The sequence below is a fragment of the Nicotiana tabacum genome, chromosome 22, assembly GCF_000715075.1.
Source record: "Nicotiana tabacum cultivar K326 chromosome 22, ASM71507v2, whole genome shotgun sequence".
Taxonomy (NCBI): Eukaryota; Viridiplantae; Streptophyta; class Magnoliopsida; order Solanales; family Solanaceae; genus Nicotiana; species Nicotiana tabacum.
The window spans coordinates 17641687-17713775 of record NC_134101.1 but is presented as its reverse complement, the minus strand read 5'-3'; the positions used below and the strand labels follow the sequence as shown (position 1 = coordinate 17713775).

At 38.5% G+C, this 72089-nt stretch overlaps 1 protein-coding gene across 1 annotated transcript; it reads left to right on the top strand.

The window, feature by feature from the left end:
* Positions 1-45331: 45331 nt before the first annotated feature.
* Positions 45332-47204, top strand: LOC107800994 (putative UPF0481 protein At3g02645). The gene has a single exon (XM_075244835.1). It carries the CDS (start codon positions 45388-45390, stop codon positions 47038-47040), a length of 1653 nt encoding a protein of 550 aa, XP_075100936.1. The 5' UTR covers positions 45332-45387; the 3' UTR covers positions 47041-47204.
* The last annotated feature ends 24885 nt before the right edge of the window (positions 47205-72089 follow it).

Here is a 72089-nt window from a genome sequence, read left to right as displayed (position 1 = left end):
GAATTTCTTATAGCTAACATAGATTGTTTCGCTTGATCCCAACTTGATATGATAAGGATCCCGCCGGAGGTGACCACTCATAAGCTGAGATTGGACCCAAAATTCCATCCGGTTAAGCAGAAAAGGAGACCACAGTCCGAGGTCAAGCATGATTTTTTATACTTCAATACCACACAAGAGGGATGATTTGTGTGGTGTCCAATTTTTCGTGTGCACAGATTATAGAAGGACCTGATTTTTCTATGTTTTCATTATACTACCGTTGCGGAATAATAAATGCAGAAAGTAAAGAATATAAGTATTTTTACGTGAAAAACACCCGGCTCAAAAGGTGATAAAATCACGACCTATTACACAGTAGGATTTTTTCCAACACTTCACTAAATAATTAAGCCAAAACAACCTTTACAAAACTCTTTGTAAACCTAAGGATTACCTCTAACCCTTTGTAGCAACTAGCCTCAGACTATTGCGACAATTTCAAGTTAACTCTAACTTTAACACTACAGTCATAGTACCTAGTGCAAATGCTTCTATAGAAAGCTGAAAGGTACAACTCAAAAGCCCTACTATAATTAAACTAGAATAAAACACAGACACTTGGAACTGGTTCTTCTATCTGGTTCATGTAGCTTCAGGTTCGCACACTTGAATCACATAGGAATTGCTTGCAAAATGCCTTGCTATTTTGCTCTCAACTCTCGTTTAACTTTAGCGTTTGTGCGTACCTGTAAAATGAGAACATCTTGCAATATATAGAGTTAGTAGAATAGGAAATAACTAGAAGTCTAATGCTTTACTCTTCCTTGGTGGAAGAGTTCTAGTTATCTTCAACTTCTAACTCCTCCCTTATCTAGGATAGAATTCTCTTCGAGTAAGGATTCCTTCTCTTTATCAATTATGCAACCTTTACATTCAAGAGATATAAGATATTACCACTTAAGCTTATCTCCTTCACGTACATACCTTCTGCTTGAATTTGGCCGTGTCTGTGTACTCTCGTTTAACTTTAGCATTTGCGAGTACCTATAAAATGATAACATCCTGCAATATATAGAGTTAGTAGAATAGGAAATAACTAGAAGTCTAATGCTTTACTCTTCTTTGGTGGAAGAGTTCTACTTATCTTCAACTTCTAACTCCTCCCTTATCTAGGATAGAGTTCTCTTCGAGTAAGGAGTCATTCTCCTTATCAATTATGCAACCTTTTCGTTCAGGAGATATCAGATATAACCACTTAAGCTTATCTCCTTCACGTGCATGCCTTCTGCTCGAATCTGCCCATGCCTGTGTACATTGTATATGAACCTGGTCCATGCTTGAGTTCCTTTGTCAATCATCAAAACAGCCTTCACTTAGCCAACAAATTCCTCCTTTTTGATGATGACAAACTCTATGCTTTTAATAAACATAAGGCATGTTTCAACTCATCTCAACATCAACACAATGTGAGAACACTTTCCATTTTAAGGTCACAAATCATCAAGGGCCAAGTTTATTAGGTTATAAACATCACAATCTAAATTAAAAAGCACAACCTATCTTCCCCTTTTTGGCATCATAGAAAAGTTGCATAATTATGTTAGATAACCATATTTTAATAAATATCACTCATGGCCATTGGGGCTACTACAAATGCAATCATGGAGTCAAATATCATTTATCAATCTAATGCTATTAGCTATCTAAGAAGCATCAACAAACAGTTAGAGAACAATAATAGTTGAATATCATTGATACTAGTCATCCACAAAGCATAAAGAAAAATAAAGGTACTAGATCATGAGAAAAAGAACAACAAAAAATCCCATCTAGGTCACTCGTTTGTCTAACTATGCTAGGAAGGTTTCGAAGCTAGGAAGGACCAGGTTCTTGGTTTTTGGCCTGAAGCAGGTTCAACATATCATGAAGAATGCCTTCATTCTTCTCCTTCTCCTTTGCAAGCTTAGCCCTGAGAGCATCACTCTCAATTTCTACTTCAGCCAGCCTCTTGTTTAGCATCTCAATGCCAACATCCTTATCCCCACTCTCTTGCACCAAGGCTCTCACTTTGTTGTTCACAACCCCTTCTTGGATGAACCAGATTCTTTAAGAGCAGTGTGGACTTGAAATGAGTGAGTATAGCGGTGAGAATGAAACCATAGGGTATGACATGAGTTTTGGTGCCCGTTAGAACCCAATCAAGAAGTTGGATAATAAACTCAGGCCAATTGATCTGCCTCCCACTATCCATGCATTCCATAAGGACCAGGTCCATGAAGGTAGCAATGTGCCTTCTTTCCTTCCTGGGCAATACGACCTTGTTAACAAATTCAAACAACACTTTATGGGCAGGCCTCATATCACTTTTGTTAACAGCCTTGGGCTGAAGCTCTTCCTCATTGTTAGCAAACTTCCTTATAATGGCAAGTGAGGTGGGGAGGTTTTCAAGGCTTGGTCATTTTAACTTTTTGTAATCATTGTAACTTTCAGCAGGTACTCCGAGAATCTCTCCCAATTCCTTGTCATCAAAGCTGACAGTCACCCCATTCACCACATTAGTGACTCTGCCATTTTTTATCTCACAATTTGTCATGAACTCCACAATCTCAGTTCTGGCAAGCTTTCTATCCATCTGAAGGACCATGTCCTTCAAACCCTGCAGTTGTAGTTTTTCCGGCAGCATCACTATACGTTCCTCCTCCAAGTCCCTGAGGAGTCTACCCTTCAATTGGTTCTTTTCCCAAACTTGACCAACTTGTCCTGCTCTTCATTTGATTCCTCTTCTTCTTCACTTTCCTCTTCCTCCACTATTTACACTTTCCTAGACTTTCTTGCAGATCTGGTTCTTTTGCCAAGGTAGAAGGCTCTGCATCAGTCGTCTTTGAAGGTGACTTCTTCTTGGAAGTCTTTGTTTTTTTTCTTTAGAGCCACATCCTCCACCTCCCCTACCTTGTCTTCATTACGAAGGACTAGGTCCATCTCCTCAATGTCAATTGCGTCAACAGGCTTACTCACTTTCTTCTTTCCCTTTGCAACAACTTTTCATTTACTCTATTTTAGGGCTATTTCCAGTTCAGCCTCACTCTGCTTCTTTTGACTCTTTTTAGCTCTTTCTTTTGTAGGAGGAGTCTTTGCAGGGATAGAAGAGGCAGCCTTTCTCTTCTTATTTTTCCTAGCAGTTCTAGGGATTTTAATTCTTGAACTTTTGTTTTTTTTTCGGATTGTAGAAGTTACACACTCGTTTTAGTAGATCTTCGAGTGGTTCCTGCACAGATAGAACAGGTTCTTGGAACCTTTTCCTCAACCTAACCAGCCCCTCAGCAGTACTTGCATCTCCAAACCCACTACCCCCTTCTTCTCTTAAATTTTCTTCCTCCTCAACAACATCCTCACTCCATAACACCATAGCTCTAGTCTCTTCAGTCAATTTACCAGGAGTAGGTGACGATTCAGCCACTCCTTCTTTTCCCTTTCCCTTCATAGCACCTTGAGCACCCTTACTCTCTTTTTCTTTTTATCTTTACCACCAATATTCCCAGATTCATTGGTTTCAACCCCATACATAGTTCCAACCAAAACAAATCTATTTTCCATATTCTCAGCAACTCCAGAAAAATTATATCAAACACAATTTTAGAACCAGAAGTTATCTGCTCTATTTCGGATGAAATAATTTCTTTCCCCTTTATTGTAAACTTATATGATTCTTCGGATTTCTGGGGTTCTTCTGCCTGACTTTCCCTTAATTGCTCATTAATTTTCTTGATTTACTCTCCTCTAGTGACTACTTTGCAAGCAAGCATCTTAAACATTCATTTCTTAGAGATAAGTGTGGTTGTGGGTGTGGTTGAAGGTGTGGGTGTGGATTCTTTGGGTGCTGATGAGGGATTTTCAGAGAGGTTGGCCATTTATGGTTGTAGACAAAGTGTGAGTGTTGAGAAGATAAGAGAATATATAGAGAATGTTTTGACGGCAGGAGAGTTTAGAATGACAAAATGGGTAAGGCCAAATAAATTTAAGAAGGTAGAGTCAAATTGGGTAACGACAGCTTTTCAGAAGCTCAAGAGTCTAATCAAACTAGGAGTCAGTTTGAAAAGACGTTAGAGACTTCCCTATATTCTAGGCAATTATTGGGCCGTGGACTCTCCTTGGGTTAAACTGGTTCTTTTTGAAATGGATAAGCTTGAGGGAAGTTAGGATTAAATGGGACTCTTCTTTTGATCATGATCCAAATATGATTATTTCAAAATATGCTAAGTGGAGAGTACATATCATATAATCTTGATGAAACAGGTTCTTTACTGAGAATTCTCTTGTGTAAGTCTGAATGTTTCAAGAAAATAAAGATAATATCATTAGAGATTAATGAGACATTTTAGCACATGGCACAAGAGTATACTAGTAAAAGTATGAGACTGAGCAAAATCTAACCTAATTATGTATAAAATTCTCAAATTATCTAACCAATTTTTTGAGTTAGAACTGGTTCCTTTTAGGTAATCTTAATCATCCCTAATTCCAACCTTTTCCTTTCAAAGTGATCTTTACTTAGATCTTTTGTGAAGATATCATCTATTTGCTTGTCAGTAGCACAAAAATCTACAGTGATCAAACCTTTTTCATAGTTGTCCCTCAAAAAGTGATGCGTAACATCTATGTGCTTAGTTCTATTATGATGAACTGGGTTCTTGGTCATACTAATTGCACTGGTGTTATCACAAAAGATGGGGATACAACTCAGCTTCAATAGTAGACATGGCCACAGAAGTTTGCTTTTTTGGTGGCCCAAGACACAAGATATGAGCCAAGAAAGTGTGCCATACCTGAGGTGCTCTTTCTATCCATAAGAAAACTTGCATAATCAGCATCAGTATAACCCACTAAGTTAAAATTACTACCTTTTGGATACCATAGACAAAGGTTAGTGGTTCCTTTTAGGTATCTCAAGATCCTCTTGAAAGAAGTCAAGTGAGACGCCTTTGGACTTGCCTGAAATCTAGCACAAATGCCTACACTGAAAACAATGTCAGGTCTACTAGCAGTGAGATATAACAAAAAGCCAATCATTCCCCTATACAACGTCTGATCAACAGATGAACCAGGTTCATCGATATCTAATTTTGTGGATGTTTCTATAGGAGTGTCAATGTTTTTGGAGTCTTTTATTTTAAACCTGTTAAGCAACTCTTTCACATACTTCTGCTGATGGATCATAGTTCCATTTGAATTTTATTTAATTTGTAAGCCTAAAAAGAAATTAAGCTCACCCATCATACTCATTTCAAATTCACTCCCTAGTAGTTTAGCAAATTCTTTACTTAACTTATCACTAGTTGCTCCAAATATTATATCATCAACATATATCTGAACTGCCAAGAGATCTTTACCTTTTTCTTTCAAGAACAAAGTATTGTAAATTTTACCTCTCTATTAGCCATTCTCACGCAAGAACTTTGACAATCATTCATACCATGCTCTTGGAGCCTACTTGAGTACATAAAGTGCCTTGTCAAACTTGTACACATGATCAGGACATTCCTTGCTTTCAAAGCCCAGAGGTTGCTTAACAAACACTTCTTCCTTTAGATAGCCATTGAGGAAGGCACTCTTGACATCCATCTGATGGAGAGTAAATTTCATGTAAGCAGCAAAGTCTATAAGGAGTCTAATTGCTTCCAATCTTGCAACTAGAGCAAAGGTCTCATCATAGTCTATGTGCTCCTCTTGACTATATCCTTGAACCACCAATCTTGCCTTGTTCCTTGTAAGTGTTCCATCTTCGTCAAGTTTGTTTCCGAAGACCTATTTTGTGCCAATTATTGACATGTCCTTAGGTCTTGGTACCAGATGTCAAACTTGACTTCTCTCAAATTGGTTGAGTTTATCTTGCATTGTGTTCACCCAGTATGCCTCTTGTAAAGCCTCGGCAATATTTTTAGGTTTAATAAGAGAGAAAAAAACCAAAAGCACAGATTCTTCAAAGAAAATCTGGTTTTGATTCCAAAGGTTGGATCAGTTATTATGTTCTCAATGGGATGAGAACTTTGATACTTGTGAGGTTTTACAACCAACTGGTTTCCCCTAGATATTTCTTCAATGTTTTGTTGCTAAGGAACAAGTTCATGGACAGGTTCCCTCGAGGTTTGAGGATCAGTTCCTCTTTGTTCAGTTCCCCCTGTCAGGTTGACCTGGGTGGAAGTACTTGTTGCATCACATGTTCCTTCTTCTGGTGCAGCTTCAGTCTGGGCTGTGGTTTCATTTGAGTTTCTTACTAGCCCAATTACTTCGTCATCATATTCCCGCCTCTTAGGAAGAATGTTAGTTTCATAAAAAAACCACATATACACTTTCTTCTACACACATATCTCTTTTGTTATAAATCTTATAAGCTTTACTGTGTGAAGAATATCCCAAGAATACCCCGTCATCATTTCTGGGATCAAACTTACCTAGGGAGTCTTTACCATTATTGTTCACAAAGCACTTGCATCCAAATGCCCTAAGATGTGATATATTTGGTTTTCTCCCTTTAAGTAACTCATAGGGAGTCTTCTCAACAAGAGGTCTAGTCATGCACCTATTTATGATGTAGCATGCAGTGTTCACATCTTCTACCCAGAAACTATGGGGTAATTTACTAGTAAGTAGCATAGTCATAACCATTTCTCCCAATGTCCTATTCTTTCTTTCAACTACTCAATTCTGTTGTGGAGTCCTAGGAGCATAAAAGTTATGATCTATGCCATGCTCATCACAAAATCCAGCAAATATAGCATTCTCAAATTCAGTACCATGATCAGACCTAATTGATGCAGGTTGATTACATAGTTGTTTATGAGTTTTTCTAACAAATGACGTGAATATGTCAAATGCTTCATCTTTAGATGTTAAAAATAGTGTCCAAGTAAACCTAGAGTAATCATCAACAAGCACCATAACATATCTCTTACCACCTCTGCTCAATGTTCTTATTGGTACACAGAGATCCATATGGACCAGTTCCATCGTTCTGGTAGTGCTTACCATTTTCTTGCTTTTAAAAGAGGATCTTACCTTCTTCCCCCTTGCACAAGCCTCACAAACTTTATCTTCCTTGAGCTTAATATTAGGCAACCCTACCACTAAGTCCTTGGAGACTAGTTTGTTTAGTTGGCTTAAACTGGCATGTACAAGTCTCTTCATTCTCCAACACACTTAAGCAAGTGAGTTCATTATCTGAAAGTGTGGACAGATCCACAACATATATGTTGTTCACTCTTTTTCCCTGCAAAACTATATTGTCAGTGGTAAGATTTATCACAAAGTATTTTGTAGAGGTGAAGGCTACCATGTTACCTCTATAACACAATTGTGATACACTTATTAGACTGTACTTCAGTCCATCTATCAAGTATACATTCTCAATGGAGTGAGAATCCTACTTACCAACATTTCAAACCCCAATGATCTCACCTTTCTTCCCATTTCCAAAGGAGACATTACCTCCCTTAAGATCCTTAAGTGAAAGAAACTGGTTCTTGCTTCCTGTTATATACTTTGAACAACCATTATCCATGTACTATATTTGGCTGCTCCCCTTTACCTGGACCTGCAAAAGGAAATCAGTGGTTAGTCTTAGGAACACAAACTAGTTTGGGTCCCTTTCTATAGGCAAATGGATAAATCAGATTCTTTTTAGCCCAACTTGGCAGCCTATCTTTTCCTAGAACAAACTTTTTGTTCTTTTGATCTGCCTTCTCTTTTGTAGTGCATTTACTCTTATAGTGACCAGTGTTACCACAGTGTATGCAAATCTTGTTCTCAAGGAGTGTGAGGTACTTACTTTTGGGATCTCACTTAGGTGCGGGGTTCCCAAAACCATGTCCTCTTATGTTGCTACTATGATGTTCTTACAGCCATGAAAGTGCATCGGAGGACATGTTCTATTTACAAGTCCTGTCTAGCTCATGCTTGACCTTGTTCAGATCCTCCTTTAGGACTCTTACCTGTTTATCCTATCTTATACAACTCATCTTTCATTTTTCCTACATTTTCTTCTAAAGTGAGTTATGTGTGATCAACTATCTTTTTACCTGTTCCTAATTTCAATTTTAGATTTTCATATCTAAGTTCTAGGACAGTTGTGTCAAGTGCATGAACTTGGTTCTTCAGCACAGTATTTTCATATTCAGTTTCACAATCCCTAAGTTCCATGTTTTACAATTAGCTTTCAAAATCACACATTCTTTTGACAGTTGTTCCTTTTTGTTATTCACATCCTCAGATTCGTCAATTAGTTCTAGAAGTAACTCAGATAACCTTTCTTTAGACAAAAATTTAATCTTGTCTTTGAGATGAAAGACACTTACCTCAGTTTCTTCATCTGATTCTCCAATGGCCATAAGTGCTCGTTCATCATCATCATCATCATCATCTGAGCTTTCTCCCTAAGCTGCGTCCATATCCTTGGTTGATCCTTTGTTGTTGATTTACTTGGGTTGAACTTGTTCCATCTTATTTTTCCTTTGTTTAGCTCTTTCCTTCTTCCCCTCAATTTCCCACAAAATATAGTTTTTGATGTGGTGATCCATCTTTCCACACTTGTAGCATCTATCATTGGTTTTCTTTTTAGGAGTCTTTGCCTTGCTGTAGCTTCCACTTCTTGAAGAACCATTTCCTCTCCTCAGGTACTTCTTGAAGTCTTTGCTGATTATAGCCATTTCATTTTTATCTAGATCATAACCTTCAGTGATTCTGAGTGCCAAGCTCCTTTCCTTCTTAGATACATCAATTTTCATGGTTTGTCTCCTAAGTTCATAGGCAGTGAGATTTCCAATCAATTCATCTACTCCTTCAGCATTTTTCTTCAAGGTTGCAAGTGGACCATCAGTGACAATGTCTCATAGCTCATAGTCTTCTCCTTGAATGTGATCTCTCATTCTGTTCTTCCACCAAGAGTAATATTGGCCATTAAAGAGTGGTGGCCTAGCAGTGGATTGCCCTTCCCAATTTCCAGGTGGTGCACTCATCTTGATCTTTTCCTAAGGTTTTAGCCTCTTCAAGGATAACCTTCTATGATACCAATTGATTTTTTATACTTCAATACCACACAAGAGGGGGTGATTTGCGTGGTGTACAATGTTTTGCGTGCACAGATTATAGAAGGACATGATTCTTCTATGTGTTCCTTATACTACTATTGCAGAATATTAAATGCAGAAGGTAAAGAACACAACTACTTTTACGTGGAAAGATTCCGGCTCAAAAGGTGAAAAAACCACGACCTACTACCCAGTAGGATTTTTCCCAACACTTCACTAAATCACAGAGCCAAAACAGCATTTACAAAACTCTTTGTAAACCTAAGGATTACCTCTAACCCTTTGTCGCAACCAGCCTCAAACTGTTGCGACAATTTCAAGTTAACTCTAATTTGAACACTACACTCAGAGTACCTAGTACAAATGCTTCTAAAGAAAGCTGAAAGTTACAACTCAAAAGCCCTACTACAATTGAACTATAATAAAAGACACACACTTGGAACTGGTTCTTCTATCTAGATCATGTAGCTTCAGGTTCACACACTTGAATCACACAGGAATTGCTTGCAAAATTCCTTGCTATAACAACTCTCGTTTAACTTCAGCATTTGTGCGTACCTGTAAAATGAGAACATCCTGCAATATATAGAGTTAGTAAAATAGGCAATAACTAGAAGTCTAATGCTTTACTCTTCCTTGGTGGAAGAGTTCTAGTTATATGAAACTTCTAACTCCTCCCTTATCTAGGATAGAGTTCTCTTCGAGTAAGGAGTCCTTCACCTTATCAATTATGCAACATTTGCATTCAGGAGATATCAGATATAACCACTTAAGCTTATCTCCTTCACGTGCATGCCTTCTGCTCGAATCTACATGTGTCTGTGTACATTGTGTATGTATCTGGTTCATGCTTGAGTTACTTTGTCAATCATCACAACAACCTTCACTTAGGCCAACAAAGCACACCTTCATCAAGGACGAGGTATCTAAACTCCTTAGAATAGGATCCATTCGGGAAGTTAAGTTCCCAGACTTGCTAGCTAACGTAGTGGTAGTACCTAAAAGGGAAATAAGATAAGAATGCATGTAGATTACAAAGACTTGAACAAGGGATGCCCTAAGGATTATTTTCCTTTGCCTAACATCGATTGGATGATCGACGCAATGGTCGGGCACGAGCTACTCAGCTTTCTCGATACCTATTCCGGGTATAACCAAATTCGGATGGACTCGGACGACCAAGAAAATACTTTCTTTATCACTAAATTTGGCACCTACTGTTATAATTTAATGCCATTCGGATTAAAGAACGTTGATGCCACCTATCAACGCCTAGTAAATCGGATGTTCGAAGAACAGATAGGAAATTAAATTGAATTTCATATTAACGACATGTTAGTTAAGTCCCTGCGAGCAGAGGATCATTTGAAACATTTGCAGGAAACCTTCGACATATTTAAAAAATAAAATATGAAGTTGAATTCGGAGAAGTGCGCATTCAGGGTCGGATCGGGAAAGTTCCTTGGATTCATGGTATCCAATCGGGGGATCGAGATTAATCTTGACAAGATCAAGGCTATAAAAGACATCATCGTGGTGGACATCATCAAGTCCGTTAAGAGGTTGATCGGGCATATAGCCGCCCTGGGCCGGTTCATATCAAGGTCCTCAGACAAAAGCCATCGGTTCTTCTCACTGTTGAAAAAGAAGAAGAATTTTTCCTAGACCCTGGAATGCCAAAAAACTTTGGAAGAACTCAAATGATACATTACGAGTCCACCACTGAACCACACTCCTAAGGCGGATGAGCAATTGTACCTCTACTTGGCAGTGTCCGAGGTGGCTGTAAGTGAAGTTTTTGTCCGGGAAGAGGAAGATACACAATTTCCTATTTACTATGTCAGTAGAACTCTAGGCGAGACCAAAACAAGGTACCCTCACCTGGAAATATTAGCGCTCGCTTTGCTAAGCGCCTCCAGGAAACTAAAACTGTACTTTTCTTGCTACCCCATATGCATTGTAACCTATTACCCACTGTGGAACATTAATCACAAGCCCGAGCTCTCAAAATGGGCCGTCGAAACCAGTGGGTATGATATTGAATATCGACCCCGAACTGCCATAAAACCTCAAATTTTGGCTGACTTTACGCTGGCCTTAGTGCCCTAAGTCGAAAGAGAATTATTGTTAGCCTCGGGGACTACCTCAAGAATTTGGACCCTTTTTACAGACGGTGCCTCAAACACAAAGGGGTCCGGGCTCGACATCGTGTTGAGGCTTCCTACGGGGAATGTAGTTAGGCAGTTTATTAGAACTGTGAAATTGACTAACAATGTATGAGGCCATGATTGCTGATAAGTAGGGATTTTAGCCTATTAATTGCTCTCTTTTACTTGTGTTTTGGGCCAAAAATACGTGAAGGTATTCCTAGAAACTAACTTAATATGCTTGCTTGCAGGGATTGTTTAAAATGAGCCAAAGGAGTCATAATCAACTCATAAAAGAGTCAAAACTTGAACAAAAACCAAAACTGGGCCAAGAGGTGTGAAACGCGGACCGCGATAAAAAAGTGAGGTCGCGAAAGTATCAAAGCAGGCATGACCATTATTTCGAGGTCCGCGATATGAAGAATTAGAGAGATGGTTTTTTAGGCATTAACAAAAACACGAACCGCGACAAGAAGATGCGGCCGCGAAAGTACCAGCACGGCTGCGATGGGAATTCCGCGGACTGCGGTTGCTAAGGTTCAGAGAGTGCATAATTCAAGCAAAAATGAGAATGGCGGTCCGCGTCAAAGTTACGCAGCCACGGAAGTCTCTCACGCGGACGCGGTGGAAATTACGTGGTCCGCGAAACAAGGTTCAACCCAGGTCCAGATATGAAGAAACGCGGACCGCGATCAGAATTACGCGGCCGCGAAAGCAAGTGTGCGGCCGCGGTCAGAATTATGCGGTCGCGAAACTTCCGCAGGGGTATTTTTGTCCAGAAATTTTAGCTTAGTATAAATAGATCTTTTTGTCAATTTTAGGTTATGTTATGTTTTTGCTGAGTATGTGATACAGCTAGGTTTTCCTTTTTGGGCAATTTTGTACAAGATTTACCTTATAACATTAGATTTTCATTTTTTAATTTAGTATTATAGATTATATCTTCTCTTTATCTTTGAATTCTACTATTATTATGAGTAGATAGATCCATAGTTAGGGTTGTGACTCAACCCTAGTGTGGGTATTTAATGGGTCTTGAATTTTAGGGCTTGAATGTTTATGGGTTAGTGATATTTAGCCTAGTTCTTGCTAGAATTATAGAATTAGTGGTTGTAAATACTGATTCACGCCTTTATGATTTGGTCTCTTCTTGAGAAAGAGGGATTAAGTCTGGGAAAACTAGGCTAACAAGGAATTGGGATGAACTCAAGAAGTTGATAGCCCCAATTAAAGGGTTAAACCTAGAGATAGTAATACCCGGCTTGAGCTAATATCACATGACTTGCATGAATATCAGGTTGGACTTGAGAAAGCCAAATTGGGCAAAATCACATAAACTATCGCGAGATATAGAGTGAGTACTTGGGTGTGATAGCTGTATTACGATCCCAAATTAATCAAGCTTGCCCTAGATTCTTACTACCCGTTAGATGTCCACTTAGGCGGAAGTCGCTTCCCTAGTCCTTTTAAACACTTGAAAACCCACATCAAAATTATTGTACTTAGCTTTAATCTTAGCATACAATAGAAATAAAAATAGAAGTAGAATCAACACCTTCATGTTTGAAAGTGCAATTAGGAACAAAACACGCATCTAGACTTAGATATAAACCTAATTCCAAATCAATTAACTCCATGTGGATTCGATCCCGACCTTGTTAGGTAAAACTGCATCAACCATTCTCGCTACTCAATAGTAGTGCAGGCTTGGACCCGATCAATTTTTGGCGCCGTTGCCGGTGAGTTAGACAGTTTTAGCTATATATATAACTATTTGTGTGTTTTGTTTTTCTTTCCTTCTATTTTTCTAATTTTTGTGTGTCAATTGCTTTTAGGTATCAAATGGCTCTTAACGAGGCCCTCGGACATATTCCTTAGGGGGAGGAGGTAGATTAAAATGAAGTGGATGAGGTTCACCTTGAACCTCAAGTACAAAGAAGAGGCTGCCCGCCTCATCACAACGTTCGAAACCCTCCCCACCTCCTCCAAGAGCAGCACACCTAGTGTTGCCCAATGAAGGCTACGCAAGTGCAATTGTCCCGCCCCGGATTCGGGCGGGCAATTTTCGAATAACCAATGTCATGCTTACTCTATTAGAACAAAGGGGTTTCTTCACCGGAGATCCATATCAGAACGCATATAAGCAGCTCAAAGGTTTTGTAGACACATGTTGGGGGAGAAAGCAGGCGAATGTATCTGAAGACGCTTTGAGGTTGAGGCTTTTCCCTTTCTCACTTAGAGGGAAGGCTTTGGATTGGCTTGAGAGGCTACCCAACCATTCCATCACCACTTGAGATGAGTTGGCCGAGAAATTCATTACAAAGTTCTTTTCTCCGGGACATATGGCAGCATTGAGAGATGAAATCATTGCTTTTAAACAAGAGCCAAATGAACTGTTACATGAGATTTGGGAAAGGTACCGGATAATGGTCAAAGAGTGCCCCAACAACGATATGACTGAAGCAATGATTCAGCAAACCTTTTATAGGGGTATCAACACAACTAACCAGTGTGTGGTGAATCAGCTCGTAGGGGTAACTTCATAAACACGCCATATTCAGTAGCATGTGAAATATTATATGAGATGGCGGACACCTCTTCAGCTTGGCAAAGTCGGGACAACGTTCCTCAGGGTGACCCTAATGTTATCCACCTTCACAAGGAACTACATGATCACATACAAGCCATAGCAGAGTTGACAACTACCATGAATCAGTTAGCCAAGGCACAACTTCAGCAGGTTCAGGGGCCAAAGCAAGTAAATTCCATGGAAGGAGTGAATGTAATGGTTAACAAGAGGAGACAAAGTGGTCAACAAGTTCAACACAATCAGGATCAATTTGAGCAAAGTGGTAGTGGGTACAACCAAGATTACTCTTATGACGATCAAAGTGAAAAGGTTTAATATGTGAACAATTACCAAGGTCAACGGAGCAATGCTCCAAATCAACAACAGTGGAGATCGCAGGGAAACAATCAAAATTGGAGCAACCAAGGCCAAGGGAATTGGAATACTGGCAACAACAAAAATCCAAGCAATTGGGGGAACAATAATCAAAATTGGGGGAATCAATTTAATAACCAAGGCAATTGGGGTGGCAACAATAATAGTAATTGGAGAGGCAATGGAAATCAAGGGGGTTGGAACAACAATAATCAAGGGAACCGGGGGTCGGGCCCTCAAAGGCCCCCGATGTATCAACAAACCAACAACCCGCCTCCATATCCATCACAAGGGCAAAGTTCTTCCAACAATAAGATGGGACGAATAGAAAGTATGTTCAAGCAAATGATGGAAAGAAACGCCAACTCTGATGCCCAAATAGCCTCCCACAATACTTCTATCCGCAACTTGGAAGTACAAATAGGTCAAATTTCTCGAGCATTGAATACTCGCCCTAAGGGGGCACTACCAAGTGATACGGTAGTAAACTCGAAGGGTGGGAACAATACAAGCCATGCTATGGTGGTGACTACAAGAAGCGGTAGAGGTGGAGATGCAAGTACCTCCAATCCAAGAAAGATTGTGAATGGTGATTTGGTTGTGCAAGAAGACGATGAGATCCAAGCCAATGATGAGAATGTGAATAATGAAGTAAGGATAGATATTGATGACACAAAATTATGTGAACCCATCTAGGGAACACGTAATAGACATACCGGAAATGATAGTACCCAAAGCCAAGGCCCCTTTGCCAAGGCCTCCTCCACCGTATCCTCAAAGGTTCGCAAAGTAAAATAACGAGAACCAATTCAAGAAATTCATTGATATGATGAAAAGTTTGTCCATAAATGTACCTTTGGTTGAAGCTCTAGAACAAACGCCGGGATATGCCAAGTTCATGAAGGACTTGGTAACAAATAAGACGTCAATGAACTGTGAGACGATCAAAATGATACATCAAGTGAGTGCCATTGTGCATTACATGGATCCAAAGCTACAAGATCCCGGTGCCTTTACAATTCCATGCACTATCGGTAGTGCCAATTTTGCCAAAGCCTTGTGCGATTTGGGAGCGAGCATTAATTTGATGCCATATTCTGTGTTCAAGACATTGTGGATTGGGAAACCAAGACCTACTTCAATGTTGTTCCAAATGGCGGACCGAACAATGAAGAGGACATTAGGGATAATTGATGATGTGCTAGTTCGGGTCGACAAGTTCATACTTCCCGCAGATTTTGTGATACTCGACTATGAGGTTGACTATGAGGTGCCAATCATTTTGGGGAGACCTTTCCTAGCAACATGGAAGGCATTGGTTGATGTGGAAGCTAGGGAGCTCACCTTCCGGGTGGGCAATAAAAAGGTTGTGTCCCACGTGTGCAAGTCAATAAGGCAGCCTAATAGCAATGAAGTATGCTCTTTTGTGGATCTTGTGACGAAGGTGATTGTTCATGACACGAATGCTATGATCAATGTGGAAGACCCTCTGGAAGCTGTGTTGTTAAATCATGAGGATGATGAGAAGGTAGTCTTGATAGAATGTGCAAATGCTTTGCAAGGAATGGGATCCTACACATATGGACCCCTAAACTTTCCTTGGACCTTGAGAACCAGAAGACTCCGCCAACAAAGCCCTCAATCGAGGAGCCACTAACATTGGAGTTGAAGCCCTTGCATTCACACCTCAGGTATGAGTTCTTAGGCCCTTGTTCCACATTACCTGTTATTCTTTCTTCGTGCTTAACTAACATGCAGCTAGATTCCACTCTTGCGATGCTTCAAATAAGGAAGAAGGCAATAGGTTGGACATGGCGGATATTCGGGTATAAGCCCCGCCTTCTGCATGCACAAACTCATATTGGAGGAAGATGCCAAACCCTCCGTGGAACATCAAAGGAGGTTAAATGAGGCTATGAAAGAGGTAGTCAAGAAAGAGATCATCAAGTGGCTAGATGCAGGGGTTGTGTACCCTATTTCTGATAGTTCATGGACTTCGCTGGTACAATGTGTCCCAAAAAAGGGGGGCATGACTGTGATCATAAATGATAGAAATGAATCCCCACAAGAACTGTCACCGGTTGGAGGGTATGCATGGATTATAGAAAGCTGAACAAAGTGACCCACAAAGACCATTTTCCATTGCCATTTCTTGACCAAATGTTGGATAGACTTGTCGGGTGTGCTTATTATTGCCTTTTGGATGGGTACTCCGGGTACAACCAGATTTTCATTGCACCTGAAGACCAAGAGAAAACCACCTTCACCTGTCTGTATGGCACATTTGCATTCTTACGGATGTCGTTTGGTTTGTGTAATACACCGGCTACCTTTCAGAGGTGTATGATGGCAATATTTACGGATATGGTGGCGGACTCCCTCAAGGTGTTCATGGATGATTTTAGTGTTGTGGGGATTCCTTTGAAGAATGTTTGGATAATCTTGACAATATATTAGCCCGATGTGAAGAGACCAACTTAGTGCTTAATTGGGAAAAGTGCCACTTTATGGTCGAGGAGGGCATTGTCCTCGGCCATAAGATCTCAAAGAACGGTATTGAAGTGGACAAAGCAAAAATTGAAGTGATTTCAAAACTCCCTCCTCCTATTTCCATCAAGGGAGTGAGGATCTTTCTTGGTCACGCGGGGTTTTACCGAAGGTTCATCAAGGATTTCTCAAAAGTGGTGAACCCCTTGTGCAAGTTGTTGGAAAAAGATGCAAAGTTTGTGTTCAATGATGATTGCATGAAAGCCTTTGAGCTTCTCAAGTATAGATTAACTACCACTCCCATCATTACCGCACCCAATTGGAGCTTACCATTTGAGCTCATGTCCGATGCTAGCGACGTTATGGTAGGAGCGGTTTTGGGGTAAAGGATCAACAAGATATTTCATCCGGTTTATTATGCAAGCAAAATAATGAACGATGACCAGGTCAACTATACGGTGACCAAGAAAGAGTTATTAGCCATTGTCTTCGCCATGGAAAAGTTCCGCCCGTACCTCATGGGTACCAAAGTGATTGTGCACATCGATCATGCGGTACTTCGTTATTTGATGAGTAAAAAGGACTCTAAGTCTAGGTTGATGAGATGGGTTCTTCTTCTACAAGAGTTTGACCTTGAAATCATAGACCGAAAAGGGAGTAAAAATCAAGTGGCGGACCATTTTTCCCACTTGGAAGAGGAGGGGCGGCCCCATGATGGCCTCGAGATTAATGATTCGTTTCTGGATGAACAACTCCCCTCCGTGTCTGTGACTGGGATAGATTGGTTCGTCGATATGGCTAACTTTCTTGTGACCGGCATTGTCCCGAATGAGCTCTCTTTAAACTAAAGGAAGAAGCTCAAACGGGACTGCTTGGATTATTATTGGGACGAGCCATATCTTTTCAGAATTTGCAATGATGGCGTTATTCGGAGATGTGTTTCGAAAAAAGAGCAATTGAGTATTCTTGAAGCTTGCCATTCCTCGCCCTATGGTGGTCACCATGGTGGGGCGAGAACTGCTACAAAGGTCCTAAGCTGTGGATTCTGTTGGCCTACCTTGTACAAAGACGCTAGCGAGCTTGTTAGGCGTTATGACGAGTGCCAAAGAGCTGGTGGAATTTCCAAGAAGAATGAAATGCCCCTCACCACTATTCTTGAGATTGATATTTTCGATGTGTGGGGCATCGACTTTATGGGGCCATTTGTGAGTTCATGTGGGAACACTTATATTCTGGTTGTTGTTGATTATGTTTCCAAATGGGTTGAAGCTGTGGCTTTGCCCAACAATGAGGCACGGAGTGTGGTGGCTTTCTTAAAGAAAAATATCTTCACAAGGTTCGGCACCCCAAGGGCTATCATTAGTGATGGGGGTTCTCATTTTTGCAACAAAGCCTTCGACACTTTACTTTCTAAGTATGGTGTCAATCATAAGTTGTCAACCCCTTATCACCCAAAGGCTAGTGAACAAGTTGAGGTCTCCAACAGGGAGATCAAGAGCATATTATCCAAGAATGTCAATACAAACCGGACTGATTGGTCAAGGAAACTTGACGATGCTTTATGGGCCTATCGTACAGCTTACAAGACTCCAACTGGTATGTCTCCATACCGGTTGGTATTTGGGAAAGCATGCCATATTTCGGTTGAATTAGAGCACAAGGCCATATGGGCGCTGAAGAAGTTAAACCTTAAATGGGATGTAGCTTCCAATCTCCGAGTAGAGCAACTAAATGAACTTGATGAGTTCCGGTTCCATGCTTATTCCAGATCGTCCTTGTATAAGGACAAGATGAAGTACTTACATGACAAATATATCCAGAACAAAGAATTCAAGTAGGGTGACTTGGTTCTTCTATTCAACTCTTAGTTACGGATATTTTCAGGAAAGCTCAAGTCAAAGTGGAGTGGCCCTTTTGAAGTGGTGCATGTAACTCCCTTTGGTGCTCTCGATTTGAAAAACAAAAATGGTGAAATCTTTAGAGTCAATGGGCACCGAGTGAAGCATTACCTTGGCAATATTGATGATAGCCACGTGGTGGCCTTGATCCATTTCAAATGATGATGGTAAAATGCGACGTTAAATGAGGCGCTTCTTGGGAGGCAACCCATGTATTTTTCTTTCTTTCTTTTGATTTTCTTCCTAGATTAGACATTGTTTTGGACTAACTTGTTGTGAAGTGTATGTTGGAATTGGTTGTGCAGTGTAGAATTGGTCCGTATGAGCATTTCGCGGCAGCATATTTTTGTCTGTGGACGCATTCTTGAAAAGAGCAAAATGCCAACTCTCTGAAGTTGAACTGTAAAAAATCCTTCAGAGATCGCGGCCGCGTTCAAATTTTTGCATATCGCGTTGAATTTCGCGGGCGCGACCAATATTCCGCGGACCGCGCCCATGTGCTTGAAGCTGGTCTACATAAGGTAACATAGCGCGGACCGCGATAGAATTTCGCAGCCGCGCTCTGATAAGTCGGTGGGTTCCACAGTTGATTAATATAAATAAGGGTTCCTTAAACATTTTACACTTTTCGAACCCTAACATTTCACCGCACAAAAAGCACTATTCATCTCATCCTGCGCTCAATTTTCATTTCATTCACATTAAGATTTCATCTCCTACTACAATTTTACAACTGGTATGTTCAATTTTGTGATGTGATTTTATCTTTTTCTTTTCTTTTCTCTTTGTTTTAACTTTTCTTTGTTAGTTAGGGTTAGATGCATGCCATGATCTCAAATTAATGCTTAATTGATGCTTAAATACATGTGGGTAGTGTTTATATGCCTAATGGGGGCTAAGGTTAGTAACTTTGAATGATTATTTGAACTAATATTTGCACACTTAGTGAAAACCCTAGTTATCAGTGTACTTAGTACCGATCTTATTGGAATTTCACGGCTGCGGTCCATTTTACGCGGTCCGCAATAGTGTAGGCGGTCGCGTTCATTTTTTCGCGGTCCGTGCTACCCCAGCTTTTAGTTACTGAGTGATTGCTAAGAGTTCGCGGCCACAGTCACTTTTACGCGGTCCGCGGCTGGTCCTTTACGGCTGCGTTCAAATTTTTGTGGTCCGCGCTTGTGAACTTCAAAGAGTCTGTTAATTGCTTTCGCGATCGCGTTTATTTTTTCGCGGTTCGTGATTGGTCATTCGCGGCCGCATCTAATTTTTCACAGTCCGTGGAATTCCACGATCAGAGAGTCAGTAGTCTGAACCTAACCTCTTCGCGGCCGCGTTCACTTTTTCGCGGTCCGCGATGGGCATTCCACAACCGCGCCCACTTTTTTGCGGTTCGCGATGCCCTGTTTTGAGAAGCACTGTTGTTGATTTTATCTGTACTGCTTTAAGGCATGATTGAACCTAATTCTAATTATCTTTCACTAATTGTGTGTTGCAGAAAATGGTGCGATCTCGTAGAGGAGCAGACAAATCAAAAGTGAGGGCAGAATCCTCCCGAGGCCGAGCAAAGGAAAGCAGACTTTGCCCTTAGCAGCTCAAAGAATCATAAGCAGAAAGAAAACCCTCACTAGACCTCCTGCCGAATCATCAGACACAAGTGAATATCTCTCATCACGAGAGATTTCTGAGGGGGAATCTACACAACCTCGACAAGAGGCCCAATCACAACCCTTTCGCCTAATCAATGAAGCTACCTCCTCTTCTGGGTCGTCTGATGGCTCAGAGGGAGGTAGTGAGGCATCGGAGCCATCTTCCCCACCTGCTGCAACTCCAGCCTCAACATCTGCTCCTATCAATGTAGATGAGGATGATGAGGTCCCGAATAACGGGAGAGGGGGTGATACCAATGTGGGTGGTCTTGCTAGATCAAGGAAGCCCAAGGTGTGGGCAGATAGATTCGTGAGCGAGAAAGCATACCTCAAATTCTGGGAATGGTGACCCCAAAGGTCGTTCACCCTTTAGAGATAGTTCATACAGAGAGACCTCCTTCCCCACAATCCAAATGTCAAGAAATAGTTTGAGGAGAGAAAAGGGTGGAAGTACTTCACCAGCAAGGTTCCGGATGCTAATGAATATCTTTTCAAGGAGTTCTATGCAAATGTTGCCCATATCAAAAAGGGCACCACTGTGACAAAGGTACGTAACTTGAAGATACCGTTTGATGGCGACACCTTGAACAAATATGCCGGTTTTGAGGATGTGGAAGCTGTATAGTATTTGGAGTCAGTGGAGAAGCTGAAGAGGGAGGTAGAGAAGTTCACTTCTGCTGGAGATATCCCACTTGACTTGCTTATGGAGGAGACTGCCCCAGCAGCACAGGCAGCAGAGCATGAGGCAGACAGAGCTCCAGTTAGAGGATTTGTGGTCCCCCAGTCAGAGGATTTGGAGATCCAATTAGAGGACCCGGAGGGAGCTGATGATCTTATGCAGTCTGAGGACCCCACTCATGTGCCTGACCCCATGCAGAAAGAGACCACATAGGGAGTTTTCTTTACTCTCTAACCTTTCCCTGATCTTATTTTGATATTAGCATTGAGGACAATGCTATATTTTATTTGGGGGGTGGTCCATTTTAATTTGGTTATGATTTGATGACATTGGTATGTAATAACTATGATACTATTTTTCTTTACCTTTATTTATCGTTAATTTCACTTTCGTTATTTCACTTTTGGTATGTATATAACTTTACCATTCGATGTATATATACATTTACATTTTGTACATATTCGTTTCACTCCATTATTGTACATATTTATTTTACTTTCCGTAGTTTACTTCATAACTTCTTTCATATTTTTCCTTAATAGCTTAGCTTCTAATTTCCTGTAGTAGCTTATTTTTGAGTTTTTAGCTTCTTTTTACATTCTGCATGATCAATAAGCCTTTGGTTTTCTTAATGCCATGGTTCTTTCCAAAGGTGAATGTTGTGTGAACCGGGTAGCTCTTCCCAACGATGGATGGCGTGACAACCTTCTTAAGGGATCGAGTCCGTTTTTTTTTGTTTTGGTGTACATAGAAGTAGTAATGAATAAAAGTGTCTCAACAGGCTTCACTTGGTACTAACACATTTACCTTCGACCTCATGGTTAGAGACAAATTGATTGGCAAAGATTAGCTCTAGTTGTGACCTTTAGACTCTTGCGTTGGCTAAAACAATCATCGAGTGTTTTCTTTGAGCCATTTGTAATCTTCAATCTTAGCTAGGGTTGTTATTGGCCCTCGACTCTATTCTCTTTAACAATCCAGTAGCTTGAGAGATGAGGTATTGAATTGCAAGTCCAAGTCCCGTGCCAATAAGTCTAGAACTTGCCCTGAATGTATGTCTAGGCAAAATTCTAAGTGTAGCTCGACTTAAGAAATGATTGTAGGCTCTCCTTGGTCCAAGTTGAACTTTGAAAGCTTCCGTAGCCTACCAATATGATATCCCTAGTCAACTCCTTTGAGCCTAAGCCTTTTTCATTCAATAGCCACATTACAAGCCTTTATCTATTCTATAATGATCCCCTCTTGGCACCCAATCTTTCCTTAGCATTCATGATGAACAATTGGCAAAAGCATAAGTTTGGGGGAGAGACGAGTAATTTGAAAGTGATAAAAGGTTCAAAGAATAAAAAGAATTGTTGAAAAGGAAAGGCAAAGAAAAGGAAGAAAAGCCAAAAAAGAAATACGTCAAAAAGAAAGAAAATGTTGAAGGGATTCAAAGAACATAATGATGAAAGGCAAGGAATGATGAGAAAGGAGAAAAATGATTGTCATTAGTAAGAAAGAGTGACGGTTTGTCTCTCTAGTTCCCCTAAGGAAGAAGAAAAATGACTCAAAGAATCAAGAAAGCATGAGCTGAAATGAGAAAATGGAGTACTTAAGGAAAGATAAAACCATCGTAGTTCGTTATGTCCTACCTTGATCCAAAAGCCTTCATTACATCCCTGCTAAAGCCCTATATGATTTCAAGTTGAGTGAGCTTACATTAGTGGTGATTTACATAAGGGGCGAGCTTATGGTACTTAGAGTCGGACTTGTGGCATTCTTTTGTGAGTGATGAGCGCACTTCTTCACAATCCTTGTTTTGAGTGTTATATTCTAAAAGAGAGATTTGCTCATGGAGAGTAGAGGAGGAGGAGTTTGGGATCCACAATGACCTACGTGATAGAGCGAGCTTCCTTGATGAATTGAGTCAACTCTTGATGCTCTAATGTCACATTAGAACTATAGTACTCAAAAGGTCATAACATGATGTTGTTAATAATTCATTTGTGTTGAGGGTAATTGTTAGTCCCAATTGATGCTTGATGGGGTCACCTTACGCCAGCTGAAATATCCTTTTCTTTTTCTTGTGGAGGTGGGAATTACCTTATTTGCTTGAGGACAAGCAAAAGCTTAAGTTTGGAGGAGTTGATAAGTAGGGATTTTAGCCTATTAATTGCTCTCTTTTACTTGTGTTTTGGGCCAAAAATGCGTGAAGGTATTCCCAGAAACTAACTTAATATGCTTGCTTGCAGGGATTGTTCAAAATGAGCCAAAGGAGCCATAATCAACTCATAAAGGAGTAAAAACTTGAACAAAAACAAAAACTGGGCCAAGAGGTGAGGAACGCGGACCGCGACAAAAAAGTGCGGCTGCGAAAGTATCAACGCGGACGCGGCCATTATTTCGAGGTTCGCGATATGAAGAATCAGAGAGATGGTTTTTTGGGCACAAACATGAACGCGAACCCCGACAAGAAGATGCGGCCGCGAAAGTACTAGCACGGCCGTGATGGGAATTCCGCGGACCGCGGTTGCTAAGGTTCAGAGAGTGCATAATTCAAGGAAAAATGAGAATGGCAGTCCGCGTCAAAGTTACACGGCCACGGAAGTCCCTCACGCGTACGCGGTGGAAATTACGCGGTCTGCGAAACAAGGTTCAACCCAAGTCCAGATGTAAAGAAACGCGGACCGCAATCAGAATTACGCGTCCGCGAAAGCAAGTGTGCGGCCGTGGTCAGAATTACGCTGTCGCGAAACTTCCGCAGGGGTATTTTTGTCCGAAAATTTCAGATTAGTATAAATAGATCATTTTGTCAATTTTAGGTTATGTTATGTTTTTGCTGAGTACATGAGACGGATAGGTTTTCCTTTTTGGGCAATTTTATACAAGATTTACCTTATAACATTAGATTTTCATCCTTTAATTTAGTATTATGGATTGTATCTTCTCTTTATCTTTGAATTCTACTATTATTATGAGTAGCTAGACCTATAGCTAGGGTTGTGACTCAACCCTAGTGTGAGTATTTAATGGGTCTTGAATTTTAGGGCTTGAATGTTTATGGGTTAGTGATATTTAGCCTAGTTCTTGCTAGAATTATAGAATTAGTGGTTGCAAACACTGATTCATGCCTTTATGATTTGGTCTCTTCTTGCGAAAGAGAGATTAAGTCTGGGAAAACTAGGCTAACAAGGAATTGGGGTGAACTCAAGAAGTAGATAGTCCCAACTAAAGGGTTAAACCTAGAGATAGTAATACCCGACTTGAGCTAATATCGCATGACTTGCATGAATACCCAGTTGGACTTGAGAAAGCCAAATTGGGCAAAATCACTCAAACTATCGCGAGATATAGAGTGAGTACTTGGGTGTGATAGCTATATTACGATCCCAAATTAATCAAGCTTGCCCTAGATTCTTACTACCCGTTAGATGTCCACCTAGGCGGAAGTCGCTACCCTAGTCCTTTTAAATACTTGAAAACCCACAACAAAAATATTGCACTTAGCTTTAATCTTAGCATACAATAGAAATAAAAATAGAAGTAGAATCAACACCTTCATGTTTGGAAGTGCAATTAGGAACAAAACACACATCTAAACTTAGATATAAACCTAATTCCAAATCAATTAACTCCCCGTGGATTTGATCCCAACCTTGTTGGGTAAAACTGCATCGACCATCCTCGCTACTCAATAGTAGTGCAGGCTTGGACCTGATCAATTACATGTCTCAAATTTTCCAAAAACCTTAGGGTCGAGGTGGTCGAAGCTAAGTTCGATTCACTTCTTTTGGTAAATCAAGTCAATGGAACATTCGAAGTAAAATAGGAATAAATGTGAAGGTATTTAGACAAGTTACAGGTAACGCTGCATCAATTCAAGGAATGGGCCCTACAGCACATGCAACGAGATCAGAATAGTGAGGCCGGTGCTCTGGCTAACTTGGGTTCTTCGGTTGATGACGATGAGTTCAGCTTGTTGACAGTAGTATAACTCATGAAGTTGGTAATATAATAAGGTTACGCTGAAGTAAACTCCATGAGTTTAACTTAGGAAAAGAAGAACAAGTACATAGATTACTTGAAGACTAAAAAATTTCCCTTGTATCCTAAAGAATCGAGAGCTCTGCGTACGTAGGCTGCTAGGTTTAGCTTGTCTGAAGGGACTCTATTCAAAAGAACATTCGATGTCCCATTAGCCATATGCTTACGGCCGGAGATACCAAATATGTCTTGAGAGAAGTTCACAAAGGCAGTTGCAGGAATCATTCGGGAGCAAAATCTTTGGTTCGGAAGTTAATCAGGGCCGGCTACTATTGGATCGACATGGAGAAATACACGAAGTACTTTGTACGAAGATATGACGGCTACTAGAGACATGCACCGATAATCCATCAACGGGGAGAGCTACTCCATTCGGTCTTATCCCCATGGCCGTTCATGAAATGGGGAATGGACATTATCAGTCCCCTGCCGTGGGCAGTTGGTAACGCTCAATTCATATTATTCATGACCGATTATTTTTCTAAATGGGTCGAAGCTCAAGCATTCGAGAAAGTCCGTGAAAAAGAAGTCATTGACTTCATTTGGGACCACATAATATGCTGATTCGGGATACCAGCCGAGATCGTATGCGATAATGGGAAACAGTTCATCGGCAGCGAGGTAAATAAGTTCTTCGAATATCACAAGATCAAGAAAATATTATCAACACCTCACCACCTGAGTAGAAACGGACAAGCAGAATCTACGAACAAGACCATACTCCAAAACCTGAAAAGGAGGTTGACCGATGCCAAAGGGAAATGGAAGGAATTCCTGCTCGAAGTCCTGTGGGCGTACCGTACGACTTCAAAATCTAGTACAGGAGCCATCCCGTTCTCACTGGTCTACGGTGCCGAAGCTTTAATACCGGTCAAAGCAGGAGAACTGAGCCTCAGGTTCCAATATGCGACCGAAGAGTCAAATGGCGAGGCCATGATCACAAGCCTGGAACTATTGATGAAAGGCGTGAGGCCGCCCTATTCCGGATGGCTGCCCAGAAACAACAGATAGAAAGATACTACAACTGAAGAGCCAACCTCTAACACTTCAATATCAGGGACTTAGTGTTGAGGAAAGTAACATTACATACCCGAGACCTGAACGAGGGAAAGATAGGACCGAATTGGAAGGATCGTACCGAATCATCGAAATTACCAGTAAAGGCTCATACAAACTTGAAGTGAGAAATAGTGTGCAACTACCGAACAATTGGAATGTGACACACTTAAAACGGTACTACAGCTAAGGTACGATCTCAACTACTCTTTTATCATGTTATAAATCAAACGAACACTTGTAGGCAACACTTAAGAATTGATATAGCTATTAGGTCCGAAAGCACGCGTTGCACTCTTTTACCCTTAAACCGGTTTTGTCCCAAATGGGTTTTTCAGCAAAGTTTTTAACGAGGTAATAGTAAAACGTGCTAACTTAGATTCGAAGGCCAGTCTTAACCCGGAGTCAATAGGAGTTCATTGCGCATCAATAATATCTGAGCCCTCTCAAGCTCGACCTCAAACACTGGGGCCATTATCCTCGAGTTAAGGTTCTCAGCAAGGAAAGCAGGACACTTCGTACTTGAGTAGCTAAGGCTCGGTGGTAGGATACATTGTAAGGGCCAAACGGCCGTAAGAACCATGCCCACGTAGCCTACCTTTTGCATGATACAAATTGTTTTCATGTACTTTACACATTGAAATGAAAGAAAGTTCTGCTTTGCTATTATTCATTTTCTTGCCTCTTAAAACCTCGGATCCTAAGAACCCAAGAGCTACCCCTACTGGGGGACTATCGAGCCCAAGGGCTACCTTTACTCGGGGACTATTATCCGAAAAACACTCTGATGAACCGGGATACTAGATCCTGGGAGCACCAAACCTATTGGACGGTGCCAAAAAGAAGGATACGGCCGCTCAAAAAATGGCTCGGAGATGTGTGAAGCTCGTAATCAAAAGAAAGTCCTTTATAAAAATTCAAAACCTGCTAAAATGTTACCCTCGGCAAAAGCACCATCTAAAATCACTTAAGCATCTTGAAAAAACTTCTGATCGCACCGAGTTGTTAAAGCCTCAAGCAAACAAGGCATCGAATTCAGGCTCCGTTCGAACTTCTGAAAAAACGGACGCCCTATAACTACATTGGATTCTATGAAGGCATTAAGAACATTGCAAGAATATAAATTATTAAAAGATGCTAAAAGGTAATGACTCAGAATTGCCAGAAAGGGAAAAATTTTATATATTTCAGAATATACTTACAAAGGCCCAACAAAAATAGCCTCAAAATAAACAAAAATGTACATAAGACAAAATCCAAAAAAGTACTAAGGCATCTACGCTTGATCTTCACCAGGGACCGACTCTTCGCCAGAGCCTTCGAATCCCTCCGAACCCTCAAAACCCTCGGAGCCTTTAGCATTTTGGGCTCATAAAGCTTTTTCCCCTCGACTTCAGATTTTTTGGCTTCTTCGATCTCAGCCGACAGGTCAAAACCTCGAGGGTGAATCTCCTCGAGGATCTCTTTGTGGGATAGGTGCTTCATATATTCGGCCTTTGCCTTCAGGCGGACTTCGTTTGCCTCCACATCAGCCTTGTATTCGGCCACCATTTAGTCGGCATCTGCTGGAGGTCGTAGCCAACTTAGACTTCACTGCGTCGTATTATCTATCGAGGGCATCCCTCTCTGTGACGACGAAGCTTAGCTGTGCTCAAAGATCGTCGTTCAACTGAGACCACTTGTCAGCTTTCTCCTTCGCCACTCATAGTTGGACCTCTACCGATGCCAGCTTTGCCTTGGCGGTTTCCTTCTTCAAAGCCAAAAGGTCCATTTTGCTTTTCTACCCATTGGCCATGGCTTGGATCTCGTTCATCTTGGCTCGGATTTGGTCAATCAGGTCGATCTTCTGTTGGACCTGTGAGGTTATGTTGTTAGTCACCACGACTAGCTCCTCATTTTTAACTTCAAAGACTTTTACCTTTTCAACCAGGTCAGCATATTCCTGCCTCAGGATCAAAGCCTCCTTCTGAGCCCTATCCATCTCGACCTGAAGACCCTTGATGGATACATATTTATATTGCTGAATGTTATGTGCATTCTTTGTTCACTTTTTTATAAGTATGTCGGGTAAACAAAAGGTTGGCCTTCTCACATAGGCAACCGCCTCCTTATCTTAGTGATGAGAGGAGATGAGACATGATTCTAAGAAAAATTATCATAAGGATAATTTGAGAGTTATTCTCTTAAAATCAGAATGTCGCTTAAATAATGACATATGGTCAGTATGTGAAAAACGTTCACTTAGTCTACTTTATGAGCTAGATGTGAGTTAAATATGATTTTGTAGATCAAGGAACTCAAATTTAGATACTTATGGTGTCTAAATATCATATGTACAGCATTCTTTATGAGATAAAGACATACGCTCCCTAAGAAAAAGGAGAAAATGATATAGCACATGTTTCATACCATGTGTGCTAATATTGACCAATTGGGTTAACATAAGTCTATTCTTAACTTATTGTTGTGTGAGACCCATAGCTTTCATGATGGCTCAAGATTTTTTACCCTCGGAGACTTCGATCAAATACCTGAGACTTAGTATGATATTAGCTATTTTAGTATGTTTCTAAAAGACCATGAACACAGATTTGGTCTAGCGGAGCATATCTAGAGAAGCAGTCATACTAATGTTAATGGGATCGTGAGAAGAGGAAGATCATTGATGGAATCTCATTTATTTGTTTTCACTGGTGCACCAATTATAACTTATGAGTTATGATTGTGAATACAATAAATAATGATATATGATATTTTGAGACTATATCAAATGTGATTTATATGATCTAGGGTATTGCATACTTTATGATCTACTTGCAGGTTTAGTTCGACGAGAGGTTATTCCTAGCAGATGTATAGCACTTAGCTCTCACAGTATGCTGGTCGCACGGTCTATTTCCATGTATGAATGATTGAGGAGAAGGGAATATATTTCTCAAATAAGATGAGCACTCCCTTTATGTGTAAGTGGGAGATGTAGGAAAATTGGGTCCACCCATAAAGCGGTGCTTTAAGGCCCAATAGGGTTATTAGTTAACCCTAATATTCTCTATATAAGCATACTTACTGTGTGTCACGACCCAAAATCCAAAAAGGCCGTGATGGCGCCGGACACCACTGTCAAGCAAGCCAACCATAATCAATTAACTTAATTACCCATTTTAGTATTTTTAAAATAAAAATTTCTTCAATGAAATAGTAAAGATAAAACTCATAGAGTAAATGATAAATATTTTTAGCAACTAAAATTCTAAACAATTCACAACCATTCCCAAAACCCGGTGTCACAAAAGCATGAGCATTTACTAGGGAATTAAAATAAAATACAGCATCTGTCCAGAATACAAATTAGACAGGAAAATATAATAACTCTGAAGGAGACTCTGTTAGCTGCGGATCGTAATATAGAATGCTAGCTCACCTATGTCCCCACAATTATTAACCACACCTATGCGCCCACAAGATCGCTATATATATATATATATATATATATATATATATATATATATATATATATATATATATATATATATATATATATATCTACCTGCACAATAAAATGTGTAGCAAGTGCAGTATGAGTACGAAAATAACGTGTACACAGTAAGTATCAAGCCTAATCTCGAAGTGGTAGAGTCGAGATAGCCGACTTTGACACTCACTATGGGTCAATAATAATAATTGAAATAAAACTAGAATATCTAAATCAGCATAATTCACAGAATTTACAATAATTTATTTAACCAGCAGAAATAATCAAATTCCTTCAAATGCAACAACTCTCAATATATTAATTAAATTCCTTCAATTCAAATAATTTTTAGTTTTTCAATTAATCTCATTTACAGGAATAACAATTAATTCCTTAACAAGCAGGAATAATAATTCATTAAATTCCAAGGATTCTCCAATTTATCAATTAGCTTCTCAAGCATAAATAAACTATTAAGGTATCGTGTAATTATTATTATTAAGCACGATTTCTGCCGAGGTCGTTCGGCCCGATCCTGAGTGTCGTGTACACTGCCGAGGGACGTGCGGCACGATCCATAGATGCATCTATCCTGCCGAGGCGTTCGGCCCGCTCCACAAGAAAGGAAGACATTTTTCTTATGTACCTCCGGGAATGAGAGTATATTTATTATAAGATAAATTCGAGAGGATAAACAATTTCTTTTAATAATTTATTTAATCTAAATAAAAATTAAGCATATGAAAATTTCATCTTTTACTACCTTTCATAACAATTCACAATATACACATCAAATAATTTAATTAATAAAGAATACAATTTACACAAGTAATTCATGCTTTGAGTCCTAAACTACCCGGACTTTAGCATTAATAGTAGCTACGCACGGACTCTCGTCACCTCGTACGTATGTAGCCCCCGCAATTAGCAATAATTATTTAATTTAATCCCTATGGGGTAATTTTCCCCTCACAAGATTAGACAAGATACTTACCTCGTCTCAAAGTCCACTTTTCGATTACCACGTCGCGTTTAATTCTCGATTCGACGCCGAAAAATCCAAAACTATCCAGATATTATATAAAATAATTAATATATGCTAAATAATTCGAAATTTATCTATTAAATAAATTACCTTATCCAAAATGATAAAATTTCTAAAATTCACCCCGGGCCTACATGCCCGGATTTCGAAAATTTCCGGAGAAAATCGTTACCCATAATCTCAAGAACTCAAATATATAATTTTCATCCAATTCCATAACCATTTCCGTAGTGAAAAATCAAAAATACCAATTTCTAAGTTTTTCTTCAAAACTCCAAATTTCTACAAATTTTCATGTCTAAATCCATATATAAACCATGTATTTAACTTGCAGTAGGTATAAATTAACTTACCTCCAAGTTGCTAGGTGAATGCTCCTCTCAAGAAGCTCCCAAGATCGTCCGAGAATGAAGAAATGAGCAAAAATACTCAAATCTCTGCTTTAAACACTCACTGCCCAGCGATTATCGCACCCGCGACAAAAATTTTTGCACCCGCGATAGATTTTTCGCACCTGCGGCTTCGCACCCACGATGGAGTTTTCGCACCCGCGATGGGTTTTTCGTACCTGTGGCTTCGCACCCGCGATAGATTTTTCGCATCCGTGATGAATTTTTCGCACCCGCGGCTTCGCACTCGCGATGGATTTTTCGCACCCGCGGCTTCGCACCCGCTATCACACCAGATATCAGCTGCCTCAACTCTTCTTCAAATTCCAAATTCGATCTGTTAACCATCCGTAATCCACCCGAGACCCTCGAGACCTCAACCAAATATACCAACAAGTCCCAAAACACATTACGAACTTAGTTGAGCCTTAAAATCATATCAAACAACGTCAAATTCATGAATCGCACCCCATTACAAGCCTAATGAATTTTGAAACTTCAACTTCTACAATCGATGCCGAAACCTATCAAATCACGTCCGATTGTCCTTAAATTTTGCACACAAATCATAATTGATATAACGGAGCTATGAAAATTTCCAGAACTGAGTTCCGACTCCGATATCAAAAAGTCAACTCCCCGGTCAAATTTTCAAACTTAAATTCTTGTTTTAGCCATTTCAAGCCTAATTTCACTACAGACTTTCAAATAAAATTCTGATCATGCTCCTAAGTCCAAAATCACCATACGGAACTGTTGGAATCATAAAAATTCTATTCTGGGGTCGTTTGCACATAATTTGACATCCGGTCTCTATTTGAACTTAAATGTTTTAATTGTTTCATCTAAATTCCATATCTCGGGTTAGGGACCTCGGAATTTGATTTCGGGCATACACCCAAGTCTCAAATCACGATACGGACCTACCGAAACTGTCAAAATACTGATCCGAGTCCGTTTGCTCAAAATGTTGACCAAAGTCAAACTTGGCCTTTTAAAGCCAACGTAAGGAACTAAGTATTTCGATTTCAACCCAAACACTTCCAAATCCCGAACCAACCATCCCCACAAGTCATAAATCATTTAAAGCACATACGAAAAGTTTTATTTAGGGGAACGGGGTTCTAAAAGTCAAAACGACCGGTTGGATCGTTACACTGTGTACAATAAAAAACATTCTCCGTAGTATTTTTCCATGCTCTCTTCTCCCAAATCAGGCGAGGAGTTTAGACTGTGATGTATGAGGTTGCTCCGTCACAACGTGACAACCACCATCGACCGGTGATTCCAACCGTGGTTCATCCATCTTCCGCTTCTGCTTCACGAAGAACAAGTTTTCGTTTTACAATTTAAACGCTAATCTAATGTGTTTAGTTTATCGCATTATCCTTCATTTTTGTTTCCCATTACCAAAACTATTCTACTTTTTGCCCTCTCTTTCAAGCCTTAAACTCAGGAGACGTGTAAGCGGACCACCATGACTGAAGATGAGTGGGTAAAAGAGTCTATAATTGATGACATTGTAGTGGCAGAGTTACTGTTGTGTCTAAACCAGGTGGCGTCAATATATACGCCCAATTCAAAGCCACCGATACAGTGGAGTGTGCGACAGCGCCGTTCTAATCTCGTCTCAGTTAATACTAACAATCTGACTCTAATGGCTAGCCCCAGAACACCCTTGTCCTGGAGTGGCGCCACCTCCGTCAGCGGTGGAGGGGGAGGAAGCGCGATTGATGTTAGCTTCGCGGAGTCCAGTCGATCATCTTCTCTCCAAACAACCCCGCTACACGAGATCTAAGGCTTGTGCATTAAACACCTATGTATTATCTATATTTATTATTCTTGTTTTTACTTTTTGTAAATACTTTTTCCATGACATGGGAGAAGGAAATGGGAAGGGAAAGAGTGCCAGTGAAAATATTCATAAACTGTTAATTTTTCACCATTTCTTTCGTCACGAGCTAAACCAACCCATTATTGTGCGGCTTCGTTTCACAGTCGCACCTTTTAGTCCTCAAATGACTGAACAACCCCTTTGTTTAAAGGGAAATTGTGTCTTTTCAACATAAGTAGACTTTGTTGATAAATGGACCAATGAATTTTGGTGGTGTAATGTAGCAAATGAAGCTCTGGCTCACTGCCCCACTCCATTTGTCAAAATCAAAGGAGTAACTATTTTTGGGAGAAAGGGATATTTCTTTGATTCTAAAACAGTAGCATGTATTCGTGGAAAATAGGTCTACTTCAGTTTGGTATGGTGGTCTGGAAAGAAAATGTTTGGTTTAGTGGTGTTATTGGTTAATTAAGCACTACTCCTTTGTGTATAATTGGAGTCGTAAAAAGGGTGGAATAAAATGTTGATATTAGTAGTGCAAGTGGTGATTAACTTTCTTTCTTCAGTGTTAATTAGGTAGTTAAGTTCCATTTGTTAGTTATAACTAACTTACATTAGAGTAGAGTTAGTGTGACTAGAGTTAGTATTAGCCGTAACTATAGTTGAGGAGTAGAGTTAGTTTTATTCTTTTCTTCTATATATACTTGTACAGCTAAACTTGTCAGAATTAATTGAAGCATTACATTTCATTTCTCCTCTTCTAGAATATTCCGTCAGATTCACTCTAGCACTCTTCCTCTCTAGAGCTAACAGAGAACTTCAGTTCCACATCCATGGCAGAGCTCGATGATTAGCTGAATTCATTATGGTATTAGAGCCATACAGCCATTAGTGTGGTCTTATCATCTTCAATTTTATTTTTCTCGAAGCTAATTTGGAAGATTACCAATGGCGACTCTCAATAACACGGAACCGGAGAAGTTAAGTCACAATCACCCACTCTTCCTGAATTCGAATGATAATCCAGGTACGATACCGATTTCACTACAACTGAGAGGGCTGGAAAATTACTCTGTATGGAGCCGGGCAATGAGAATTGCAATCCTAGGTCGAAACAAGCTAGGGTTTATTGATGGCACATGCAAAAGAAGAAATTATGGCACAAATCTAGTTGATCTCTGGGAACAGTGTTGTCCTGGTTGATGAATTGTGTATCACCTGAATTGCTGAGTGGAATGGTATATTCCTCAAATGCTAGTGTAGTTTGGGATGATTTGAAAGAGCGATTTGATAAGGTGGACCGTTCTAGGATTTTTCAGATCCACAAACAAATCGCTACTACTAGCCAAGGCACGAGCTCAATTTCAGCTTATTTCTCTAAATTAAGAGTACTTTGGGCAGAGTTTGATAGTTTGGAACCAATTCCTAGTTGTGATTGTGCTAAGTCTCGTGAATTTGTCCAGTTTATGGAGCGTCAAAAGCTTCTAAAATTCCTGATGGGACTTAATGAATCATATGAATAAGCTCGCAGTCAGCTTTTGATGATAGTGCTAGTGCCATCAGTGAACATGGCATATTCTATGCTGATGAAGCGTGAAAGCAAAACGACTATGTCAAATGCTTCTGCTAACATGGATAATGCTTAAATGACTGCCTTGATGGCAAATAAAGCTGGAAATCAACAGAAAATGAGGAAGAACTAAAATCTCTTTTATGACTTTTGCAAGATAAATGGGCATACTAAGGAAACATTATATAAAATAGTGGGATATCCAAATGATCACAAGTTTAAGAAGAAGTACAACACTCAGGCATCAGCTAATCTTGCAACTGAGCAAACTGCACCTGCAACACTCACTTTCACTACCATTGCACCAACCTTCATACCAGAACAAATTCTGCAAGTGCTAAATAGTAATACCACATAAGTTGTAGCTAATGCAGTAGAGCTGGAGTCAGGTAATATCACATCCTTAATGACCTTTATGAATCAAGGTGTTTGGATTGTAAATAGTGGAGCATCGAACCATTTGACTTCAAAATTGGACCTACTGAGTAATCCAAGTCCTTTAGGCAGTAGTAGTTCAGTTCACCTGCCAAATAGATATTTAGCTAAGATCACCCACAGTAGATCCACTAACATATTCAAGGATCACAAAATTAGTGATGTACTTAATATTCCATATTTTAAATATAACCTACTGTCAGTTTCAAAACTTACTAAGGAATTGCAGTACATGGTTGGATTCTTTCCTGATCTATGTGTATTTCAGGGCCTCTACATTGGCAATGTGTTGGGATTGGTATTGGCTATACATTCTTAGGGATTGCCTTCATAAGAGACAGTCATCTACACTAACTGTAAATACCACAGTTATGCAGACTTCAACACAGAATAAGCAGAGCTCAATAAATCTAGGAGTTTGGCACCAAAGGCTTGAACATCTACCTATGGAGGCCATTAAGAGAATTGGCAAGCTCAAGCAGCATTTTAAGAATGATAGTTTACAGGTTGTTTGTTTAGAATGTCATGTTTGTCCATTGGCTAGGCAAACTAAGTTTCCATTTCATGTTAGTACTAGCAGAGCACAGGCTCCTTTTCACCTTTTCATGCAGATGTATGGGGGCCTTACAGGGTGCCTACTCATGATAATAAAAGATTTTTTTCTCATAGTGGTTGATGACTTCTCTAGAATCACTTGGTTGTTTTTGATGAATGCCAACGATGAGACTTATTGGTTGATGAAAAGGCTAACTTGTATGATCCACACATAGTTCAATTGTCATATTAAAACTATAAGAATAGACAATGGGTTAGAATTTATTAACTCAGAGATGAAACATTTTTTAGAATCACAAGGAATTGTTCACCAAACAACATATGTATACAGTCCACAACAAAATGGTATTGTTGAGAGGAGGCACAGATATATACTAGAAGTGGCAAGAGCCTTAAGGTTTCAAGCTGCAATCCCTCTAAAATTTTGGGGTGACTGTGTCCTTACAGCAGTGCACATCATAAACAGGTTGCCTTCCACAGTTTTAAAAGAAAATCTCCATATGAAAAGTTGTTTAACATTGAACCTTCTATAGATCACATGAGAGTCTTTGGATGTTTATGCTATGCTGTAAATGTAAGGAGACAAGACAAATTATCAGTCAGAGTATTGCCTCCCGTGTGTATGGGGTACTCACCCACCAAGAAAGGCTATAAACTATATGACATGCAGTCTCGGCAATTCATAATTAGCAGGGATATAGTCTTTAAGGAACATGTATTTCCTTTCAAGAAAATAAAGGTGTCATATGTCCCAACCTTTCTAGTACCTGAGCCAGCTGATTTATCAGATACTGCAGCAGAGTTATATCAAGATCGGGCAGTTGAACATGTTGCAGTCCAAGACATTGATGCTATGCAGGGGTCTAATGCAGTTCTTAAGGTAACATAAGCTTTCTTTGATGCTTTTCCACTACTAGTCGATAAAGATGTTGGTTCTTCTCCACAGTTACAACATGATTCTCCACCAACAGTTGATACAGATAGTGATGATTCTCCACAATTACAAGTTGTGGGTGATGCATTACCCATTGTAGTCAAAACAACCACCCAGAACTACATGTCCTCCAAAGTGGTTGCACGATTTTGTATCTACCTCTTGTGCATATCCCATGTCAAACTATCTGAGTTATGATAGTTTGCCACCTTCTTATGCTAAATGTCTCTCAGATCAATCATCTATAGTTGAACCCAAATACTATCATGAGGCTTCAAAGGATGAAAGGTGGGTAACTGCTATGCAACAAGAAGTTACAACATTGTAGGAAAATAACACCTGGATGTTGTTGACTTGCCTGCTGGTAAGGCTCCCATAGCGTGCAAATGGGTGTACAAAGTAAAATACAAAGCTAATGGGGAGGTGGAGAGGTTTAAGGCTAGACTTGTAGCCAAAGATTACAGTCCAAATGAGGGCCTGGACTACAAGGAAACATTTTCCTCAGTGGCCAAGATGGTTACTGTTAGATCAGTCATAGCAGTAGCAGCTTCTAAGCATTAACACATTTATCAAATGGATGTGCATAGTGCTTTCCCACAAGGTGACTTATTTGAAGAAGTGTAAATACAACTCCCACAAGGGTATAATATCAATGGGAGTCCAAGACCAAGGTGTGCGAGCTAAGGAAATCACTTTATGGTCTGAAGCAAGCCTCAAGGCAATGGAACTTGAAATTGACATAAGCTCTTAAAGATTTGGGATTTGTTCAAAGTCATTTTGATTACTCTTTGTTTACACAACAGAAAGGTTCTGCCTTGGTTATTATTTTGGTCTATGTAGATGACCTCTTAGTCATTGGTAATGATTCTCAACTAATTCAATCTGCTAGAGACAACCTACAGAAGAAGTTCAAGATGAAAGATGTGGGGGAACTCAGATTCTTTTTGGGCATAGAATTTGCTCGTGGCAAGGCTGGAATTTTAATGAATCAGAAGAAATATGCTCTTGATTTGATTGTTGACTCTGGCCTAGGGGGAGCTAAACCAGTGTCTACCCCATTAGAGTGCAATCAAAGGTTGACCACAACAGAGTTTGATGAGGCTGTCTTATGCATTGATGATGCCACATGTGCAGGTGTTAAAGACTGTGTGTTACCTGATCCTGAACCTTATCAAAGGTTAGTAGGGAGACTACTATATCTAACTATGACTAGGCCTGATATAGCTTACGTTGTTCAAGTCCTAAGTCAGTTCATGCATAAACTAAAAAGGTCTCATATGGATGCAGCTATGAGGGTGATTAAGTATGTCAAAAATGCACCGGGATTAGGCCTATTGATGTCTTCACAGCAGAATGATAACTTGATAGCCTTCTGTGACTCAGATTGGGCTTCTTGCCCTCAGCCCAGGAATTCTATTACAAGTTATCTAGTTAAGTTTGGGAACTCTTTAGTCTCATGGAAATCTAAGAAGCAAAACACAATCTCCAGAAGCTCAGCTGAAGCAGAGTTCAGAAGTATGGCTTCTATAGTGGTAGAGGTTTCACAGTTAGTAGGGTTGTTCAAAGAGTTGGGGGTTCAAATTCAACTGCCCATTGCCTTGAATTGTGATAGTAAATCAGCCATTCAGATAGCTGCAAATCCTATTTTTTATGAGCAGACAAAACACATTGACATTGATTGTCATTTCGTAAGGGAGAAACTGTAGCAGGATCTTATTCAAACTCACCATATCAACACCAAGGCTCAGTTGGCAGATATACTCACTAAAGGTCTAGGAAAGGTCCAACACTACTTTTTTCTTAGCAAGTTGGGGGTTGAAAACTTGTTCTTACCCGTCATCTTAAGAGGGAGTGTTGAGATTAGTAGTGCTAGTGGTGGTTAACTTTCTTTCTTCACTGTTAATTAGGTAGTTAAGTTTCATTTGTTAGTTATAACTAACTTACATTAGAGTAGAGTTAGTGTGACTAGAGTTAGCATTATCCTTAACTACAGTTGAGGAGTAGAGTTAGTTTTATTCTCTTCTTCTATATATACTTGTACAGCTACACTTGTCAGAACTAATTGAAGCATTACATTTCATTTCTCCTCTTTTAGAATATTCCGTCAGATTCACTGTAGCACTCTTCCTCTCTAGAGCTAACAGAGAACTTCAGCTCCACATCCATGGCAGAGCTCCATGGTTAGCTGAATTCATCATAAAGTTATTGAGTGCACTAGCCGCGGAGCTTGTTTAAAACCGTGGTGTCAGACATTAGAATCTAGCTGGATTCTCTAGTGTCTAGTCGAATTTTGTCGTGGTTACAGTTACGTACACCCACAATAAAAATGTCATTTGAAAAGAAACAAGAGCGAACATTCCGAGGCAAAGAACAATTGTTCCAAGTACTTATTTCTAAGCTAAGCTAAATAATAGGACTAGTGGTGACAAAATTGTTAAAAAAAAATAGTTATCCACCTATATTATTCATTAAAAATGAGTTGGATAATGAACTTTTTAAAAACGGGTCAAATATGGATAAGAGTCGTATTATCCACTTAGAAAAGAGATAACCAATTAATAACCAATGGATAATTAATAGGTTTAACTCCTACATTTGTAAAGCCTCAAATTGGGGGTTCCTCAATTTTAGAAGAACTGAAAATTCTCCCAAAAGTGATCGTATTCAAGAAGCCATGGATAATATGGTTAATCCCTTTTTTTATCCGTATTAAATATGAGTCGGGTCGGATAATTTATCCTCTTTTTAAATTACCTGTTTTGACCTGTCCATATCCGATTCGATCCGACCCGTCTGTTTGTCACCCCTAACTAGGACTATGGGTAGGACAAATGTCAGTGACTGTAAGGTTTATTTTCTAGAATCATGAGTTGATTACGCTTGACTTGTAGGCACACGGTACCGATGAGAGTACCCCTATCAAGAGGTCGATGAGGAAGAAGGTAAACATTTACTTTTATTAGTTGTACTTATAAGTTGCATGCGGGGGGAAGTGCACAGTTAGCCACTAATTAGAGATGTCTTTATTTTTTAGTCATTATTTAAAATATATTTATTTTTTAGCCAGTGCTTAATAATATTTTACCCGTCCGGACGAAAATACCCATGTGCTAGACATGGATGTTGTGTAAATATTAAGGACATGGTGTCCTTAACTTCATGAATGCTGTGTAAATATTAAGGACAAAGTGTCCTGTATTTGCACTTTTAGTTGTTAAACTTTAGGACATCAAATCCTTAACTTCATACGTGCAGTGCAAATGTTAAGGACATGGCGTCCTTAACTTCATGTGTACAGTGTAAACATTAAGGACATAATGTCCTTAACTTGTGTTGCATCTTCTCTTGTTAAACTTTAGGATCTCATGTCCTTAACTTCACATGTGCAGTGTAAATGTTAAGTACATGGTGTCCTTAACTTTATGTGTGTAGTGTAAATATTAAGGGCATAGTATCCTTAACTTTATGAGTGTTGTGTAAATATTAAGGGCATGATGTTCTTAACTTCATAAATATTGTGTAAATATTAAGGACAAAGTGTCCTGTATTTGTACCTTCCGTTGTTAAACTTTAGAACCGCATGTCATTAACTTTATATGTGTAGTGTAAATATTAAGGACATGACATCCTTAACTTCACGTGTGCAGTGCAAATGTTAATGACACAATGTCCTTAATATTTATACAGACTCATGAAGAAAGAGTAAAAATATCTTTTCGTATTAATTTTAATAAAGTAGTGGCTATTTTTGCTTAACATTAAAAATATTGAATAAAAACTAAATATCATGTTAAAAAGTGACTATCACACGCCATTTCTACGTTGCATGCAGGGATGCAGTACATCTCAATTATAACACCTGATTCCTGATAAATTTTGTATAGTAGTTTTTAGGACCAATCACATCTTTATTTATTTTTTTACTATGAGTTGTCTCTATTCCGAAAAATAATGTCTGATTTCCAATATCCACGATTTACAAACCAGAACTTTTATCACTTAGTAGAATAAAACAATTCTTATGCTCTTAATATTTTTTTAGAGGGAATTACGTATAAATACAACTCACATGCATGTATTGTAATTAAGTGGCATATACTTAACTTTGCAAAGCTATAGTCCAAAACTAATAGGCTAAGATTCAACATCCAATTCCAACAGGTTATTCAAATTACTATTCAAATTTTTTTTTTTTAAATTGCTCAAGTTGTTAATCTAATTTTCATGTCAGTAATTATAACTCAAATATTAGTTCAACAAATCAAATCCATTAACATGGTAGAAATTAGATTTTTAAGATAATCCATCATTATTGAACACACTTAAATAGGTGGATTTAAATTTCAAATATGATTTTTTGTGAAATTTAGAGTGGATGTTGTTTAGACTTGTTAGAATTAGTATAAGGAGGTTGTATACAAAATTTAAAGTCATTTAATGAAGATTTGGACTACTCCACCATTGTTGAACAAGCTTGAATAAGTGGGTTTAAATTTTAAATTTAGTTTTATAAGAAATTTGGAGTGGGTGTTATTTAGAGTTGTTAGAAATAGTATAAGGAGGTTGTATATAAAATCTGAAATCATTTAATGTAGATTTGGATTGATTTTGAACAAGAATTACAACTGAAAATCGTGGAAGAAGTTCGTCTACAGACGCCTGTATAAATGTGTATAAAAGTATATAATGGTGTATAAAAGGTGTTCATACATACATATACACTATTATACAATAGTATACATCATTATACTAAAACTGACTTCATCTTCTTCCTTGCGTCTTATTTGAAATTTAATTCAAATCTTGCTCAAATCTATTCCACATCACTTCAAATTTAGATTTTGAACTCCTTTTGTTGTTTTGAATCAATTGAAATAACACCCAATCCAAACAACTAACAAACTCAAAAAATCATATGTTCGAAAGCGAAGCTTTGAATGGTCTTCAATAGTGGATTTCTACTCTTTAATTTTCTTACATTACAACCAGGTGACACATGGGGAGAAGCAACAATGACGACTCCTTGAAGCATATGTGGAAGATGTGAGGAGAGAGAGAGAGAGAGCCAAATAATAAAGGAAAAGCTAACTTACAATTTAATTTGGCTTAAAAGGTGCAAAAATAATTTCAAAATATGTACAACCTAGGCCAAAACAGGTTAGGAGTTCAACCGTGGGTCATTTTCGGATGAGCTATAGGCCTAAGTGATATCTGATGTAATTTTATCATTTTTTTATTCCCCCTTTTTTTCGTGATTGGCAGTCATTAGCTGATTAAACGGAAATCTAAACGGGATGAGACCATGTTAAATGGTACACGGGATGGGATGGGATGCCCATTTCGTCTCGTTTATCTCATTCCGTCCCGCCTGTCCCGTATGTCCCGCGTGTTTTTAAAATTTTTGTTTTTGAAATATATTCATTGGGCAACGGCCTCCATTGCAAATTTAGTCGTTCCCAACGGCTATAAAACGGCCATATTTGCCCCCCCCCCCCCCAAAAAAAAAACACCCCTTACCCCTAACCTTTTAATATAACCCCTAAGTTTATTAAATTATATTTTGACCCCATTTTTAACTATAAATACCCCCATTCTTCTTCATTGTTTTTCACAAAAATCAATCATTCTCTCTCAAATCTCTTACATTCTATCTATATTATTCTCTCAATTTTCTCACAATTAAGTGATCAACTAAGTTTCACATATTTGGGCAAATTATTTGATCAACTTTCAAGCTTCAAATTAATTCTTCAAGTATTTGGAGCAATTTTTTGGGCAATTTCTTCAAGTTTTAATATTTAATCACGGTGCACTCGTTCCATCTCGTAATTGAAATATATATAATTTTTGCGTATCATTTTAGTGCTTAATTTTTGTGTTTACTTTACGTGTTCTATTTTCGTATTTCATTTGTGTGTTTAATTTTTGTGTTAACTTTTTTAATTTAATTTCTTATTTAAATTATGGCACCTAAAGATGTATTTGGCCTATTTTAAAAAAGTAGTAAAAAAAGTAGTAAAGGTGATAGTAGTAGTAATCCTAATCCTAGTCCTAATCCTTCTCTTAGAATTAGAAAATATATAGATGAAATGACTCATGTTGATGAAACTTCATTTTTCGAACCCCCTCACATGTTATAATATTAATTTCGGAGAATAACTAGATCATAAAACTTTACAAAGTCAATTTGGCAATGATATTTTTATTGAGGATGAAGAAAATGAGGAAGAAGAAAATGAGGAAGAAGAATTAGATGAAACACCCACTAGTCCCGCAACACAAGCTCCAACTCAGAGTCAATCTCGGTCTGGATCTATACCTCTTGTACCTCCTATAAGGGGTAAGCTTAAGGGTGAACGTGCCAAAATATCACTTGTATGAATCAACATTGCCAATTCCAGAACAATGTCCGAGAGAAATTATAGATAAGTTACAACGAAGCTATATAGAAGCTTACAAATATTAGTATGATAATTTGTAATTGGCTACTAAGAGGCCTAGTTCAAACAGAACCCTTCCTAGAAGGTGGCTGCGTAGATTAGGTGCTCTTCAAAAGAATTATATTTGTATATGCAATTTGAAAGTTCTATTAATAAAATAAAAGGCTCTAAGCCTTGAATTTTTTTATGAATTGTCTTACACTCTTACTTAGTTGCTTAATGGCTTGAAATTATATTAAATAAATTATAACTCTATTATAATTATTAAAATATTTTATTACAAGTCTTTTTTTTAATATTTTATAAATCTCTACTTAGTTTCCTAATTTTCTTATAATTTATTAAGTTTTAAATTTATTAAATAAGTCAAAAAACTAGCCGTTGCAAACTTTAAAAACTTAGTCATTGTCAAAAAAATTAATCGTTGCCAAACTTAATACTTAAATAATTAAAAAAAAACAATTAAAAACGGCCCACTTAAGTCCTGTGAAACCGTCCCGTCCCATCCCGTTTGTTAGCGGGATGGGATGGGCCTACCGTTTCATCCCGTTTAGGCCCGTTCCGGCTAAATATCGTCCCGTCCAGTCCCGTTTATTTGGTCTCGTCCCGTCCCGTTGGACAGCCTTAAGCTGAGATGAAAGAAGAGGACACTTTGCTAATTAAAGAGAGGAAGCAGTTGAACAAGGTTTGTTTCTTGACTTTTATATTTAATTGATCCATGGTACATTGTTGGACTCTAGTTCCTTAAAGTAACACCTCTGCAGGAATTACTTCTATTACGAACCAATCTGGACAATCAGTGGGATACAAATCAAATCTTTAAGAAAATGAAGGTAAATTCAGTTCTGGTTTATGTAATTATACCATTTTAGGATATTATTTTACCATTTGCGCTTTGACTATCTTTGACCGTGGCATTTCATGTATCATTTACCGGTGAAATTATTATTCACTACCTTGATGTTCTTTTCTGCAGCTTGATTTACAAAGATAACAGGTAAATGAAAAAAGTACAACTATTGCATATGATGGGATTTCGGGTCAATACCAGCTACCCGAGTGGCCTAGTAATCTATGCATTTCTACATTCCAAGAAAATGGCTATTGTCAAGAGCAAAAGGAGGTGGAAGATCAGGGGTCTAAGTTTATGCTCCCAGATCTCAACCTTCATTACTAATAAAACATGAATCAGCTATACATAAATTATGTAGCTAAACATCAAAATTTGTTATTAATCCTACTTAACGGTAGATTAGCGACAAATTATCAAAAAAAATCAATTTTGCGACATTCCAGTTCTTTTTATAATTAGCAGAGGATAAGTATAAGGCAACTAGAACTTAGAGCTAACCTTGTAATCAGAATTAGGATATCTGAGTTTTCCTTTAATGGGTGTCCACCATAGGTTAGACCGACAGAGATTCTAACTTATTAGGTGCATCCACATTCTTTACACTGTTATCTATCATGCCTAGTTATTTGGAGCCAACCCTTATCATACGTTACTTCTGAGTGTCTCTCGAAATATACAAATACAATGTAACTGTAATGAAGGTAGTCAAATCTTATTCCCTCAATACTTTAATTTATCTGTTGATGGATGAAAAGAGTTAAATGTAGAGAATCACCCCCTCTAGTATAGAAGTATTTGATTTTTCTTAAAATTGTTTAATTGTATGGAATATAAATCCGTCAAGGAAAAGACAGCAAACACAAATTGTAGTTCTTCTTTTGCTACTATTATAGGCCTTAATCGTTATTCTCGGTTTAAAATAATAATTTTCCAAGTGGTCCTGTCAAGGAGGTTCAATTTTTATTGCTAATGCTTGTAAATCAGTGCTTCTCTCAGAATTTTAAATTTTTTGTGGTCCTATTACAGCTTATACGATTCTCCTTTTTCTTTTTAACAAAAATCGAAAATCACAAACCATAAACTATTGGTGCTTTCTCTTTTACTTCTTTTAAGGGCAATAACTAATTAATGGCTGCCCGACAGAGATACTGTATACCTTTCAAATATATATCTATACGTCCAAATCGTTACCCAAGATTGTTTGTTGCAAGAACTTGCAACTGAAATATCTAAACGGATTCTTAATTATATTCTTCAAGTAACATGTCAAAATTTTGAGTGATTGATCAATTTTTGGGTCGCTAATATCAATATTTAGACATGTAAACTCTCTCAAAAGATCAGAAAAACAGCGTGATTTTCATATCTTTATTTACTATACTAAGCAATATAATCTCCGAGATTCGTAACTATTTAAAAATTACAGTTGCCCCATTGGGGCGGCCTATATGTGATTAGCTAGTATAAAGCCATAATCTAAACCTCGAACTAGTTGCGGCTTAAAGGAAATTGAGGAAAACATGACTAAAAGGAGAAAGAAATGTAAGGACCAAAGGTTCTATATGCCAAACATTATTAGAAGTTTATTCGTTTTGCTAAGGCCAAAAACCCCTTTATTCGATCTTACGTATCTTTTTTTGGCAAACAAAAGGATAATATTAGAACCCTACTTAGTATTATAAAGAGTTGCTTGTGAAAGTACTCGTAGTAGCCATATAGTATAATAATACAAGCTATGGTACGCCTTTACGGTTAGGCGAAATCGAACTATATTAATCGCATTTATGTCCATTCTCACACCTATAAATTTGAAGTTTCATTTCACTTAACTACACCATTCAATAAACCGAAACCGCTATATTACATTTTTTTTAATCTAATTAAGGATCTGAGACTGTCTTCTTTTCCAGCTAACATGGCCTCAAACTGCAATACTAATTCAAACTTCGATGAGAGTCGATGGGTTATTCAAATCCGTCGAACACTTGACGAAGAACTTGAAGAAGATACTGAAATTCCAGTTAGCATTTTCAACGTCCCAAAAGCTCTACTGTTGAGCGATCAAGATTCATACGTGCCACAAGTAGTGGCAATAGGCCCATACCATTATTGGCGTACAGAACTGCATGATATGGAAAGGTACAAATTAGCTGCTGCAAAAATAACTCAGAAACAGCTCCAAAGTCTCAAATTCCAGCATCTTGTGGAACAGCTGATAAATTTTGAGCACAGAATTCGTTGTTCGTACCATAAGTATTTGAATTTCAATGAGGAAACTTTGGCCTGGATGATGGCTGTAGACGCCTCTTTCTTGCTCGAGTTCCTTCAAATCTACGCGATTAGAGAAGGTAAAATTCTAACTAGAGTTTCCTCAAGAATGTCACATTTGGTTGATATTGCAGGGAGAAAGTCCGCGCATAATGCCATTCTTAGAGATTTAATTATGCTTGAAAACCAAATCCCGTTATTTATATTAAGGAAAATGTTGGAATTCCAGTTTTCATCTTTAGAGTTGGCAGATAACATGCTGGTGTGTATTCTAACGGGGTTCTGTAAAGAGCTTTCTCCTTTCCAAATGGTAGATGATTTCCCAATAATTCAAATCACAGAATGTGTTCATTTGCTGGACTTTTTGTACCAATTTATCGTGCCCAAATTAGAAGGAACTTCTGAAATAACAAAAGATGATCACGAGCAAACAGATGCCAACCAAGTCGAAAATAGTAATTTCGTTGGGAAATCAAGTCATATCGGACAACTTATTAATGAAATCTGGAAAATCCTTGTGAAAATAAACAGAGGCCCGGTACGTCTTCTTAAGAGAATAGTATTTTCAAGACCAGTTAAACTCATGTTTAAGCTGCCTTGGAAATTCATTTCTAATCTTCCTGGAATAAAACTTTTTATACTACCTATTACATATATGTTCTTTTCTCAAGAAAAAGCAGAAGTAAATTCTGAAACTAATATCAATAAACCCCCTCTGTTTGAAGAAATAGCCATCCCATCAGTTACTGAACTTTCTAAAGCCGGAGTCAGTTTTGTAGCAACCAATGCTGGAATCATGAGCATAAATTTCGACGATAAAAAGATGAAATTTTATTTGCCTACAGTCAGTCTAGACGTAAACACAAAGGTCATTTTGAGGAATTTAGTTGCATACGAAGCATGTAATGCATCAGGGCCTTTAGTTTTTACACGTTACACTGAATTAATGAACGGGATTATTGATACAGAAGAGGATGCTTTGTTACTTAGGGAAAAAGGAATAATATTGAACCGTTTGAAGAGTGATAAAGAGGTTGCAAACTTGTGGAATGGGATGAGTAGATCGTTGAGATTAACTAAAGTGCAGTTCTTGGATAAAGTGATTGAAGATGTGAATGGATTTTACAATGCAAGATGGAATATTAAGACTGGAAAAATGATGAAGCATTATGTTTTTGGGTCATGGCAAGTTCTCACATTCTTGGCTTGTATTATGCTCTTAATGTTGATGACTTTACAAGCATTTTGTTCAGTCTATAAATGTGCTCGTATATTTCATATTCAGAATTCTGATGACTGATCTTTTATAAATGATTCTTTTTCTGTTTTGTTTTGGTCTGTACATAAAGTAAAAAGTTCTTCCTATGGGATGACTATTGGTTGAAGAAATGCTAAAGTGAAAGGTTGGTTTGTGAGATTTGTTTAGACGAAATTAAAGATGCATGTTGCTATAATCATGTTTTCAGATTTGATGATAGTTTGATTCTTCCCAGCCGATGGACTCTTTATCTTTTTCAAAATGCTTGTTTTTTCAATGTTGTGGAAAATTATTATTTTTCCTTTTTCCTCCTCTCTTTGCCTACTATTATAAGATTAAAGACGATACCTTACCTAGTACTAGTAACTAAAGGAAACTCAACTTAAGTTTTTTTCGGAGATTGGATACGATACATTTTATTGCTCACCTCAATAACAATGTTGAAATTTATCTAGTTGTAATAAGTAGTACTGTCATACAATATAGATGTTTGTTTCGGTATGGATAAGATACTTCTAAAACAGGACATCTTATTACTGGATTTGCACAAACATGGTTACATGAATGAATGGTGTAAATGGCGAGTAAAGAATACTTTTATATAGCGACCTATTTTTCTGTTAGTCAAATATAAATCTCAGTATTTCTGTAACAAAATTTGCAGTACTCTTGACGGACTAAAGAACCAAAGTTTAAAAAGAAATGTGTGATGCTGTAAGAACAAATAGTATAGTAGGAATATTAATTAAATCAAGATACGTTAAGAGCGGCAATACTTTGCAATACACTGGAATTACCTACCAGCAGGAAAATGCAAAGAAATCAACGAAGCATAAGTCAAGATGAGAAGAAAAACAGCTGACACATTTTGTGTTAACTATTAGCACGGATGGTCGAGAGTCCGACTGAGGTGGAAGCTCAATCCAGTGCTGTGGTAATGACGATACGTACGCTTATGTTAAAGTTGGATCTTGTGGCAGTTGATCAGGAACTAATGGTGGTGAAAAGATTGGGACAAGGGGTGTTCCAGGGGGTAAATCTTGTTCTGGCGGTGAAAATATATAGAATGGAGGTGTATCAAATATGGGGACAAGAGGAGGTGGTGGTGTTGATAACTTATATGGAGGTGGCGACGGAACTAGCGGCGGTGGGAATATTATAACTGGCGGTCGTTTTGGTGGAGGTGGCGAAGCAAGTAGCGGTGGTGGGCGGATTATAATTGGTGGCCGTCTTGGTGGAGGTGGCGACGGAACTAGTGGTGGTGGGCAGATTATAACTGGCGGTCGTCTTGGTGGAGGTGGCGACGGAACTAGCGGTGGTGGGCGGATTATAACTGGAGGGCGTTTTGGTGGAGGTGGCGACGGAACTAAAGGACGACGTCTTGGGGGAGGTGGGGAAGGAACTAAAGGAGGACGTCGTGGCATTGATCTTCTTCCACTACTGCTTCTGCTTCTGCTCCTACTGCCAACGTTGCTGCTTCTGCTTTGGCTGTTTATGATCTTCTCTTCTTCATCTTCCCCTGCCTTTTCATGTTTGCTTTTTGGGTTAGTTTTGGCTTCTACCAGTACGTTTGAACTAATAATCAAGAGTAGAACTAGCAAAATCAGACTAGCAAGGTTGATTTTCATCTTTGATCTACTTGTTTTTGGTTTCCTTCTAATAAGTCCTTCTCATATGGATTTGCCAAAGTCTTCCGTTTTTTATATGAAGAATTCAATAGGAGTAGTAATTTATAGAATCATATAAATGCTTATTGGTAACCTTTGTGCAGTAATTAATGAGAATTAGGGTAGTCTCATATAAGATGAGAAACGCTACTTAAATGCGTTGCAGGTAACAAGTAAACACCAGACAACCATCAGGCATCAGGGTGCAATAGTCAATGCATGCAACTCTATCACAAATATCAATAAATGGGGATTAGGATAGTGTCTATTTTCTTTTTCTTTTTCTGCTTTTGAACGCGGTTTAATAAATCCACCATTAATGGGAATGATAGCATTAATTTAAAATACAGTAGTCCTATTATTTTCTTAATGATGGTATTTTATGAGTTTGCTCATTAAAGTCGTCTCAAAAATTTAAAATATTTTAACTTTTAAATACTGTAAATGAATTTCTTGTGCATATACGTGGTTGATTTTGACTCCCAAGTGAAAGGTTAACTCTTTTTTTTTCAAATAAGTGAAACGTTAACTCATATTTGAAATAGTTGTCTAAAAAATCAGTTTGTTACGTTGTTGAAGTGGGAAATCTGAAACGTGTTGGTGGGAGGAGGGGGAAAGGATCAATGAGCATGCATGGGACAATTTGCTGTAAACAAGTAGGCGGATGGGTCGACACTAAATGTGAAAAATGCATTGTTCTATGTGCCAATGTTATCAATATTAGTTCTGGCTGATGGAAATGATTATTTCATCAAGATAATTTTTTTTATAAGGAATACTTTTCCTTTTAATGGGCATTGCACGACCAAAATCCAGATTAGTCTAAACCCCAATGTTCGTACAGAACACCAGATAAAAAACTAAAAATAAAATATCAGAATCAGCAAACTAACCCAGCATTGAAGTGTGAACGAGCAAGAAGTTCTTTGGAATTAGTTTGCCTACCACTCTCAACTTTCCTGCATGCATTTATCTTCCATCAGAGGAGAGAAGGATAATGGTGGATCCTTCCAGATTTCTCTCCCTCTCTCAATTTTCTTTTTTAAAAATATTTAGTTTCTTCTTAGTCTCAGTTTTTTGTTCTTTGATTCGGTTTTCTTGTTTCTTTTAGAGACTTGCTGTTTTCATTGAGCGGCCTAGAGCCTGTATTATGCCCAACTCGGTATATATGATACCAGATAGCCACTCTAAAGGGCTACTATTTAGAAATTAGTCGTTGCGTCCGAAATTTCAGTTTTTCGATTCAAATTTTTTTGACAAAAATATTCTAAATTATCATGAAATTAAGTTATTAGTTTAAAAATTCACAACAAAATAAGTATTGACTAATCTCTAAATAGCATCCCAGAGAATGGCTATCTGTGCACTTACCTGGGCTTGCAAAGTTTCATTTTAGTTTGAAGAATTAACTCAAATAGCCGCTCACCCTACCACTTAAACTAAAAATAGCCGGTGAATGTATAATTTATATATTATATATGTATAATTGTGTATAATTAATGTATAATTTATATATATGGCAAAGGTAAATAATTAATATGGCCGACTATATGTGTAAAAATTCCTGTGTGGCAAGATCTAAAAGAGAACTTCTACCGAATCTAAACTTCATTGCATATTTATATTCAAACTAAACACATAAAATCTCTATCTCTAAGAACAATATATGGTACATCAACATATAAATTAAAAATAAATTTCGTACAAATTTAATGCAAATTTGAATATCTACAACAACATACATAGTAAAAATAAATTTCATACAACTTATTTACAACTTATCTTCAACTTTCATACATTAGTTTTACCCAGTTAAATACAACTACAATATCATACGACTTAAATAGAATTTTTATACAAATTTTATATAATATGTCTTGTGTATATATTTTGTATCTGATTTATATATTTTTTGTCTGTGGTGTGTGCTTCTTCCTCTCTAAAATTTCAATCAAAACTTATTCTTTTAATACAATCTTGATATATATCATCAACTTTATGTAAAAAGATAGTATTGAAAAGTTAAATATAAATTTTATACAACGATTCATACATTATACAACTATTTTTCAACTTTCATACAACATTCAAATTAAAATTATAAATATAACTACAACGTAACATAATACAATTTACATACAATTATAATACAACTTTACTACAATTTCGTAAGTATATTGTATATCATGTATTTTTCTTCTTCTTCTTCTTCTTCTTCAAGTTTCAATATGAAATTCAGCTAAAATCAAGTCTAATACTCACCAAAACACCCTCAAAATTGAGATATAAACTCCAAACAATATTTCTAATTATTTGCAACAATACCCAATCCAAACAAATAATAATTTTTGAAAACAAAAATTCGATTTCAAAGCTTCAAACCTTTTTAATGGCTGTCAATGGTGGAGAGTCAAAGACCTTTAAAATTTATTGACTAACAATTTCAATTTAAATTTCTCAAATTATTAGAAATTCCTCAATTCTTTCCATAACATAAGGAGGCTAATTAAAAGCTTTAAATCTAAAAATCCTATGGGGATCCTCATGTCGATCAGCTCCGAAGACATGAGGGTGAAGCCTGGTCTATCTATCCAATAGCTTCTGCGGCTCGCCGGCCGCAACTGGTCTAAGCTCAGATACAACTGCTGCAACTGGCTGGGCTCCTCCCACGGGTAGTGCACCCAGGGTCTGATATACGGCAGTTTCATGTCCTGGAGCCTAAACTGTGGGGTTCTGTGCACCCCTCCCGCCTAGGATGTGGATGGGTCCGCTGGAAATAAACCAGCCTGAGTCATAGAATCCATGAACCGCAGCATACGGTCCATGACTTCCTGAAATCCTAGCATGGACATGAAGTCTACCGGAGTTGGCTCTGCTACAAGCACCTCACCCTGCTCCTCAACAATAAGATACTTTACTGGATCCACTGGCGGTGCTACAGGAATAGCTCTGGGACATCCTCGTCCTCGCCCTCTACCACAGGCTGGAGCCCTCCCCTGGCCTCTGCCTCGGCCTCTAACAACATGGGGAGTAGCTCCTCCCTGGCCGGGAGTATCAGCCGGGCGCGTTCTCACCATCTGTGAGAGAATAAGAGAAATTAACTTAGTACAATAGTGACTGCACGATAGGAGGGAAAGAAAGAATAGTTTTCTAACACTCTATAGCCTCTCTAACATAAGTACAAATATCTCTGCACCGATCCGTAAGACTCTATTAGGCCCGCTCATAACTTGTGAGACCTACGTGAACCTAGTGCTCTAATATCATGTTGTCACGACCCAATTTCACCCATAGATTGTGATGGCGCCCAACACTATTGCCGGGCAAGCCAACAGTAAACAAGCCGTGTGATTTCTTCTTTTAGAAATTTAGAAATAGTTGATTTTTAATTTATTTAACATTTAAAGAATACAATTTCCATGAAAATGAGTAATAAGCAAATTAAGAGTAAGTAAGGCAAAATAATAATTTAAAACCGACAAAATGTTCTACTAGCCTGATTCCCAACACCTGGTGTCACTAGTGTACGAGCTACTAGTAGAATATATAAAATATACTACAATACCGTCTGAAATGAAATAGAGATGAAATAAATAACGAAGAGAGACTCTGGGTGCTGTGGAAACGGACTCGGAAGGGCAGCTCACCGCAAAATCTCAAAGTATCAGGTGTGCGCGCCGGGGTGATAACTGGATGCTCCTACCTTAGATCTTGTACGGGTAGTGTAGAGTATAGTATGAGTACAATAATAACGTGTACCCAGTAAGTATCTAGTCTAACCTCGAAGAAGTAGTGACGAGGGGTGGACTTCGACACTTACTATGGTCTAACAATAATAAGAATAGATTTTTAAATAATCAGGAATTATGTAAATGATAATAAATCCAATAATAATCAATAAATAAACAATTCCCCTTACTAAAAATGAATTCCAAATAAACATTTCCATCCTTTAATCATTTAATCTCTTCAATCAATGAAACAACATCAAGTATAATCGGGTTCCAAGTATTATTACGCACGAAAGTTGCCGAGGACATACGGTCTGATCCAATAATACATATACATAATTGTGTGCACTGCCGAGGGTCGAACGTCACGAACTATAGATGCATCTATTAATCTGCCGAGGCGAACGGCCCGCTCCCATGAGAATAGTGGAAAAGTCACCCTGTCTAAAACATTTGCGGTGCGAATAAATATGGCAGACAATCAATGATGGCGTGATATGGAGATAACCAGTCCATGCCCAGGATGACCTCAAAGTCGGTCATATCAAGTAACAGAAGATCCGCTCGAGTTTCACAACAATAGAATGTAACCACACAGGATCGGTAGATCACATCCACAACAACAAAATCGCCCACAGGAGTGGACACAAAAACATGAGTGCCCAAAGACTCACGAGAAACATCTAAGAAATGAGAAAATAGAGATGACACATATAAATAGGTAGACCCTGGATCGAATAATACCGAAGCATCTCTACCAAAAACATATATAAATCCTGTGATCATGGCATCGGAGCCCACTACATCTGGTCTGGCCGAAAAAACATAAAACCTAACTGGAGCACCGACTGGATGGCCTCCGCCTGACTGAACAGTAGCTAGCTGACCTCCACCTGCCTGGTCTCTACCTTTATGATGGCCCTTACCTGCCTGCCCTCCACTTTTGGGCAGTCGGACGGCTGGTGCTGTAATCATGGGCTGATGACCCTGCTGTACTGCCTTGCCCTGAAGTCTGGAGCAAAACCTTTTCATGTGACCCGAATCCTCGCACTCGTAACTGGAAGAACCCTGAATAGCTGGTGGGTGGTATGAACTCTCTGGTATGGCACTGAAATAAGACCGCACTAGAGCACCACGAGGAGGTGGCGGTGCTGGATATGTGGGCCTGCTGGGCTGACCCCTAATGAACTGACCTCTGCCCCCAGCCGGGGCACCTCTAAACTCCCAAGATAATAGAATTGCTTGTCCCGCGACATCTGCTCTCGACCTCTCTGACGATAACCCTCAATCCTTTGAGCTATCTCCACTACTAGCTAGTAAGAAGTCCCCATCTCAACCTCACGGGCCATAGTAGCCTGCATAACCGAGTGCAATCCCGTAACAAACCTCTGCACTCTCTCCGCATCCGTAGGTAGTATCCTAAGTGCATGGCGAGATAACTCAGAGAAATATGCCTCATAATCGGTCACTGACATCTGACCCTGCTGGAGCTGCTCAAATTGAAATCTCAACTCTTCCCTCTGAGAGGGCGGAATATACCTATCCAGAAAGGTACGTGTGAAATGATCCAAAGTCAAGGGAGGATAACCTGGTGGTCTGCCAAGAAGATAAGACTGGCACCATCTACGGGCCCTGCCCTCCAGCTGGAAAGTAGTAAAATCCACCCCATGGGACTCTAATATACTCATGTTGTGAAGTTTGTCCCTGCACCTATTAAAACGATTGAAATCCATTGATGAATTCCATTAGAACTCTATACAACAAGAAAGCATAAAAAAAATAGAGAACATCAAAGGAAGAAAAATTGGAGAAAAAAACAGAGAAGGAGAGTAAAGAAACGAAGAGAGAGAGAGAGAGAGAGAGAGAGAGAGAGAGAGAGAGAGAGAGAGAGAGAGAGAGAGAGAGAGAGAGAGAGAGATGGAGAGAGAGAGTGGTCAAGTATAAAGGGATAAGGAAATAACTAATATTCCTTATTCAATTCCTAATATAACGGGATACTCATTTAAAACTTATTTGTATATAATTGATAAATTGTATATGACAATGCAATTAAATTGAAATTGAGTAGGGAGGGTAATAAGGTTTTAAATAGTGTATATTACGGTAAAGCTCCCGTCTAGAAATCAACCCAACCTTAGGCAACACTTCAAGTATCAAGTATTTCACGCATGCCTCTTTGCCATAAACGTTTTTTTCCCCTTTTTTTTGTTCAATCTTTAAAGAATGATTGAAATATTTCTACAAAACAAATATGGTATATTTTCTTTTTATGTTTTTCTTTTGAAACCTTTTTTCCACCCGAAGACTTTAACCAAAATAAGAATCTGAAAACTTTCAACAGAAATATACTACTGTCACGATCCAAAATTCCGTCACACGCATCGTGATGACACTTAGTCTCTAAGACTAGGTAAGCCGATTTTATAACAATTCAAGCCATTTTTGTGATGACCCAAAATATCATCTTTAAATTTAATAAGTAATTTTGTGTTCTAAGACCTCAAAAAACTCAGTCACGAACTCTAACTAAATACATGAAATGATCTCAAGGATCGAATATATAATATTGTTCGAATAATAATTAACAGTACAATAAAATGAGAAGCCACCAAGGGACTGCGACGACCAAGAAGCTCTACCTTGAATCCTTGCGATCAACACACTAACTCTGCTCAGGTCCAATATCACCAGTACCTGGCTCTGCACAAAAATGTGCAGAAGTATAGTATGAGTACACCACAGTTGGTGCCCTATAAGTATTAAGACTAACCTCGATGGACTAGTGACGATGTAAAATCAAGACACTCACTAGTCTAATAATCTGTGTAATATAGCATACAAAAATGATAGCAACAATAATCAACTAGTGATATAAATAGCAAGGCAGCAAGAACACCATAAATATTGCTCAAACGAATAATGAACACAAGTACAACCAATTAATCAAGTCCTTCAAAATATACATCTTTTATCTATAAGTTTTTCAAATAAAAATCTTTAGAATGTAATCCTTTCAATTAAATATATCTCAAATATACTTCCTTCAAATAAATATCTTACGAATATAATTCTTTCAAATAAATATCTTTCGAATATAATTCTTTCAAATAAATATCTTTCGAATATAATTCCTTTCAAGTAAAATCTTTCGAATACAATTCCTTTCAAGTAAAAGTCACCATGTGACACCTCATTTCATAATCATAAAAATTACGGGTCTCAGCCTACTTTCATATTTTCACGGCACCTCATGCCCATATTTCTATCACAACAGCACGGACAACTCACGTACCAATAATAAAATTATCATATTTTTTCGGCACCTCGTGCCCATATTTCTTTTATAACCGCACGGACAACTCACGTGCCAATAATAAAATTATCATATTTCTCCGGCACCCCGTGCCCACATTTCATACTACATCTGCAAGGACAGTTCACGTGCCAATAATATAAACCCCTCGACAATAGTCACAGACTCACATTTTCAACATGAATCAGATTATTATCTCTCCTATAGCCACCCGTATCACTCCATAGTAATAGCCACTCTTCTCCCTCCACCCTGACAATATCAATAGCCACCTTTATCGCTCCTAGCCACCCTTATCTCTCATATACCCACCCTTATCTCTCCTTATAATAGCCTCCCTTATCTCTCCTCCCAAACAATGCCCCAACACACATAACAACAATGATATGCCACCTTTATGTCCACATATTATCAACAGTGAAATGCCACATTTATGTCCTCATAACAATAACTCAAATCACCCAACAATTTACATGGAATATTATTCCAACAACACAACACAATCAATTCATATCACAAATTATTCAATTGCCACAACCAATTTCAAAGATACAACAAAATCAATATATTTCACAGCAAATACCCTAAGGCTCCACACAACGTATATAAAACCTCAAAAATAACAGAGATGGAAAAGGAACTCAGTATAGGACAACGCCTTCTTTAATCTAAAGTTTTGATAAATATATATTAATGCCTCATTTTAAACTTATTTAATTAATTATTTGCAGATAAGGAATCTATAATGAAATTATTTCCAAGAAATGTCAACCCAACCAATCATGACATTTCACATAAAAATCAAAATGGCATTCACACCAAATTATCGTATAAAAACAATATCGACAAGCAAGGAATGAGGCATAAAGAATTTAATAAGTTCCAATAATTTTCCAATTTAATACATAAGGGTGTCTATAAATTTTAACCGGTATAATTTGCACATATAAATTAAGTACATACTCGTCACCCTGCGTACATTGCTTTCAATCACACAATTTTTATATAAGACTCAATACCTAAGGGGTAATTCTTCCACTCAAGGTTAGGCAAGATACTTACCTTTTTGAAGTTAGGCCAATATTTCAAAATAGCCTTCTTGCTTGAATTGACCTCTGGACAACTCAAATCTATCCAAATTAATTATATAACTTCATTAAAATTTATCAAAAATAATTTTGGATAATATAATTGTTTGCCCGTAAAACGGTACACTTGAATTTGTTCGTGGTTTCTAGAGAGACGAATCAATTTAATCCCAAAGATAATGAATTAATCTATTAGATTTAAGATACTTAGCTCAAAATGTAAACGAAATGATGGATTCGAAGAGCCCGGGAACAAGGTTTTCGGACACAATGATGATAAGATTAACAAGCGAGAAAGAGAAAAAAAAAAGGTATCAGATTGTTGTATAGAATTTAGTCAATGTATTCCAGAAAAATCGTTCCTTACAATGATAGTTGAGCCTATTATTTATAGCTCAATGAGCGTAATGGTCGGGCCCACCACTAATTACAATTATTGGAGTGTGATAATGGAAACCTAACGGTAAACATAAATGCTCAGATTTCTTTAATGAGTCGTTACTCTCTAATGTCGTAGAATATTCTTCATTAAATGCCATTGGGCGCAGCATGCTTAATGCCCTTACGAACTTGCCTTTCTCGGTGATACACGAGGTAGTTGTGCCCGATTTTCTATCCTTACAGTTTTGATTCCACGTGTTCCCTTCTTAGGTGGCCACGTAGCATAACGTATTTTACCAGATACAGATAGTCCCCCTGCTTTTCGGTAACATAACTTTGTGTTACCGGAAAGTTGGTGAGAATCCCCTTTTGGCGGGAATTACTATAATCTCTTTTATAGGTTACTAACGGTTGATTAGATGTCTGTTTCCCCGCATTTAATGCCTAGAACACGTGTCCTCCTATGATTTAGAATGCCTTCTGCCTGTTATCGAGGTAATTAGAGCCAAGTATTTTAGCCGCCCAAAAATTTACCTATACGTATCAACTCCCTTTTCCTTTGGGTCTTACCAGTTGCTTGAACTTCCAACCTGCATTCTTGCTCTTCATCTCTTCTCTAATATTTTCCAAACACAAAATTTCTTCTTCCCCTCTTCTAATGGCTTCTTCATCTAAATGTTCTAGTTCTTCAAAAAATAAGAACAAAAATAAAGATTTTACTCCCCCAACAGTAACTTTCATAATCCCCAAAAGGCTTAGTACTTTGAAGGATTTGGAGGAGAAATTTCTCACTGATAAGCCTCGTACATGGGCGGTTAGTAGGTATCTATATTTCATTCGTCCTTCCAGTATCCCTACTGTGAAGGAAAGCTGCTGCTGCCCGAATTTGGATATCATCGCTCCCGACCTATCTGACCGAGTGACCCTTCCCAGAGAGGGTTTCACATATTTTTACACGTACCCTTTTACCTTGGGTACGTTCTCTTTGAGTGGGGAGCTTGATTCCGTGATTGCGGAATTTTACCTTCGCTGCCAGGTATGTTTGGCACAGGTAAGCCCCTCCGTGTGGAGGATGATTGCCTGCCTTTGGCGCCTGTGCTTTGAAACCATTGAAGAGCTGACCCTGGCTCATATGATGAATCTGTACTCCCCCAAGATCTTCCGCGGGGGGATGGTGATAAATTTTTGCAAGAATGGTCACCATGCTTTCATTTCCAGCATGGATGATGACAATGACCGAGGTTGGATGGAACGGTTTGTTGTAGTTGCCTCTAGTGAAATTATTCCAACAACGGCCTCATCCTTTCCGGTTGCTTGGAGCCATTCCCGTGAGTTTCTTTCAATACGTTATCCCCTTCTAAATGTTTTTTACGCCTGTATTGATCTTTAAGCTTATGTATGTTATAGTGACCCGATGGGCCCCATCGGTGGTAGAAGGCTTGGACCGGTGGGTTCAAAAGATCTTGGACATCACCACGCCCGAAATTCGCTTGTGGAAAGAACTGTCCATTAAATAAGGGTGGAAGGCCAAAAATCATGGTAACCCGAAATATCCTAACTTGTTTGTCAAATTAGGTCTACCCCCGGGCTCAGTTGAGATCCCCGAAGAGGATGTTTTGGTCGACTCTGCTAATGCGGCGAGGCTTCTCCAGGAGGCGCTTGCTCGAACGGGTGCCTCTGGTCTACTCCGGGCGCAAATATTTCTTCGTAGAGTCCCCGGATAGAGAACAAGCAACCAAGAAGAAGGTGTTCTTCTACATCCAGGGAGAAGAATAAGAGGGCAAAGGTTTATGGCCCCGAATCATCCCAGGTGGTGACGTTGGCCGGTCCTCCCTCCGGGCCGGTCATAGACACCGTACTGATTGATGATGAAGAAGCTAGCAATGAGGGAGCTTCTATTCATAGAAGACAACGATCCTTATCCTCTCAACAGGATGTTCAACCTGTTGATGCAGTCACACTCACCCAGGATGATGTATCTGGTACTGCGAGGCAGAGTATCGGGTCCTTGCCGTCCTCGATCGGTGAACACCCAACTATCAGTGTTGCCTTTGGTGTAGCTGTTTCCCTTTCTTCTTCTTCACCGGCTTTATCATCACCTTTTTCGCCACCACCAGCTGCTACATCATTTCCATCTTCATCCACGCTTCTACCGACAACATCATCTCCAACGGCCGCACCTGACCGTGCTGAAGGCGTTCCTCTTCCTCCGTCCCCTGTTCATGGGAATTTGGGGGAAAATTATGTTGCCCCTTCTGAAGATCCTCAGAGTAGGAGGAGTGTTACCCTTTCGGTCTCTACCGGGTGCAACCTTCTTTCCCGTCCGGTGGATCTTGCAAATTATCTGAAGCCCTTGGCTTCAGAGAAGGATTGGGAAAAGATTTAGACACTCTCGGGAGAGTGTTTGTTGAACAAGGCCATGCAGAATGCCGTAGTGGTATATTTCTGTCTTTCTCTGCTATTTCTCAGCTTTTGAATGAATACATTTTAAATTTTACCTCTTCTAATCTTGTAGGCCAATTTTCTTGCTTCCGAGGGCCTACAATAGTTAATTCGTGATAATAAGGAACTTTCTTCGGAGCGGGATCGACTTTTGGCTGAACAGGACTAGATCGTTCTTCGCCTCTCGGAAGTGGAAACCAGGCCTACTAAAGTCGTTGCTTTGGAAGCCCGCTTACAACAAAGTGAGCAGGAAGTAGAGATCCTTAGCCACGAAATTAGGCCGCTGAGGACTAGTTTTGATGAAGTCAAAGCTAAAAGGGCTGAGGTCCAGGATGCCATTCTTGTTGCCAATGACCGTGAGGCTGCTATTGTCGAAAGGGTAACTAATTTAGAAGCAGCCTTGAATTATAAGGTCGAAGATCTTACTGCTGCGGAGGCAAGATATGTTCGGTTGGAGGAGAAGTATAAGAAAACTATCGAGCACAATAGGCTCTATAGTTCAACTGTCCGTGATCTCGATGTTAGCCTCCAGTCTATTAGCTCCACCCGGGATAATCTTTCTGCCGAGACCGCTCAACTCAAAGAAGAACTCAGGCACCGAGAGGCTTCCCTTATTGTTGAAAAAACTTATGCCATGTACATCATGATGAGAAAAATCTTGGAAGCAGCCAAAGCTGGCATTATTGATATTGATGCCGAAATCGCTAAGGCATGCGAACTTGAGTTGGTTGCAAAAAATGGACTCATAGCGCGGTCTGATGTTCCAGGTCCTTCTGATTCTGGTTCCGAGATTTTGGACACTGAAGAGGAATCGAAAGACGATGATGCCAAAGATCAAGCTGACGAAGATGTTGAGCCATCGGTTGAACCAGCTACTGCTCCCGAGGATGCAAATACTTCTCTTCCTTCTGATTCTGGCGACGCTGTAGTTTAGCCTTTTCTTTCCATGTCTTGTATTTCCTTTTGGTAAACCTTTGTAAATAAAGACGTATTATTTCTCAACTATTTGGCTGAGTCTTACTTTGCTTGGATATATGTTCAAGTTTTTTAACCCTTGTACATGTCTTCCTGCTTTTTTGCATATGGTCTCGGATGCATTTTCTTCGATGCACTTCTGTCTACGGGAATTATTCCTTTTACATGAGGGTTTCAATAAGTATTTGCGTAGGTTTGGTTTCTGCATCTTTTTCGTATGTGGCTTCGGGTGTATTTTTTACCGATAGCATTTTTTGTTCCGGGGATATATTATTCCGGAACTAACCCTTTAACAAGAGAGTTTTTATAAGTATTTGCGCAAGTTTGGTTTCTGTATATTTTTTATATGTGGCTTTAGGTGTATTTCTCCCCGATAGCATTTTTGGTTCAGGGGATATATTCTTCCGGAACTAACCCTTTAACATGAGGGTTTTTATAAGAGAGGGCCCTCTTATATTTACGGTGCTCTTGAAGAGGACATCTCATGTTCATTACAGCACTAACATTTGAAGTACTTGTTTAACTTTCAAATGACAAAATTAGCTCATCGTGTAGGCAAGAAACAAGATAAAAGCAAAAGGATTTCATTTCATTCCTTCTATTTTCATAGTTTACATATGCATTTTGCGATGTAGAAAAGAAGTTTCCATGACTTGTGGCTATCTTGTATAACTTATTTCTTCAGGGCTGGCTGTGCAGTCCTCGGTCCCGATGATGCGTGATATTTAGTGTTGCCTTGCCGGATTTTCGTTCCCCGATGATGTGGTATTCAATGTTGTCTTACCGGATTTTCATTCCCGGTTGACGTGGCATTTAGTGTTGTCTTGTAATCATATCATTACATCCCCCCAGTGTTCTAATGCGAAGAATGCATGTTGGAACACTGGATGTCTTGTATCTTCGAAGGTTCCATCGATGAATTGCTATGTAACCCTTCGCTCGGTAACATATTTTGCTTTCCCCTTAGGAATTCATGCTGTCGAGCAAAGGAATACCTGAAAATCCTCTAGTGGTTTGTGCTCGTGAACGATCGTGTAACCTTTGTTCGGTAGCACTCTTAACTTCCTGGTGGGAATTTGCTAACGAAGCAAAGATTATCTTATCACCCCCCGAATAAAAACTTGTTATCAAAAGGTCTTATTACTGTTGTTTTTGTAGTATGCTTGTGGTCATTGCCTCATTAAGAAACCTTGCCTGAAAATAACCCAATTGGGATAAAAAGCAGAACGGAGGATAAAAGAGTGCAGCACATACTTTCCGTCTGACTGTTGTTTGTCAGCAGTAATATTTTTTCAGATGAGCCACGTTCCAGTTACTGGGAAACTTGTCTCCGTTGTGTTTTTCCAACTCATATGACCTTTTATCGGTGATAGCTGAAACCCCGTAATGGCCTTCCCATGTAGAGTCTAACTTGTCGGTGTAGAGTTCTCGGGTGTTTTGAGTCACCTTACTCAAGACCAAGTCCCCTACTTTAAAGTAACGAATGTCGGTTCTTTGATTGTAATACCGCTTTATCCTCTTATTTTGAGCTGACATTCTGACATGTGCAAGGTCCCTACATCCCTCAAGCAGTTCTAGGTTGATTAGCATTGCCTCGTTATTTGATTCTTCATTTATCTGGGAATACCTTAAAGTGGGCTCTTCCACTTCCACTAGTATCAAAGCTTCTATGATGTACACAAGGGAAAAAGGAGTTTCTCATATGCTTGATTTGATAGCTGTTCGGTAGTCCCAGAATACCCCAGGCAATTCCTCGGGCCAGCGGCCTTTTCCTGCTTCTAGCCTTTTCTTCAAATTTTGCACAATTGTTTTGTTTTTTGACTCTGCTTGTCCGTTTGCGCTCGGATGGTACAGTGACGAGGTAATCCTTTTTACCTTCAAATCATTAAGGAATTTTGTGACTTTTGCGCCGATAAATTGTGGCCCGTTGTCGCATGCAATCTCCTTAGGTATTCCGAACCTGCATATTATATTCTCCCATAAGAAGTCGACCACTTCGCGTTCTTCAATCTTTTGGTAAGGACCTGCTTCCACCCATTTGAAAAAATAGTCAGTCAAAATTAAAAGAAATCTTACTTTTCCCCGTAGGCGATGGTAGCGGTCCGACGATGTCCATTCTCCATTTCATGAATGGCCACGGGAACAGAATTAAATGTCGTGGTTCTGGTGGTTGATGTACAAGTGGTGCGTGGCGTTGGCACTTATCACATTTTCGTACAAAGTCCTTGGCATCTAGACCTATACGGGGCCAATAATACCCTGCTCGGACTAATTTCAGCACCAAAAAATCTGCATCCAAGTGGTTGCCACATATTCCTTCATGGATTTCTCTCATGATGTAGCTGGCTTCAGACGCTTCTAAGCATCGGGACAGCGGGCCTTGGAATGCTTTTTTGTATAATTGGCCTTTCTCGAAGCTGTATCGCGCGGCTTTGGTGCGCATCGCTCTTGATGCCTTGGGTTCTTTGGGTAGTTTCCCATGTTCGAGATAATCAATTATCTCGTTCCACCAGTACCATACCAGGTTGGTCGAATTCACCTCATAGTAACCATTCCTCTCTAAGGATGATTTCATCAGTTGAACTACTACCCCCGATTCTGGTCCCTAAATTTCTGTTGATGAGCCCAGATTTGCTAAAGCATCTGCTTTTGCATTTTCTTCCCTCAGGATGTGGGCTATTGACTACTCCCAGAATCGTGACAACAAGACCTGAACCTTTTCCACGTACTGTTGCATTCTCGGGGTCTCACTATCCTACAGCGATCTGTTATTCTGCCCGCGGTTAGTTCTCCTGTTATTGGTAAACTTGTCCACCAATCGGAAGCTCCTGCTGTGACCTTCCGTCTGCTCGTAGAGTAGAAACTGACCCCTTGAAACTCGTCTATTTGAGTCGATATCGTCTTTTATTTTTTCCTTGCCCTTCTCCCGCCCCTTTACTGATGAAGGGAAGTCAACCTGATCATCTTCATTCCTAATCTTTGACTCATACCGGTTGTGGACATCTGCCTAAGTTGTTGCTTGAAACTTACCCAAGTTGAAGTCTTGAAGAAATCCTCAAAATTGCCCAAAAACCGTGCTCCAAAAATCGAAAACGAAATGAAGGAAATGATCATTTTTGGTCCTTAAAGTTCTGCCCAATAAAAACACTAATATGGTCACTAAAAGTTTAGTTCCCTTCGCTAACAGTACCAAATCTGGTCGCTAAAGGTGCGCACCAAATCTGTTTACACCAGCAATTTATTTTTCACTAAAAGGCTCTAACTACATCATACAAACTCGGAATTCGACGATTCTTGTTCCTATGAGTCACAAATAATAATACAAACCTAGTCGTTCAATCAAAACTCAATTCAGAGCTCATTTGCTCAATGCGGTACCAACTTCGCTCGTTAAATAATTAACTCATGTTTCGCGGTAAAAACCCAATCGCGACTTGATGAAATTAGACCAAATATTTCAGATCATTCCTATAATTCATTATTAAACACTCGGAAGTCTCGAAATCAAATTTTGATCTCTAAAACTAAAAATAGACCTTTGGATCATTACATGTTTATACTCAAAACAATGACAAAACACCAAACCCATTAAAAACCCATCCAAAACTCATCCCGAGCCCCATGGACCCCAATCAAGTATACTAACAAGTTCCAAAATATAATACGAACTTAGTCGAGGCTTCAAACCACGTCAAACAACGTCGAAATTATGAATTGCACCTCGAATCGAATTATGAGTTTTAAAATCTTCCAACTTCTATAATTTGCGCCGAAACATATCGAATCAATCTGAAATGACTTCAAATATTGCACACGAGTCATAAATGACATAATGGAGCTGTTTCAATTTCCAGAATCAAATTTCGATCCCGATATCAATAAAGTCAATTCCCGATCAAACTTTCTAAAATTTTTCTATTTTCCAACTTTCGCTAAAATGCGTCGAATTGACCTACGGACTTCCAAATCCAAATCCGAATATACGCCTAAGTCTGAAATCACCATACAAAACTATAGGAATCATTAAAATTCCATTATGGAGTCGTTTGCTCAAAAGTCAAAACTCATGTCAACTCTTTTCATTTAAACTTCAAAAGTAAGAATTGTTCTTTCATTTTAATTTTGAATCTTCTGAAAACCAAACTCGACCACACACATACGTTATAATACATATTACGATGCTGCTAGGTGCCTTAAACCATTAAACGGGATGCTAATTCACAAAATGGCAAGTCGGGTCGTTACATTCTCCCCCTCTTAAAACATACATTCGTCCTCAAACGTGCCAAAAATTATTTTGAGGACATTAAATTACTGAGTGTATTATTACACACATACTCGCGGGTGATCCCACATCACCTCAAATTTAACATGGATCCGACAACACCATCTCAATTGAGATTATTTCTTTTATCTACATTTATAAACTTTAAAACCAAATTTCTCACACCCAAATTAATTTTGAAAGTTTCGCTTTTTTTATATCAACACACCGTGTTAGTCTCAACCGGCTGTAGCAACTCGTGCCTATGCACACATCATATGTATGCCCATAACCACATCTCTAGTCATAATAGTTGTTCATAATTAATTTCAACATCGTCAATTAACCTCATATTAACCAAAACCTCATTTCAAATTTTTATAACACTGACAGCAAATTGCGAGGCATGAATACCTCATAACTATTTACCTGAATTAACAAGTCATATTAACGCCACATGGACACACATCCCGTAGGCTAAAACTCAAAAATTATAGCACGAATATGGTTAAATATGCACATAAAAATACATAAAAGAGTTATCAAATAAGCCTAACATGCATGACTCCCTATTAGTACTATAGTACAAATTTAATTTCACAAAGGGAGAATTTGAACACATAAATTTAACCACACGGATCACATCCTCAACTCTAAATCACAAGTATCATGCACGTTGTCCCAACAAAAAAATTCCATTTCTTTTTCTTCATTTCATAAATTCCGATAAATAATTTCACAACACATAATGAACCCTCATATTGGTAGGGCATATAATTCACAATTTTTTAATCAAACTATCTCGAATTTATATCAAAACCTACCGTAGTGAGTAATAGAAAGTCATGTTTGGACTCATATCCCTCAATAGTGTAAAAACAAAATGATAGACACGGGCTAACATCATCAAAACTCCCAACATGGATAAGCACGGGAGTAGAGTACAAATTCACAAATCCACCATATAAGGAGCATGAAAGGATCTCTCACCTAGATAATCGGAATCGAATCATAATAAGAATAGTGCTTCTTTATTATGAATTAACTCATACCTGTAAGGACACCATCTAGTGTAACGGCCCCAACCAATTCATAGCAATTATATCAACAGACCGTACCTCCCCTTCTTGGGCACCTCTGCCCGCCTGTCCTCCACCCCTAACTGGTTGTGCACGTGGAGTATTAACTGGAACAAAGCCTGTAGCCTGAATGTTCTGATGAAATTCACCTCTCCCAAGTCTGGGATAATCTCTAATTATGTGCCTGGTATCACCACACTCATAATAACCCCTCTGCGGGCGCGACTGCTCATACTGAGGCTGTACCGGATAACTAGAATAATCACTGTAAAAACCCCGTGCCGGTGGTGCACTAAAAGTACTAACTAGAGCACTACGAGTATTTTGAATTGCGGACTGGGCTGACCGGCTGCCTGAGCCTTCGCCCTGATGAGTCATAGCAGCATAGTAGAATCTACTGAATCCTCTAGAGTTCTGATACCTTTTGGCCTCCTTAGACTCCTTTTACTCACTTCGAACACGTTCTAGCATCCTGGCAAGCTCTACTACTTGCTGAAATGGAATGTCAGTCTACAACTCTCGAGCCATACATATTTTAAAATCATAATCGAGCCCTTCAATGAATCTGCAGACTCGCTCTCTAACTGTAGGAACCAAGGTAGGTGCATGGCGGCCTAACTGATTAAACCTCATAGCATATTCTGACACAGTCATGGTTCCCTGACACAACCGTTCAAACTCTATGCGTCACACATCCCGAATAGTCTGGGGAACAAATTCTTTCAAAAACATATCCAAAAATTGAGCCCAAGTTGGTGGCATTGCCTCGGCTGGTCTACCTTCTTCATAAACTTGCCACCACCGATACGCTGCTCCTGACAACTAAGATGTAGTAAAGGCAACTCCACTCACTTCCTCAATACCCATGGTGCGGATAATACGGTGACACTTTTCTAGAAATCCATGGGCATCCATTGTAGTTGTGCCACTGAAAGTAGGAGGGCTATACCTCTTAAATCTCTCAAGTCTCTTTTGTTCCTCTTATGATGCCTCTAGGCTGATCTCAGACTGAACCGGAATAACAGGTTGTACCAGCACCACACCCGAAATCTGACTAATGTGAACATGTTGCTCTGGAGTACGGGCGGTAGAAGTTTGAGCTCTTCCCCCTATCTGTGAAATATTTGGTGAAACGGAGATCAATCCCACCTGAGTTAATGTACCAAACATATTCAGGAACTGTGTTAAAGTCTCCTGAAGTCTGGGGTAACAACAGGTGTCTTTCGTGCCTGTACCTCAACTGGAGCTACTGGTGGCTCCTCAACTGCTTCTCTGACAGGTGCTCTAGCTGTGGCATGTGCCCTTCCTCGGCCTCTACCTCGGCCCCATCCTCTCGCGGCCCTAGCAGCATATGCGGGTGTCTTCTCAGCTGACCCGATAGCAGGTGTCCTCACCATCTGTTAGAGAATAGAGATACAAAGGCTCAAATTCCAAAATCAACAAATTCAGCACGACAAGAATGAAAGAAATGGAAATTTTCTAACAGTTCTGTAGCCTTTTGAAGATAAATACAGACGTCTATGTACCAATCTACAAGACTCTACTAAACTCGTTTGTAACTCATAGAACCTATGAACCTAGAGCTCTGAACCAACTTGTCACGACACAAAATCCCACCACAGGCATCGTGATGGCACTTAGTCTCTAAGACTAGGTATGATGATTTTAATAACAATTCAAGCCAATTTGTTTTATATAGATAATCGAAGCCAACAACGATAATAATTATAACAACCTCCAAAGACTGGTAATACTGAGTCACGAACTCTAACCGAATACATGAAATGATCTCAAGGATCGAATATACAATATTCTTAAAATAATCATTAACGGTACAATAAAATGGGAGACTCTAAGGGACTGCGACGACCAAGCAGCTCTACCTTGAATCATTGCCATCAACACAATAACTCTGCTCGAGTCCAACATCTCTACTACCTGGCTCTGCACAAAAATATGCAGAAGTGTAGTATGAGTACGCCACACTCGGTACCCAGTAAGTATCAAAACTAACCTCGGTGCAGTAGTGACGAGGTACAGTCAAGACACTCACTGGTCTAATAACCTATGCAATATAGCATTCAAAAATAATAGAAAACAAATAACAGTGATAGCAACAATAATCAACTAGTGATATAAACAGCAAGGCATTAAGAACACTATAAATATTGCTCAAACGAATCATGAACACAAGTACAACGAATTAATCAAGACCTTCAAAATATACATCTTTCATCTATAAGTTTTTCAAATAAAAATCTTTAGAATGTAATCCTTGCAATTAAATATATCTTGAATATACTTCCTTCAAATAAATATCTTACAAATATAATTCTTTCAAATAAATATCTTTCGAATATAATTCTTTCAAATAAATATCTTTTGAATATAATTCTTTCAAATAAAATCTTTCGAATATAATTTTAGTCTCTAAGACTAGGTAAGACAATTTTAATAACAATTCAATCCCTTTTTTTATGTAGATAATCGAAACTAACAGCGAAAATAATTATAACAACCTCCCAAGACTGGTAATACTGAGTCATGAACTTTAACTGAATAAATGAAATGATCTCAAGGATCGAATATATAATATTCTTCGAATAATAATTAAGAGTACAATAAAATAGGAAGACTCCAAGTGACTACGACGACCAAGCAGCTCTACCTTGAATCCTTGCGATCAACGCACTAAATCTACTCGAATCCAATATCTCCAGTACCTGGCTCTGCACAAAAATGTGCAAAAATATAATATGAGTACACCACAGTCGGTACCCAGTAAGTATCAAGACTAACCTCGGTGGAGTAGTGACGAGATACAGTCAAAACACTCACTAGTCTAATAATTTGTGCAATATAGCATTCAAAAATAATAAAAAATAAATAATAGTGATAGCAATAATAATCAACTAGTGATATAAACAGCAAGGCAACAAGAACACCATAAATATTGCTCAAACGAATAATGAATACAAGTACAACCAAATAATCAAGTCCTTCAAAATATACATCTTTTATTTATAAGTTTTTCAAATAAAAATCTTTAGAATGTAATCCTTTCAATTAAATTTATCTCGAATATATTTTCTTCAAATAAATATCTTACGAATATAATTCTTTCAAATAAATATCTTTCGAATATAATTCTTTTAAATAAATATCTTTCGAATATAATTCTTTCAAATAAAATCTTTCGAATATAATTCTTTTCAAGTAAAATCTTTCGAATATAATTCCTTTCAAGTAAAAGTCACCATGTGACACCTCATTTCATAATCATAAAAATTACAGGTCTCAGCCCAATTTCATATTTTCACGACACCTCGTGCCCATATTTCTATCACAACCGCACGGACAACTCACGTGCCAAGAATAAAATCATCATATTTTCCCGGCACCTCGTGCCCATATTTCTTTCATAGCCGCATGGACAACTCACGTGCCAATAATAAAATCATCATACTTTTCCGGCACCTCGTGCCCACATTTCATATCACATCTGCACGGACAGTTCACTTGCCAATAATATAAACCGCCCGGCAATAGCCATAGGCTCACATTTTCAACATGAATCAGACTATTATCAAGTCTACCGAAACAACAAGACAAGTTGCACAAGAGATAAAAATAAACACAAGAAAAATCACAACATCACATAAAAATCACCAACACAATAATCCCACGTCATCACGTATCATCCCTGACAATAGCCACCCTTATCTCTCCTATAGCCACATGTATCACTCTATAGTAATAGTCACCCTTATCCCTCCGCTCTAACAATATCAATAGCTACCCTTATCGCTCATATAGCCACCTTTATCACTCCTATAACCACCCTTATCTCTCTTTATAATAGCCTCCCTTATCTCTCATCCCATACAACACCCCAACACACATAACAAAAGTGATATGCCACCCTTATATTTGCATATTATCAATAGTGAAATGTCACCCTTATGTTCGCATAACAATAACTCAAATCACCCAATAATTTACGCGAAATATTATCACAACACAATCAATTCATATCACAAATTGCCCAATGGCCACAACCAATTCCAAAGATACAATAAAATTAATATATTTCACAACAAATAGCCCAAGGCTCCATACAACGTATATAAAACCTCAAAAATAACAATAGAGATGGAAAAGTAACTCAGCATAGGACAACGCCTTCTTTAATCCAAATATTTGATAAATATATATTAATGCCTCATTTTAAACTTATTTAATTAATTACTTGCAGATAAGGAATCCATAATAAAATTATTTCCAAGAAATGCCAACCCAACCAATCACGACATTTCACATAAAAATCAAAGTGGCAATCATACCAAATTATCATATAAAAATAACTTCGACAAGCAAGGAATGAGGCATGACAAATAAAGAATTTTATAAGAATAAGTTCCAACAATTTTTCAATTTAATACATAAGGGTGTCTATAAATTTTAACTGACATAATTTGCACATATAATCCAAGTACGTACTCGTCACCTCGCGTACATGGTTTCAATCACACAATTTCCACATAAGACTCAATGCCTAAGGGGTAATTCCCCCACTCAAGGTTAGGCAAGATACTTAACATTTTGAAGTTAGGTCGATATTCCAAAATAACCTTTTTGCTTAAATTAACATCTGGACAACTCAAATCTATCCAAATTAATTGTATAACTTTATTAAAATTCATCGAAAACAATTCTAGATAATATAATGTCAACTTAAAATTTCACATTAAAAAGTCAACCGAAAGTCAACACGGGGTTCGCCTCTCAGAAACAGACAGAATTTTCAAGAAATCCAAACACCCATTCCGATACGAGTTCAACCATACCAATTTTATCAAATTCTGATAACAACTCGACCTCCAAATAGTAAATTTCCATTTTTGGAAAGATGTAAAAATCTCAATTTCTTCCATTTAAATCCGAATTAAATGATGAATATAACCATGAATTTATGAAATATAATCACTTTCGGATATAGGACACTTATCCAATTTGATGTCTTGAAGAAATCCTCAAAATCGCCCAAGAACCGTGCTCCAAAAATCCAAAACGAAATGAAAGAAATGACCATTTTTGATCCTTAAAGTTCTTCCCAATAAAAACACTAATATGGTCGCTAAAAGTCCAGTTTCCGTCGCAAACAGTGCCAAATTTGGTCGTTAAAGGTGTGCACGAGGACTGTTTACACCAGCAATTTATTTTTCACTAAAAAAGCTCTAACTCCATTATACGAACTCGGAATTTGACGATTCTTGTTCCTATGAGTCACAAATATTAATATGAACCTAGTCGTTCAATCGAAACTCAATTCAGAACTAATGTGTTCAATACGATACCAACTTTGCTCGTTAAATAATTAACTCGTGTTTCACGCTAAAAACCAAATCGCGACTAGATGAAATTAGACCAAATATTTCAGATCATTCTTATAATTCATTATTAAACTCCCGAAAGTCTCGAAATCGAATTTTAATAGCTAGTACTAAAAATAGACCTTTGGATCATTACATGTTTATGCTCAAAACAATAACAAAATACCAAACGCGTTAAAACCCCATCCAAAACTCATCTGAGCACCATGGGACCCTAACCAAGTATACTAATAAGTCTCAAAATACAATACGAACTTAGTCGAGACTTCAAATCACGTCAAATAACGTCGAAATTATAAATCACGGCTCGAATCGAATTATGAGTTTTTAAATCTTCCAACTTCTATAATTTGCGTCGAAACGTATCAAATCAATCCGGAATGACTTCAAATTTTGCACACGAATCATAAATGACATAATGGACTTGTTCCAATTTTTGGAATCAAATTTCGACCCTGATATCAATAAAGTCAACTCCCGGTCAAACTTTCTAAAAATCTTCCATTTTCCAACTTTCGCCAAAATGCGTCGAATTGACCTACGGACTTCCAAATTCAATTTCGGACATACACCTAAGTCTGAAATCATCATACGAAACTATTGGAATCATTAAAATTCCATTTCGGAGTTGTTTGCTCAAAAGTCAAAACTCCGGTCAATTATTTTCATTTAAACTTCAAAAGTAAGAATTGTTCTTTCATTTTAATTCCGAATCTTCCAAAAACTAAACTCGACCACACACACACACGTTATAATAC

Coding starts and splice junctions, on each gene's coding strand:
- LOC107800994 (XM_075244835.1), top strand. CDS start 45,388: ATGGCCTCAAACTGCAATACTAATTCAAACTTCGATGAGAGTCGATGG.